This window comes from Salvia splendens, chromosome 10 (assembly GCF_004379255.2).
Source record: "Salvia splendens isolate huo1 chromosome 10, SspV2, whole genome shotgun sequence".
NCBI lineage: Eukaryota > Viridiplantae > Streptophyta > Magnoliopsida > Lamiales > Lamiaceae > Salvia > Salvia splendens.
This window is the reverse complement of record NC_056041.1, coordinates 2343599-2412655: the sequence shown is the minus strand read 5'-3', so window position 1 is coordinate 2412655 and position 69057 is coordinate 2343599. Positions and strand designations below refer to the sequence as shown.

Sequence of the window (69057 nt, the reverse complement as noted above, 5' to 3'; positions counted from 1 at the left end):
TATTGAAAAATCATACATAAACATAGTTGGCGATCATTTAAACGATGTCGTCTATTTATAAAGTAAATGATGTTGTAGTTAGAAAAAATCAACAATATATTACACGTAGGCAATCAATTTTTTACGTCGTGGAATTGCAAACAAAGTCAAATTTCATGATTTTTACGACAAATTTTAAAATTGCAGGACAAATGAGAATTTAATCAAATTACACTGACAATTTTCTCATTAAACTTATCTTCGGCTATGATTAATTTATGGTAATTGATACATGATATTGCAATATTCGTGCAATGGAATTATTGGTTTTGATAAAAGAAAACTGGAATAACATGATAAAATGAATAGTGGCCTAGTCTTGTAATCAAAGGGTTGTTAGAAGGATATATGTTCATTAAAATGATTAAAAACCCTTGTAATTAGGAAACCTTAGATTTGATGTGTTTTCCAAAATGCTTGTGTTTTTCGAAACGTGGAAGACTTTAATTGATTAATTCCATTTGTGCCATTGTTGTCATGACTAGTACTCCTTATTACAGTGGGCTTTAAATTTTGCCAGGCAGTAAAAAAAACTCTATACAGTATTATTTTTATAAACTTATATTCATTTTACTAAAGGTAATTTGCTCTATTACAAGTATTACTTATTTTTTCTATAATAAATAATATTATTTTTTTCTTTAGCCCATTATCTTTCTTTTCGTTTCTAGTAGTTTCCTTTTTTTTGGCTGCCAAAATCGAGCATGTATTATGTTTCCGACAACAGTGAACAGAATTGTCGAAAATGTGCAGAAGAAATAGTGATGAGGGGAAGAGAGGTGGACGAAAACTGCCCATCAATTTTATTTTCCATCTCAATATATTTTCATTTTCAAGAAGCACTACAATAATTAAAATTGGACAACTCAATATCAAAGACATACTCTCAAATACGGTTGGTGTTTGATATGATGTTACATCATATATGATGGGGTACGGACTAAACAAGGCCAATAGCAGTGACGGCCCATCAGCCCAAAGCCCAAGAAAGAGTATCAGTTCGGCATGACTAAAGAGTATCAGTCCGGCATGACTAAAGAGTTCAGTTCGGTACAACCAAAGAGTTCGGCCCCAGCCTACAGCTCGGTAAAAGCCAACCAATCAAACTCTGCTCTCAGGTCGGCATCAAGCTCTACTCTCAGATCGGCAAAAGCTGCTCGGCAATAATTCAGCAGTTCGGTCTCAGTATTCGACCGAACTAGGAGATAGTGGACTCATGCAGGATTTCCACCTCCACTACACCCACGATCTATTTAGTGGTGTCAAGCAGTCATTAACCCATGCAGAATAGTGGACCCATGCAAGATCGCCACGATCTCCACGACATCCACTACCTAGTAAATGGTGCTGCATGCCACGATCTTGGTTCAATGTATAAATAGAACCTAGATCAGATAGATAGGGTAAAGTTCTAAGAGCTCTCTAGACATAAAAAGATCATATAGCAAGTCTGTATTGTAAGCTGTAAAAAACAGATCAAGCAATACAACTCTGCCCTCTTTTCTTCCCGTGGACGTAGATTTACCTCAGTAAATCGAACCACGTAAATTCTCTGTGTCGTGATCTGTATTCTCTACCAGCATTCATCACCACCAGAAATTCGCGTATTCATCACTGGCGCCGTCTGTGGGAAACAGAGAACCAAATTTGTGATAAAGCGAATTTTTGACCCTTTTTCCACCCCAAAAAAATGCATACCAGATCACACACTACCCGTAATACCGTTCGTGATAACCGTGAGAAAGCTAGTCCAGCTCGCAGGTCTGAAAAACGGCCTCGGGAGACATCTACCTCCGGTTCTCACGAAGAAGGAAGAAGCCACTCCAGGAGAGATCACACCGAGTCTTCCCAGCAGCCCGATTTAAATGAAGCTGTCAAGCTGTTCTTGGCCGAGAAGCAGGAGGAGTTCTTAACCTTCCTGCAGAAGAGCCAACAGCCGGAGAAGACAACGGCGGATTCTCCCTCCTCATCCAGACATGAAAGTCACTACCGCAGTAGTGACGTGTCTTCCAGGAGAAAGAATCCTCAACCCCGACATGTTCCTGTTCCTCCTCGGTACCGGAACCACAGGAGAACTCCATCTCCTCCGTACCGAAGAGATGTCGGGTTCGCCATGTACGGAGCATTAAAGACTCCGTTCTCGGACGATATCACCCGAACCCCTTTGCCACGGAACTACCGGACACCGTCAATGACTTATGACGGGTTGGTGGATCCTCATGACTTCCTGGGACGCTATCAGTATAACATGGCGAACCAGGGTCTCAATGAGGTCCATATGTGCAAGCTGTTCCCCGAGCTGCTTATCGGGAACGCGAGAAGGTGGTTCGATAGCCTCCCCCAAGGCGGCATTAGATCTTACCGAGATCTAATGGATGCTTTCCACAGGAGGTTCTTTCAGAAAGCGGAAGCCCGGATCACTTCGGCTCAGCTGCTTTCTATACGTCAAGGTCGCGACGAAAAGATCAGCGACTTCATGACGAGATTCCACAAGGAATGCCTACAAGTAGATGATCTCAACGATCTACTTGTCATTTCGGCATTCCAAAATGGAATCCTGCCCGGAGCTCTCTACAGAAAGCTCGTGGAGTGCAGTCCGCAAACAGCTCAAGAGATGTGGGACATTGCGGACAAGTTTTCTCGTGCCGATGAGGCAGACCGTCGAAAACGGTCTTTAGACAGCTCATCTAGAGAAGACAAAAAGAAGCCCGATCATAGCGATCAGAGGCTTCCTCGCCGAACACCTTCCCCACCAAAGGAGGGATAGCGGTCATCCGAGGTGATCGAAAAAGAGCAAGTGTGTTCGCAGATTGCGCTTAAAAGTGCCGAGCAATCAGTTCGGCACCATCAAGCATAGCAATCACAGCAGCCGGAGTCAGAGGCAGGCGAAATGACCGAAGTCACACCGGAGCCGAACTCGATGGTGTACGGCACTGAAGCCGTGATTCCGGTTGAGATCGGCATACCCAGTCCCCGAACTCAATTTCTCCTCAGAAATGAATGGTGACGGACTGAGAGCCGAACTAGATCTTGCCGAAGAAAGAAGAGAATTGGCCTGCATAAAAGCAGCCAAGTACAAGGAGCAAGTAGCCCGGTATTATAACCAAAGGGTGAAAAAGCTGCAATTTCAAGTGGGAGATCTCGTCTTGAGAAACAACGAAGTAAGCCGAGCAGAAAAGCTGGGCGAACTCGAACCCACATGGGAAGGTCCATATCGGGTGTCAGAAGTCCTCGGCAAAGGGTCTTACAAATTGACCCACGTGTCAGGAGCACAAGTACCCCGAACATGGTACGTTTCCAACCTCAAAAAGTTCCATTTGTAAGAGACAGTCCGGTCAGTCAGTCTTGAGTCCTGTTCGGTCAATGTGCTTTCTTTGGTTTGCTTGGTCTTTGTTTGTCTCTGTGCGTTTTGTCTGTGTGTTTTGTCTGTCTCTGTGCGTGTCGTCTCTTACAAATGTTACTGAGGTATCTTGTTCTTCGAAGGCTGATCCCCTTCTTAGAACATATACAAGCCAACGATTGTGAGTCAAAGCTTCTAAAGAGGATACAAGACCACAATTCAGCTTAAACAAGCAGTTCGTCTAAAACGAGCTGCAATAAGCCAACGATTGTGAGTCAAAGCTTCTAAAGAGGATACAAGACCACAATTCAGCTTAAACAAGCAGTTCGTCTAAAACGAGCTGCAATAAGCCAACGATTGTGAGTCTAAGCTTCTAAAGAGGATACAAGACCACAATTCAGCTTAAACAAGCAGTTCGTCTGAAACGAACTGCAATAAGCCAACGATTGTGAAGTCCAAGCTTCTAAAGAGGATACAAGACCACAATTCAGCTTAAACAAGCAGTTCGTCTGAAACGAACTGCAATAAGCCAACGATTGTGAAGTCCAAGCTTCTAAAGAGGATACAAGACCACAATTCAGCTTAAGAATCAAGCACTTCGTCTGAAACGAACTGCAACAAAAGTCCGATTCACGCGATAAAACTTGCCTGAATTAGGACAAGGGAAAGTCCGATCCACGCGATAAAACTCGCCGAATTAGGACAAGGGAAAGTCCGATCCCCAAATTAGGACAACGGAAAGTCCGATCCGAGCGATAAAACTCGCCAAATTAGGACACAGACCAAAGACGAGTCCGGTCAAAGATGTTTATTTCATCAGACCAAAGACGAGTCCGGTCAAAGATGTTTATTTCATCAGACCAAAGACGAGTCCGGTCAAAGATGTTTATTTCATCAGACCAAAGACGAGTCCGGTCAAAGATGTTTATTTCATCAGACCAAAGACGAGTCCGGTCAAAGATGTTTATTTCATCAGACCAAAGACGAGTCCGGTCAAAGATGTTTATTTCACCAGACCAAAGACGAGTCCGGTCAAAGATGTTTATTTCATCAGACCAAAGACGAGTCCGGTCAAAGATGTTTATTTCATCAGACCAAGGACCGAGTCCGGTCAAAGAAGTTTACTTCATAAGACCAAGGACCAAGTCCGGTCAAAGAAGTTTACTTCATAAGACCGAGGACAAGTACGATGAAATTTTTTCGCTAAGCTGTAAATATACAGTGTTAGAAGCGAAAACAAAATTTCATTTTTCAAATCTTGTTCGGCACACAACTCCGCTACCCTACAAAATGGCGTTACGCTATTACAAAGGACTATTCTACTGTCCGGGGTTGCTAAAGTTGAGCCACCTATTCACAAAATCCTCGTGAAGCCGAGTTCGGGCGTTCTCGGCAGCTGCAGAATAAGCAGGTCGACGAGATGCTCTAATCGACCTGCCACCTCTTCTCTGAGCCCGGGAAGCCCTAGCACCTCGGCGGCGAAGAGTCTCTTCACGAAGCATTTGCCGATCTTGCTCATTCATAACCACAGCTCCTCTGCGAACTTCAGTCCGTCCTCGACTTGACGTCTCTGGTTGTCCCTGAGTTCGTTGCTGACTTGGAGTAGGGTTTTGAGCAAGTGAATCAGAGGTTTGAGCGGGAGTACTAGCATCTATTGGCGGGAAATGCCTGAGGAATCTCTCAATTGAGGGACGCCGGGAAAGAACTATGTCGTACCGAGAAGCCCAGCGCCGCAATGATTTCACGACTTGTTGGCAAGCCAAGCTCTCCAGCGCATTGTTCCTCCGGAGTACATGATATTCCTCCCGCAGTTCGTCAACTCGTTCCTGAACTTCAGAGATGGTCATTCCCCCACGCCTGCAGATGAAATCCTCATACGCAGTCCTCTCAGCGACGGCAGTGTTCAGCTCGGCCTCCAGATCCTTCTTTTCGGACTCTAAGTCCTTATTATCGGCCTCCAGCTTCATTGAACGAGCCAAGAGTTCGTCATTCTTCATCTGGTCAGCTATAGCTCTTTTCTCAGCTTCGTCTAAAGCCGAAGAGTACAGCCGCTTCCAGTGAAGTACCTCCAGCTCCTTGAGAGTTAAGAATACAAAGCAGCTACGTCAGTTCGGCATTTCAGCTTACCGAGCAGGTAGTAAACCACAACAGGAGTAAGAGAGTACGAAAAGCTATACGAAGACACAAGAGCAGAAAGAAGAATTTTTTCATTCATAAGAAAAAAAATTTTTCTACACAAGGGCTTCAAGGCCGTTTTACAAGAAGGAAGAAACTAAACTAAGAGAAGGGAGACGAAATCATACTCCGCCAGCTTCGTCTCCGCCTTCTCGGTGAGGTTCAGCTTCCTTCTCCTTGTCTGCTTCAGCTTCAGCCTCGGCCTCCCTGCTCTCCCCAGTCACGTGCAAGGCACGTCCCCTGACATCAGCCTCCCCCTTGCCTTTATCCAGAATGCCGAAGTGACTCGCTTCGCCGAAGTGATTCACTTCGCTTTTCGGGGGGGGGTAGTGATGGGGTACGGACTAAACAAGGCCAATAGCAGTGACGGCCCATCAGCCCAAAGCCCAAGAAAGAGTATCAGTTCGGCATGACTAAAGAGTATCAGTCCGGCATGACTAAAGAGTTCAGTTCGGCACAACCAAAGAGTTCGGCCCCAGCCTACAGCTCAGTAAAAGCCAACCAATCAAACTCTGCTCTCAGGTCAGCATCAAGCTCTACTCTCAGATCGGCAAAAGCTGCTCGGCAATAATTCAGCAGTTCGGTCTCAGTATTCGACCGAACTAGGAGATAGTGGACTCATGCAGGATTTCCACCTCCACTACACCCACGATCTATTTAGTGGTGTCAAGCAGTCATTAACCCATGCAGAATAGTGGACCCATGCAAGATCGCCACGATCTCCACGACATCCACTACCTAGTAAATGGTGCTGCATGCCACGATCTTGGTTCAATGTATAAATAGAACCTAGATCAGATAGATAGGGTAAAGTTCTAAGAGCTCTCTAGACATAAAAAGATCATATAGCAAGTCTGTATTGTAAGCTGTAAAAAACAGATCAAGCAATACAACTCTGCCCTCTTTTCTTCCCGTGGACGTAGATTTACCTCAGTAAATCGAACCACGTAAATTCTCTGTGTCGTGATCTGTATTCTCTACCAGCATTCATCACCACCAGAAATTCGCGTATTCATCAATATACACATATATGCCCTCATGATGCGGATATGAGCCAAATATACACGTATATATAACACGTGTTGTTCATTTACTTCTATTTTTCTAGTTTCTGTGCGATTTTAGACAGAACGCTTACTCTGTTACTTACTTTGTTGTTTCTTTGATTTCATTATTCTTTGTTGCTATATTAATATTTTGAATCGTTTTACTTTTACATATTGCACTGATTATATGAAGTCATTTCACTTCCAGTGAAATTAACAAAATAAAGAAAATGAAATTTTCACCTCTCGTAGGATTCGAACCAGGTGGTGCATCCACGATATACCGTATATATACAAATTATAATTTAAAAAATAAACTTAGAGGGGGCAGCATCCTTAAAATGCTATATGAGTTGTGTAAGGACTTCAAATTTTTTTTGTGTGGGAAGAAACAATGAAATGAAAATGATGGGACGATGTTTGGATTAATAATAGTACGAGTTGGTCATTCTGTGGTTGCAATTTGAGACCTCCAAAGTCAGTTTTAATTCAACACAAATTATTGAACTCCACCACCCTATCTAGGGGCCATCCTATTTCTTTTTCATATGTTTTTATAATATTTCTCTATTCGTAATGATATTCTTTACTTCTATATATATGCATGATTTATTCTAATATATACGACAAAAGGTTTAATAATGACGAAGAAGAAAGGAGAAATTTCGATGACTTTTGAGCCATTAAATTAGAGTATATTGAGATTATATATTGTGGATGAATAAATTATGTGACGCCCATAATACACACATATATGATATATGTGTCTTATTCGCTTCTCAAATTGTATTCATAACTTTACATATTCATAAATTTAAATTGTTTATAACTTCTGTAATCATTAACTCTATATGAATATGGATATTGTCATGACTCTTTTCAAATCATATAAGAGCATCCACAACCGTGCTCTTGCCAGCGGCACGGTTGTGGGCCGGCCCCACTTTTTCTGCCTGCTCTCTGGCAAGAGCACAACACCCACAGCTGTGCTCTTCCGCAAGGATGAGCACAATTCAATTTAAAATTCAATTAAACAAAAACATTTCCATAATATTAAAATTCATTAAAAAACCACAATAAATAATACAAATTACAAATAAAATAAAAAAAACATAATTAAAATCCTAAAAATTAAAAATTACATAATTAAACTCCTAAAAATTAAAAATTACATAATTAAAATCCTAAAAATTGAGATTGAGAGAGTTGTTTAGTATAGTGTCATTTTTTGTGTTTGAAATGAGAGTATTTATAGATGAAAGTATGAATTTTGGGGTAAAAATGATGGAAAAAAAATTAAAAGTGTGAAAAAAATGGATATATTTTATTAGGAAGTGAGACAATATTTTTTTAATTAATTTTGAAATTTTCAGATTTTTTCGATTTTTTTTAAAAAAATAATAAAAAATGATAAATCAACGGGCCAATCAGAGCATGCCACGTCGGAGCCTTGTGCTCTTGCCGCTGGCATGGCCGTGCTCTTAGCTAAGAGCACGTCCGTGCTAGCGGCAAGAGCGCAGCGGCGGCGGAGCGTGTCCTTGCCAGCGGCAAGGACGGACGAGCAGCATTCCACCACCGTTGGGGATGCTCTAACCAATTTTAATATGTCAACTAATTATTTTTTTTGTTTCATCTGTAATCCTTTTTTTCTTCGGCATGCAAATAATTATTGACTGCATCCATATGTATGCTATATTAACAAAAGGAAGATGTATAATATTTTTATAAATTGTCACCGGAAATTATTTATGAGAAAAGGAGAGGGGAAAATGATAGGATGGCCCAGTCACTTTGTCGCTAGCGTGGACATGAGTTGAAAATTAGGGTTTCTTAGCAATATTCAAATCTTTCTGCACATATTTTAATGACTTATTTTATGTTTTATTGCTAATTTGAGTAAACAAAAGGGAGGAACAACAAAAAGAGTGGATTTTGTTTGAAATTTTCCGACTAAAATGGATGTCACACTTTTTGTCTGCAAATCATCCATTTTATTTCATTTAATGCGGAATACAAAGACTAATTTTTCGACGCCTGCCGAAATCCAAGAAAACAAATTATTACTATAGATATCAGATTTTCATTGAATTCATGAGGTTGACCTAAGAATTTTATTAATAATTTTGAAAAATATTCTCTGTTTACTTTCCTAAATTACTGAGTGAGTAGCCGAAATTTCTTCTATTTTTATTAGTTGACCAAAATATAATTTCAGCCAATTTAATCTGAAAAGTTAGTTGCAGTGTTTCCCCAAAAAAGAGAGGCCACCTCTCTCACACGTCGGCAATAAAACTTATTCAAAATAAAATAAAATATATATCATTTTTAAGTGATTATACGTATACCATCTACAAAGTTCTTCAATGATTAAATGGTTTTATTAAAAAATTAATTAGCTATACAGCCTTCACAAAACGTGACGTATTTATACATGTATTTGACATTATTTGAGCGTGGCAAGAAGTATACAAAATTGAAGATATTATTTCTACAAAAACCTAAACTATTAGGTAGAAGCCAATAAGATTTGAACAAGACATATTTTGGTAGAATTGACTACGTTTATAATATAATAAACTGTGTTAAAAAATACAGGTTGTTAAATACTTGCCAATGCGAACCGACGTCGTAACTGAAATGTTTTATTTTTTATTATAATCAAATATTATTGTCGTGAACAAGAATTGGTATAGTACAAATGGGACCAATCCGGGTAGTAAAATTATTAAACTCCACGCTATGAAAATTGTATTTAAACTAACAATAGAAAAACATTATTAACTAATCTCAATAATTTCTTGTATTTGCATGAGTAATTAGGGAATAAGTACAAAAATCCTACGTGTACAGTGGATTTAAGAAATGATTATGTGTGACCCAATTTGATTCAGTTAAGATTCGCTTTAATACCACCATACTAATAATAGAATTATTAATTGTTGGTAGGCTTATAAATTATAAGCTAAGTAGGGTTTATTACATAAATAATATTCCTCCACTAGCTAGTTAGGGTTTTCTAGCAATTAGCATTATCTAAATTAGGAAACATGGGAATTTTGTAGGGGAAAACCCTAATACTCCATATTATAAGAGAATCCCAAGTGACTATTAATCTAGTAATTAAAGGTATGCTGGTGCGTGTCAAAATATATTTATATAGGAGTACAATAATTCCGTTGTAACTAATGAGGTTTTTTCTCAAAGTGAAAAGTTAAGGATGCTTAATTATGTCATTTTGTGGATTAAGGGGCACACTATAGTCAATAAGTGAAATTTTGTCAAAAATCAAAGTAAATCTCTGCTCTTGGATCCTTAGATTGGATGGTTGTGATAATAATATTCGCGCTACATTATTACACTAAAAGCGTTACATTATTAGACTACACAATCTACATTATTAGACTAAAAGGCGTTACATTATTAGACATCACAATCTACATTATTAGATGACACATGATATTAATCTAACGGTTACATCACAAGATTCAATAACTGAGTTTTTTTTTATTTTTGACAGAATTTCACTTATTGATTTGATCATATCTATATGTTATGTATGATCAACTTATTACTATATATGTTCAGACTTCAGACAGAGAACCAGATATGAGATTGTTGATTGTAAATATACATCTCAAACTCAACATTCGATTAAATGAATGTATACAGGTTGGTTATGATAATTAATGTTTTATGTCGTATTATTACAAGTTGGACATTTTAATTTTCTTTTAATCACCTTTTGCACAAATTAATTATATTACTTTAATTTTATTATACAGGAGTATTATTCTTTCAACGACCCATATTTAATTATTTTCTAATTTGTGGATAGCAATAAGCCAAGTTTTGTTGATTTTATTATTTTTGTTTCAATTAGTGACTTAGAGTTAGCTTGATTGATTTCATTTGTCTTAAGTTTCTTACTACTTTTTTGGTCTCTCTTTCATTTGAAATTGATGTCGATATTTTCCACTACGTCTGCAACGAATCATTACAAAGAACCTTTACAACTTATTGTATCAAATTTATACATAAAGGTCGAAGCAATTAAGTAGTAATGCGATTTTGACATCTTTATAGGGTGCAAATTTGTCAAACAAGTTGAACAATTTCCCAATAAAATGCAGATCTATATAAAAACCACAAACTACAAAAGTGCAGAAATAAAAGCTATATATATTACTATCATATTATTGCCGACCTTAATAATTTTTAATTAACTAATAAATGAGAAATAATAGATTGACTCGTATACGTATAATCTGTGTTCATACATACATTATATAGAGTTGTCTAGTGTTAGTATTCATGTCTTAGGTAATATACAGGTCGATTTAAATTTAGATCATTTGTTGTGTTTATTTGGACCATAATATGTGATAGGAAGCTTTTTTTTAAATCGTCAACTACGAAATATTAGAGTGAACTGCAAAAATAGTTTTTTTACAATTGAGTTCTAATTCTTTGCACCCTTGGTAAATTTTAATATTATAGGGTATTAACATATGAGGTGTTTTGATTATATCCGCTAACATGGATCATTTGATGGTATCCTAAACAATATTAAATTTTTCATTAACGTGTTTTGGTTCCGTCATGTTCTTTCTCCATTTGAAACTATGAGTCGCTCTTTATCTGTGTCTATGCATCGACGTTCACTCCTTAGAAGCTAAGCCACTTTTTGTTTGTGTCTATGCATCGGCGTCCACTCACTATAAGCCGCTCATTGTCCATGTTTATGCATCAACGATCACTCCCTTTTTTACTTCGTACATTACACGCGGAAACAAAAAAATCCGATTAATAAAATATGAATTAATATTGTCTTTATCACTAATAAACGCTGCTTATAAATAGTAGAAACATACAATAAATAGTGATTTGATCACTGTAAGTTAAGTTGCCTTATTTTATACTCCCTCCGTCAGTGAAATGTTATCCAGTTTTCCCATTTTGGTCCGTCCGTAAAATGTTATCCACTTTGTTTTTTTCTATTTTTGGTAAATGATCTCCACTTTCAGAATAACTATTTTTGGTAAATGATGATCCAATATTTATATATTATAAAACTAATATATAAATATTGGATCATTATTCCACGAACATTTTCAACTCATTTTTCTTTATATTTTTTAAAACTCATGCTAAGTCAAACTTGGACAATATTTCATTAACGGATATTTCATGGACAGGGGGAATCCTAGTATAACTATAAAAGGTCGAGTCGAAAACGAAAGAAAATGAAAACTATGAGAAGGATACACACACTAGTACTAAAATTTGTTTATAGGAGTAAATTATAAACCATGTCGGCACAGGAATGATATTGGAGTATGCTAAAATAACAAACGGTAACACGGTTTTAGAGATTGTGATGCTGCCACGTTACTAATGTACGGCATCTCTGTCGCATGACTTTCATGCAACGCCGAGTCATTTTAACGCCTTCCCTATTGCGGCTTTATTTAATGATTTATTCAACTACACTCGCACGTGACTCTACAGTTTCCACGCACGTGCTTTTCCTCAAACAAAAAGTCTGGAAGAAATACCAAGTCCGATAAGTCCAACAACGGTAAAATTCAATTAAAAAAAGTAATACTAATAATTTTGAAATGGGTTAATTCGAGTATTGTCTACATTCATCCATCTACACAACAACCACAATCTTCAAATGAAACTCTAAACGCAAAGCAAATTACTTAATCAAATAGTGAAATGTGTAGTAAAAGAAAGTTATGTTACATATTTGAGATAATAATCACATTGTAAATAATAATCAAGACTAATAGCATTAATTTGATTTGGTGATCTAAATTGTTTAAACATACTATATATCTATCTATAGATATATATAGATCTAGACGTAGATATAGGTAAAATGATAAATTACTATGACAGTATATCACTATGTACCAATTGATATATATAGTGTGTCTGCAAAGATGAATTGAAGCCTATTTATATCAGCACAGTATTGATAGGATATTAGGTCATCCGCGACGCTATCTCTTATCCGTCTCTTAACCGTCACATCCCTTAACTATTCATGGGTCTCACTGTACTTTTCACTCCATCTCTTAACTAAGAGACAGAACATGCAACCCTCCATCTCTTATCCGTCTCTTAACCGTCTCTTAACTTACTATTCATTCAATTTCATTGTTTATTTTTTTTCGACAAATTCAATTAATAAAAAACACACTTCATTAAATAAAATAAAAATACAACTTAAAATCCTTAAAAAATACATAATTAAATTCGTGGCAGAAAAACATAATTTAAAATACAATTTTATAGAAATTAAAAAAACTACTCCGCCGGAGAATCATCTCCCGAAGGCGGTGGCAGTGCACTCAAGCTACCTGGAGGCGGAATACCAACTTGTCTTGCCATATACTCAATTCCGGCAAGATGGACTTGGTATTATGGAGGCGTCATGCGGAAGTGTCCGCCATCGTGGCGGTCAAGTACATGGATAATAGGGTGTTCGAGCCAGAGCCCGCCTGGCTTGATTCGCCTCGGCCCTTCCTCCCTCTAGCCGCCTTGGTCCCTTGCGGCCGACGGCACACACGGGAGGAACCCCCGGCATCGTCTGTCGTGCCCTCAACCTCCTGCGAGACAGCCTCTTGTGCGGCGCCGCACGAACCGCCCCCACTAGACGAGTATTGGCCACCCGCCGTGTGCTTCGTGCGCTTCGAGGTCGAGCCCGAGCTGGACCGCACACCGACGACCCACATTTCCTCGTCTTTGACGGCCTCCCAGAGCCGATCTCAGAATGTCGGCTACCGTGGCTCCACTTTGGTAATGAGCCGCTTCGTTCTTGTAGATGCCGCAGAATTTTTTGACCTCCCTGTCGACTCGGTCAAAGTGAGCGCGGAGCATCTTCTATGTGAGGTGGTGGGACCCTCTTGGCTTGATCTCGTTGTAGGCCTCAGTGACCTTTTCCCAGAAGCACTTCTGGGATTGTTGATTCCCGACGATGGGATCGTATGAGACGCTGATCCAGGCATTGTACACCGCCATCGTGTCCTTGCGGCTGTACGGATGCCGACCTACATCCTCATCCTCCTCGGCCGCCTCTGCCTCTTCCTCCACGGCGTCGAATGCCCTAGAGCTTCCATCGCCTCGTCCTCCTTCCGGATGGGGTTCATCCGGATAATCCTCCTGAATTTGGGATAATCCCTGCGAATACCTCGGGGCGGAGGGACGAGCATATGCATCCACATCAAAATGGGGTGGTTGGTACCCCCCGGCGTCGACGAGCCCTGGGTGCCCGACATAGACGAACCAGAACCGGAACACCCCCAGTCGCCAAACGCGTCGATGTCAAACCCGCCGAGGCCGCCGCCGCCAGTGTTTCCGTCGCCGGACATTTTGTGATGAGAGGTTAGATGAAAATTGGAGAGGAAATGGAGATGATTTGGAGGATTTGATGTGTATTTGTGTGTGAAATGAGGATGAAATAGGAGTATTTATAGAGTAAAAATTAAAAAAAAGGAAAACGGTCAAAAAACGGTAATATTACCGTTTTTGATTATTTATTATTTTTTTAATTAAATTTGATTTTTGTAAAAATAATTTATTGCGTCAGCGTGACGAAGCCCACTCGCGGGCCGGCGAGTGGGTTTCACGCATGGCGCCGGAGCGCGCCACGTCGCGCAAGCGCATGGCGAGACAGTCCGCGAGGTGTCTCGGTGGGACGGGCGTCTCGTCGAGACCGGGACGAGACGGGGCGCTGCAACGCGTCTCGCCGCCGTCTCCTCCCGAGATACGAGCTACCCGCGAAACGCGTTGCGGGTGGCCTTAGTATATCGTGGACCCGATCCCACTTTTATACATTTTTTATTCCGTACTCTTAATTAGATAGAATTAGTATAATACTAACATGTACGTGACTTATGTCGTCGTAGTTAAATAACCTGTTGCAAAATTGCAATTAAATAAATAGAATTCAACTATATAAACGACACAATTATTAAAATCCCCATCATGCTCAGTTATATTTACTAAAGCTAGGTAACTTCAGTTACCACTATTCTCCCTTCTTCACCCTTATAACATAAAACATGAAAGTATTAAATGTTCTCACTGTTTTTCAGTGTGTGATGTGTGTGTTTTCCCAACTGTCCAATCTTTCCACACTATTGAAATTCTCACAAATTAAAACTACATTTTCCCCTACACATCAACCCTACGCAAATCGTGTTACATCTCGCGTTTCACTATCATCAATACGCGTCTTCAGACAACGCGTATGAGTGAACGAAAAAAACCCTAGTTTTCAACATCCATGTGTGAGGGTAAAAAACACAAAAACTTGGAGAAAAATTAAAATTTCACTGTCTACTAGCATGAATGATAGCAACTGAAGATGAGTGGTGTCAGTCTGCAAGAAAAAAAAACATTAGGTTATAGTGCTATAAGGCTAAGTTGTCGGAAATGAGAGGGTAAAAACTTCAACTTGAGAGAGACATGCAAAATGAAGCCCATGTTGAGAGATAGATATATATGTGACAGTTTTGTCTTGATTTTTTCCAGTATGAGTTCATATTATAGGATAAAATAAAATCATTGAGCAAGAGTTGTATGCTAAAAAATGATGATAATTTATAGAAATACAAATAAAGCAAAACAAACCTAGTGGGGGCTTAAGCCCCCTTAAATTCTTAGTGCATGGATTTGCCCATCAGAGACTGAGCTACACTTAGGCCTAGGGGGCTCATGTCCCCGACAATTCAAGTTTTTATGTATTTATTTTGAAAAATTAGTGCACACTATTGTAGTTACGAATCTCCTCGCGATAGTCTTTATGACTATTGACAATGGCTCGGGCCTCCAACATTAAAATCTTGGCTTTATCACTAGTCACTGGGGGGGCTCACCTACACCCCAAAGAGGGTTTGAGCCCCTCCAGAGCTATAAAAATCGTATTTTATTTGTTTAAAAATTTTAACTTGTTGATATTTTATATTATTCTTAGTGAAAAAGCCTCCGTTGTCACACTAATAAACATGATAAAATTATTGTCTCCAAATTCCGAATATAAAATCAGAATATATAACTCATAATTAACAAATAATTTTCTGCGTCTGCCCTCGTCGGCGCCATGACTTTGGATGTAGTATTTTAAACTTAGAAATTCGATTTCGAATCTACATGTGTGCAAAAGTTCAACTAAAAAGGTGTTACGCTAGAAATAGTGCGTATGCACCTCTAAAATTCAACTACGATCGACTTTAACATATTTAGTAGTGTCGTTGTAGGATTAATGTGGCAAAAAAATGGACCACATAACTTTTTGCATTTCTGACTCAAAATCTATCAGAATCATTGCAGTCGATCTATGCATTTTTTCCAATTTTATTTCTCGTTGAATTTGCATTCAAATTTTGTCCATTTGAGATATGGAACCTACAGCAAAGATATGATGACTTTTGAGAATGCAGACAAATGAAAAGCCATTCAAAGTGATCAGTTGCACATTATAATGTTGTTGTTTTTAGAGAGAGAGAAATGGGTTTGGTTTCGTCTTCTTTTTCTTTCTTTGGAGATATGTCCATTATTTTTCTAATATCTTGTCGCATTGATTTTTCTATTTTATTTATATTTGTGTGGTATGAGAGGTACTCACGTAGTGAATTAATAAAATATCAACGAGCTATGTATAGATTTTTATATATATATAAATACTCTTATGGCAACTTGTTCTTGGATTTAAATTTGATGCCTAATGAAACTAAATCATCATGGTTTGTAGTCTTGATTATAGATTTTAATTGGTAATTCATCACTTTTTTTTCAATTATTTTAATTACATATATGAAATACTATAATGAGATGAATGATCCAACATACTTATCAGATTTGTAACACCCTCAATATAAAATCATAAACTAGGCTGTCAATATTTAGCAATTGTGGAACATTTTGAGTATAAAATTTATTCCTAAAAACAGCATCTGAAAAATTTTTTTGCTATTAGTGGATTGTTTGAAAAGTTCTACATTTCACAATTCAAACTATTTGGGCTCTTAATAAATGTTAAAGAAGTACTTAATAAAGTAATAGGGTGACAAAATAAAACGGTGAATTTGTTAATTAGTTAGTTTTTGGTTCTCAAATAAAAGAATTATGTAACCATGGTATTTTAATATTTTCCTAAATAAGGTATGCCATTTATATTTTCCAACTCTCAACATAAAAGTGGGCCTTTTCCAACTCTCAACACAAAAGGCCCAATTAGTAATTGGATATTCAAAGAAAAAGAGATAAATTGGTAAAAAAAAAATTAGCTACTATTATCGTACAAGAAAATTTTGGAGTAATGTGAAAAATAAAGATGCAACAAAAAATGTCATGTCATTACTTGTTTATTTTATTCTTTCTTTCTCAAATCAGCAAAACTATCACCATGAAATAATGAGCCTTCAATGAATATTCTGGCAGATATAGCACACTCATCTGGCAGCCACCGGAATTTGCACATCGGAGGGCAATCACGACGAGCCCATAAAACTCGCAGCCTCAAAATCTCAGTTAGAATGCTGAGCAGCTGAAAGAGAAGAAGAGGGCCATCTCAAAGATACCTAGAAGGTCAAAATCATTTCTGATCTGTATATACTGCATCAACATCATCTAGCTCGAGCAGTTTGGACGCCAGCTCCTTGTTTAACTCCATAGCCTCGTCATCAACCTGCAACCAAGAACGGTAACTACTGTAACCCTACACTGGGATCGGACACTTGAAACTACGAGAAAAAAGTCTTTAGGACTAGATCAGCAGAGATCATAATATTAGATGTTGAGTGAGGGTTTCATACATTACAAATTTGGAATCCTTTATTGGCATACCTCAACTGGTGTTATGGGGATAAGCTCGAACCCACCATCAGTTTCGAATGCAATTCCTTCCTCGCGTAGTTTTTCCAATATAGCAGTGTAATTCTCCATCGAACTTACTATTTTATAGTGTCTATGACAAAGAAAACAAGATGGATTAAAATACATTAACCTCGCAGTATATGCATTGAAAATTAGTACTACTACTATAATTCAAATGTTATGCACGAGAGAGAGAGAGAAGTTCTTGCTTCTTGGGTGAATCTAAAGCGTTGCTACCAGCAAAAGATAAATTATGACTACAAAATAGTGTAGTTTAACAATATATAGAGCATTTGGTTGTTCTGTTATCAGGAAACAACTATACATACCTAGTGATGTGTAAACAATACTGGGAGGAATGATGGCACATAAAGCAAATATGTAAAGATTGAAGATCATAAATTGTATGCAAAGAAAAGTTTCTAAAACCTTTCAAAATCTTCTTCCGAATTATCTGCATCCATCCAGGGCTCAATTATGTCCTCCGCGCCAGCATCTAAGGCAATAATAAGAAGCTCGTCTTTCTCAACATCAGAAGCCTTTACAGTCGCAACTCTAGCTCGTCTAAACTTGAACATAATCGATCCAGAATCTGCCATCTTTCCACCACAATCCTTCGCGACCTCCCTAATGGCCGCCACTGATCTAGTTACTTTATCTGTTAACACTTGAACAATCATTCCTACCCCACCATAGCCATAGACCTGTGAATAAAAAAATTTCATTTGTTATGATTACAAATCTTCCAAAAAAGTCAGTAAGAGATGATTCAGACATGCCTAGAGTGAAAAACAGCTACAGCAAGTAGTACACAAGACCACCTCATAGAATTTCTCAATGTAGGATTCCTGGCCCTTCTCTGAAGCTCTCTTAATGTTGCGATCTAATATATCCCTCGGTATATCAAGCTCCTTTGCTTTCTCAAACAGAGCAGCCAAAGCTGTATTAGATACTGGGCTAGCACCACCTTTCTTAACCCTGCAGAATTCACAAAAGAAAATCCATAGTCTAAATTAAAATACTGAAAAGCGAGAATCTTGGAAGTTGTTTGAAAAAGTGCAAAGATGTATAGAGGTGACGATGCCTATTATGCAAAAAGCATGAGGCTGTGATGGCTTAGCTCTTGTACATGGGTTAGAATGGGAGTTACAAGACAGTGAAAACAGTCATGATCAACAATAAACATGAATGAAAATAAATTAGCAAACACTGTGCATGAAATTTGAATAATGTGGATGAGTAGCTTCACGTTGATTTTTAAGGTATATGAGTGCTCTTCATAGTTGATATGTTATGAAAAGTGCCATATCATGTCGTCCGATAACTGTAGCAACTAACTTACGCAGATACAACTTCCTTCCCAAATCTAGCGTACAGCTTCCCCTTCTTAAGATCATTTTGAGTCTGCATTGAAGAAATAGAAAAAGAATCATAGAACCAAGTTGTCCTTAATTTTTCAGATATGATATGATACAGAATCAAATCTAAATCCACATAGATAAGTGTTTCTGGATGATCAGCTCCTTCTCCCTCAGTTACATAGTTTATCGGTCTCTGGGTTAAGCTTAAACTGACAGCCCAACTAACAAATTTAACGGCATTGCCTACTTGATAACTATGATCTCACAAATATCATGCATTGCTACAGAGAATAGCAATCAAAACTCTAGTAAGCCTAAGAATCAGCAGCTTCCTTTCTGAAACATGTTTTCTGGTTCGCATTTCAGCATTCGAGCAATGACGAGCAGCCAATTCCAATCTAAATCGATTCTAATCTCATCACACAATTATGAGTATGACTTAATTCTACATGTTAATGTGAATTCTTTTCATAGAGAGTAAAATCTAGCGTCCCCTTCATTCACAAATATTTAATCTGGTGAATAATTGACCATTTCCCCTAAAATACACATTTAACTTTTATTTTTCCAGATTAATTGAAGGATAGTTAATCATTACTAAATTGCACAAGACTAACCTAAAAATCTGTTACAACGAGCTCTGTGAAATCAATGTGTTTTAATCCCAATTGAAAAATTACAAAAATCAGAATGCCACGCACAATCACAGAGTTAAATTAAATACCTTTCTGCCAGCAATTTTACTCGATCGTCTGCCCATACACAGCGGCGCGCGAGTTGAGATCTTCCTCTCACAGCTACCATAATTAAGCCCTGAAAACGAAGCCCAATCTCCAGAACACGAGTACCTAGAAATTGACGATAAATTTCTTATCGAATAGCCATTTCCTGTGCCATAATAAACTGAATTCGTTAATCAAAATCCGACATACGCTGCAAAATCGATATCTAGAAAGCGGAAGGGTTTTAACTGTGAGGATGGAGAGAGCTCAGGGGTTTAACAGAAACCCCACTGGAAAATCGGGTGAGTATTGAACCAAAACCTCTAATTGCAGCTGAAGACGACATTTTTTTTTCTATATTCAGATGGAATCAAACCCAAAAATTCTTATCATTGTGAAAATTCCTTATCCTGGGCAACCAATTTTTATTCGTAAAACCATGGTTTTACTTTTTCCTTTTTCTTTTTCCTTTTTTTATCATTTTTCTTTCTCCTTTTTTTATCATTTTTCTTTCTTTTCTCTAATTAAGGTCGAATTTAATGAAGCTAAGGTGTCGGATTATTATACCAAAAGAAATGATATGCATGAATATTCCGCTACAAAATGAAAATATATGCGATATAAATAGGATATTCTGGAACAACATTTAATTGGTTAAAAAAACATTTAATATATAATCACGAGCATTGTTCCTCTTTTCAATATTGAGCCGATTCCTCTTTTTAATATTGAGCCGAAAATATGGCTGAAAGAATAGTCTTTCTTTACATTATATTTTCTCTTATTTTATCATTTTTTTATATTTTAATTAGTAATTATTATTATTATTTGTATAAAATATGCAAAAAATATAAGTGTGACTCATAATAAAGGAGCGGATGGGAGTAATAAATACTAGAAATGTTGCAAAGCCGATTATTGATTTGTTAAGGGTGTGAGCCCCACACTTTCACATATTATCAGCCAACTAAAGTCCAGCCAATTTCCCATGTTTTCCAGCTTCCAAATTACGTACTAGTACTAGTAAAAAAAACTTCACAAATAACGAGGAAAAGAGGCGAAATCCGACTAATACTATTCAACCGAGTTTGCGAATTAAGGCTGAAAGTCTCCTAGGGGTGGCGGGGTTTGAACCCGTGATCACAGGGTCACCACAACTCCACGCTTACTGCGCTACGACCGTTGGGTGCTAACTAAATTTTTTAATCATGCAATTTGGCAAATAAATTAGAAACGCGCGAGTGGTTTAATAGGTTGAATTTTTATTAAAAAACTATAATTAAAGTTTAAAAGTATTGGTATTTTTCACTTCACGAATCTGAATTCTATGTATCTAAGTTTGTAAATTCATTCAAAACTAAATCTTGATTGGCTTACTATGAATATATTTCGGCGGAAATAAAAAACAATTTCAATTAGTTATAAATATCCAGACCAATAATATTACTATATTTTAGTATAATTACAATTTCAGTTTTATTATGGTGTCTTATCACATGGGTGCTCGACTTGGTTGTTGCTTCAATTAGTTATTTTGGCTAATAATTGAGATGTATATTTAACTTGACAATCAACGAATAATATTTGATACTAAGTCAAAAAAATTAGGGTGGAGGAATACAAATTTAAATGTACTAACATTGACGGTGAATGCAACAATAGAAAAAGGTGTAATAATATATTATTTGGAACTATAATTATACATAACATATGGGATCTTAGTCATGCAGCATGTGTCCAATTATCCAAGGCCCAAGCCCTGTATTCAAATGAAATAATAATTGAAATTTTATTAGTATTATATATTAGTGATTTTTATAGTACAATAGTAATTTTTTTATCTGTAGCGTGTGTCAATGTAAGTTGATAAGGATGTGACACCAATGTGTCTATTTCTCCATTTTGGAGTCAAAATGATTTGTTACATTTGATAAATCATATCGTAAAATCTAGTAGTACTAGATTCACACCGATGCAAATAAGTTTTAAATTAAAATGTAATACTATAACACACGAAATATTTTTCTATATACTATACTCATATAACAATGATCGACATTCTTATAGAAGTACATGAAATATTAATTAATGATAATTAGTTACCTATAGCATGCTTTTTAGCAGATTTAGAGTTTATAGAATTTAATTTAATTTGTATATAGCATATTTTTGATAAATTATTTAGTGATAGTCACAATTATGCCAAAAAATTAACATTTGTCGATTATTGCTAAAAGTAGACACAAGACGACGACCAATTATACAAAAGAAATCATTATTCATCGAATCACCAACGTAGACTATAGCTGGAACGATGTGTGAAAATTGATACCCTTATAATTATGATTATGACAACATTAGTGATTCTGAGAGTATTCGTAATTCTGAAAGTATTGATAGTTTGATAGGCTCATGTTTATAAGTAATTGATACTTATTTCAAGTCTAATTGGTAAAATACAACTATTAGCATAATTACATAATTTATCAACTAAATTAGTAAAAAACCTAAATAAAAAATGCAAGCTTAAATAGTTAATTTTGTTTAAAATTTAGACTATTAACTCGTTAAAATATAAAGAAATTAATGCTTTTTTAAACCTTTAAAAAAGAAAGTGCTTGTTATTTTAATTTTCGAAAAGAAATGGTTGTTTTATTTGGAACGGGAAATAAATCTATCTTCCAAAACACTCACTCTCTCTCTGGTTTACTTTTTGTGACTCACCTTCTCTCTCTTCTCTCTCTCTACACAGAGCGACAATGGCGTCTCTCTTCAGAGACCGAACCTTCGGCCACTCCAAGAGAGACTCCTTCTCTTCCTCCTCCATCACCAACACCGCCGCTACCGCCTCTCCTTCCTCCGCCACCTCCCGCTTCACCGCCGCCGCCAATTCCACCGCTCTAACCGCTCTCCCCTTCCCATTCAGCGACCTAACCCCCACTCTCTCAGATGCCGACCTCCGTGCCACCGCCTACGAGATCTTCGTCTCCGCCAACCGCGCCTCCTCCTCCAGGCCACTCACCTACACTCCTAGCAACGGCCACACAAATTCCCCCAACAACAACAGCCCCGGCGGCGCCGCCTCGAATGCTAATCTGCAGAGGTCGCTCACGTCGGCGGCGGCGTCGAAGATGAAGAAGGCGCTGGGGATGAGATCCACCAGCTCGAAGCGGAGCTCCGATTCGGGGAATTCGGGCTCCGGAGGGAAGGCGAAGAAGCCGGTGACCGTTGGAGAGCTAATGAGGATTCAGATGAGGATCTCCGAGGCTGCTGATTCGAGGATTCGTAGGGGTTTGCTGAGGATTTCCGCTGGGCAGGTTAGGAAAACGCGTTTTCATTCCCAAACTGGGGGAAACTAGATTTGATTTTACCGTTTGGACTACTTATTTATTTTGACTGCAGTGATTGAGCTCGAGTTTGAAATTTTGTCGTTTTTCAATAAATTGTGTATTGATCTAGGGTGTGCAGTATCCAAACATTGGGAATTTTGCCTTTTAGGAGTCAAATAGAGATTTCTGTGTGTTTAATGCATGTGAGAATTGGATTCGTGTGCTACTGTGATCTACTTAATGTGCTTGGTGAATAAAGTGGATATTCAGTTAATGTTTGCTGATTTGTTGTTATTCTTCCTATTTTGGTATATGTTTACTCGTTTTTGTCTTCTCTCCAGTGTAAATCTCGGTTTGTTTAGTCCAAAGTCTTTGTTTTTTTTGAAGAGGCTGGGTATTTGCTGTAAAATGAGATTCTAAGCTGGAAAAATCCAACTTTGTTTCAAAGCTTATCACAGACCTTATTTTTGTAAACTTATGGGGTTTGAAGCAATTGGTGAAACAGCCTCATTGCTTGCATTTGATTATGCTCCAGCAGCAGCAATAGAAGGTGTTTTATGTGTTTTTTAGTATCTACTGGTTGGACTATTGCAAATTATTGCTAACTACTGATTAAATAATTTCTAATTGTTTCCTAACAGTGACATATCTTAATTTTTACGCTTCTGGGATGCTGACTTTTAACCTAACCTTTACTGATGTCTTACTATGCATTAAATGACATGCAATGCTGCATGGAACCTGCCTAAGTCTAGATGTCAGTGTGACCTAGAAGTTAGGCTGATATCTGGAGTCGTATCTGAATTTTCTTAACTTTTCTCTACAATATCTTGAGAAAAGTAATTTGATTGGTTTGTGTGGAGAATTAATTAAATGAAGATTTGTCCTTATATTTGTCCTTATTGTGTAGGTTGGGAGAAGAAATGAGTCGATGATTCTTCCACTGGAGCTATTACAGCAATTCAAAGCTTCTGATTTTACTGATCAAGATGAATACGAAGCTTGGCAGAAGAGAAACCTTAGAATGCTGGAGGCTGGTCTTCTGCTGCACCCTCACTTGCCGCTTGAAAGGGGTAATACTGCTGCTCAACGACTGCGACAGATAATTCAGGCAGCCTTGGATCGGCCGATAGAAACTGGGAGAAACAATGAGTCCATGCAAGTTCTGCGTACTACAGTAATGGCGCTGGCAAATAGGATGTCTGATGGTGCCCCACTTGAATCCAGCCACTGGGCAGATGGCTTCCCGTTGAATCTCCGTCTTTATGAAATGCTTCTAGAAGCATGTTTTGATCTTAATGAGGAGACATCCTTTGTAGAGGAAGTTGATGAGCTCATGGAGCTCATAAAGAAAACATGGGGAGTCCTAGGGCTGAATCAAATGCTGCACAATCTATGCTTTACATGGGTTTTGTTCAATCGATATGTTGCAACTGGGCAAGTTGAAAATGATCTATTATGTGCTGCTGACAGTCAACTTGCTGATGTCTCCAAAGATGCCAAAATGACTAAAGATCCAGCTTATGCTAAGATATTGAGTTCTGCGTTGACCGCCATGTTGGGTTTGGCCGAGAAAAGACTCTTGGCTTATCATGAAACATTTGACAGTGGGAATATTGATTCTATGCAAAGCATTGTGTCCATTGGGGTAGTGGCTGCTAAAATATTAGTTGAAGACATCTCAAATGAGTATCGCCGAAGAAGGAAAAATGAAGTGGATGTGGCTCTTAGCAGGATTGACACTTACATTAGGTCGTCCCTTCGCACTGCATTTGCTCAGGCAAGTTGAAGATATGATTAGTAATTTGAGGTGTAGTTTGCATGAAAGTGAATCCAAGACCATCATCACTTTCATGAAACTATCTTAATGATTACTGCATTATACAAAACCACCATGCATTATGCTCTAAAGACTGTTAACCTCTTTTATCTGATGTTACCTGAACTTCAATATTTGTCTGCAGTTCTCATTTCCCAGTTTCTTTAGTTATGGGCGATAGTGACTTCTATGACATGTTTTATATTTTGGTGTACAGATGATGGAAAAGGCTGACTCTAGCAGGAGAGCATCAAGAAATCAGCTAAATTCCCTTCCCGTCCTTGCCATCCTGGCCAAGGATGTTGGCGAGCTTGCAGTCAATGAGAAGGACACGTTTAGTCCTATCTTGAAGATATGGCACCCGTTTGCTGCAGGGGTTGCTGTTGCCACTCTACACGTTTGCTACGGGAACGAGCTGAAGCAATTCATTTCAGGCATTACAGAATTGACACCTGATGCAGTACAAATTTTGAGAGCTGCAGATAAGTTGGAAAAAGATCTGGTCCAAATTGCGGTTGAAGACTCGGTGGATAGTGATGATGGTGGAAAGGCCATTATTCGTGAGATGCCTCCTTATGATGCTGAAGGCGTGATTGCCAATTTGGTAAAAGCATGGATAAAGACGAGATTAGACAGGCTAAAGGAATGGGTTGATAGAAATCTTCAACAAGAGGTATAAACTCAATTTATGCATCGAGCTAGAGGTGTACGACAGAAACATGAACACTATTTGAATTTATTACTTTTCTACTTGATAGGATTGGAATCCCCGAGCAAATCAAGAGGGATTTGCTCCTTCAGCAGTAGAGGTTCTACGGATAGTCGATGAGACATTAGAGGCCTTCTTTGAGCTGCCAATACCGATGCATCCTGCAATACTTCCGGACTTAGTGGCTGGCCTCGATAAATGTCTTCAATATTATGCAACTAAAGCAAAATCAGGCTGTGGTAACGATGCTTTGATCTACATGAAAATCTCTTTCCTGATATATAATTTATAGCAATCAATGAATAAAATATAACTAACTGTCCATGTGCAGGATCAAGAAATGTGTATATCCCTACAATGCCAACCTTAACAAGATGCACTGTAGGATCATCGTTCAACTGGAAGAAGAAAGAGAAGTCGGCCACCTTGCAGAAGAGGAATCCTCAGGTGGCTACTGTCAACGGAGATAGCTCCACTGGGGCACCACAGCTTTGTGTACGTATAAACTCGTTGCATAAAATAAGATCAGAGTTGGAAGTTGTTGAGAAAAGAATAATTACCCTGTTGAGGAACTCGGATTCAGCCCATGTAGAAGATTTCTTGAACGGGCTGGGGAAAAAGTTTGAGCTCACCCCTCCCACTTGCATCGATGCAGTACAACAGTTGTCCGAGGGCCTGGCTTATAAAGTCGTCTTCCACGATCTAAGCCATGTCTTATGGGATTCTTTATATGTTGGTGATGTTTCATCATCAAGAATCGAGCCTTTCCTTCACGAACTTGAGCGAAATCTGACCATCGTGGCTGACACTGTTAACGAGAGAGTCCGTACACGCATCATAGCCGACGTAATGAGAGCTTCCTTCGATGGGTTTTTGTTGGTGCTGCTCGCTGGAGGCCCGTCACGCGCCTTCACCAAGCAGGACTCAGTGGTAATAGAGGATGATTTCAAGGCCCTCACACATCTTTTCTCAGCCGATGGGGATGGTTTGCCTGATGATATAATTGATAAATTCTCAGCCACGGTGCGAAACATCATCCCACTTCTCCGAACAGACACAGAGAGCCTCATTGATCGGTTCAAACGCCTGACCTTGGAAGCATACGGCTCCTCTGCCAAAGCTCGGCTCCCACTACCTGCAACGTCGGGGCAATGGAGCCCGACTGAACCCAACACTTTGCTACGAGTTCTGTGCTACAGGAACGACGAAGCTGCTACAAGGTTTCTCAAGAAAACCTACAATCTGCCCAAGAAGCTGTAAGCTGTCAGACACCATCAAATCTGCCATTACCTGGCTGGAGATCAGCTCTGTCAAAGGTGCACGCACGCGTTCGTGTTGAGTTAGCATCGTCTGCAACCTTCACCCCGGTGCAACTCGAATACCTACGGTTGCATCATTTTCTTGTACAGATTTGGAGTCCTAGAAAAAAGTTGGAAGGATGAATATTCCAAGGTTTGCTGTGAGATTGCATTTATTCATCTACACATCTATTGAAATTATATATTTAGGCAGTAGATTGACTGCATTATTGATTGATTGAATTGAACCTATATTCATTTGTTCGTTAATGGTTGTTTTTTTGTGTTTGTCTATATATGAAATTGGTGTTTTGTGATGTATTATACGCTGAATTTACGAGTCTTAATTTTTCTACATTCACATTTTTTGCAGTTTATCATTTTTCTTACTTTATTGTATCTTCCTCTCTCCTACTTTTTACCTCTTTCATACTTTATTCACACTACTTGAACTCAATAAATATAGAAGTATTATTTTTAAATAATGTTGCTTTGGGCTCACTCTGCTATTTTCCCGGGCCGACTACATGACTGTCGGAAAATCAATCATAGAATGTATTGATATATACTCTAAAGAGGCTATCTTTTATTAGATTAAACAAAATAAAATAATCTAATGTAAACGAATCAGCGTTTCTAACTTGAAATGTAAAATCCAGAAATGATCAAATTTGTGAGAATTCAACCCTCTTAACAACAGTACAAGGTTATACTATGATACTGTGATAAATTGCTCAAATTTGTCTGTGGCTCAAGTCTTTAACTAAAAGCCCAATCCAGATGCAATATTTGATCCTTACATAAACTATTTATTTTTCTTTCTGTTAAAAGTTATGTGGAGTACAGTATTACACATATATTTCGAACACATTTATTGTTGCTTAGATTCTTGGCTTTTGTCACGCCTTTGCTTCGACTTGAGATTACTTTCAATCTGCAAGTCTGATACAATTCCATGAACTTAAGCCGTTGACATTAATTTTGTTGACTTTTTTCCTTACTAACGAATTCAAGTTTTTTACTTTAAAATAGAAAATTATCCAAAAATTAAAGATTTACTTAACCTACAGGCAAGTATATATATTGGCCTTTCCCTATTGATTATTGCCATGTAAATGTCAACTTACCTTTCTCTCCACCGACTATTAATCGCTAATTCCAAAAATAAATTCTACAAAAATTAATGTATATTTTTAAAACAATCAAAACAATGAAATGATGATGATATTTTTCTAGAAAACAATCAAACATGTTAACATATTGAAATAAAACTATAAAATATTCTTATTAAGATCCATTAATAAATACGTCACACGTATTCTTGACATTACAATAAAAACGGTTGAAAATACACCCAACACACAAAATTGCACAAAAATAAGACTGACATAGGAAAAATGAGCCCAAAAAAATTGTAATCGTCTCATTAAAAGAGAAAAAAAAACATAACATTCAACGATGCAATGTCACAAATTGAAGAATACTAGTAGTACTACTATTAGACTAAAAGTAGATAATAAAACAAAAACAGCTTTAGTTTTCCCATATTTACGTAAATATAAAAACTTGTAAACCAAAACAAAACTCCCCACAAATTCCTCAAAGCAGAAAACTTGATTTACAAAACAAGATCGATCACGTATTATTACATCTGAAACAGCTAATGCCTGCCTAGATTGAAGGCCACATGATCCCACCATTTCTCTCCCTCTATAAAACAAGAACCTCATGCCCCCAACAACACACACCAACAACACACACTACTAGTACTACATTGAGGGATCACACACCACAAACCATGCTCCGCCTCGTTTTCTCGGCCGCCGTCCTTCTCCTGCTCGCTACACCACAGGGGGCGTCCGCGGCCGGCCCCAAGCCCAAGAAGGTCAAGTGCAAAAACAAAAACTACCCTTCGTGTCTCAACAAGGATCTCTACTGCCCCACTACGTGTGCTCGCGACTGCCTCGTCGACTGCAAGTCGTGCCAGCCCGTCTGCCCTCCCTCGCCTCCTATTCCCCCCCCTAAAGTGAGCAAAGTCAAGTGCAAGGACAAGAACTACAAGAAGACTTGCAGCCAGCAGCTCCTCTGCCCCGATGATTGTCCCTCCACGTGCGTGGCTGACTGTGTCTCGTGCAAGGCCGTCTGCCCTGCAGTTCCCCCTACTCCAGGCTACAGCCCGCCCCCGCCACCCGTGACTCCTCCTAGCCCACCTCCTTCATCACCACCGGTGGTGACTCCTCCTAGCCCAACTCTTTCGCCACCAGAGGCGACTCCTCCTAGCCCAACTCCTTCCCCACCGGAGGTGACTCCCAGCCCGTCTCCAGTTGTTGCCGGAGTTAAGAGAGTTCGTTGCAGAAACAGGAATTACCCGAGCTGCTACCTCATGGAGCACCGGTGTCCAGAAGATTGCCCCGGAACTTGTGAGGTTGATTGTGTCACTTGCAGTCCGGTTTGCAGTAAGCTCTCTCTCTCATCTCTCATCTCTCCCATCTCTCTCACACACACATTCATGTTGGTATTAACATTTCTTTTTTGCCACTTAAATAGATTGCAATAGGCCGGGAGCAGTTTGCCAAGACCCGAGATTCGTTGGCGCTGACGGGATCACGTTCTACTTCCACGGCAAAAAGGACCAAGATTTCTGCATCGTCTCCGACATCAACCTGCACATCAACGCTCATTTCATCGGTAGGAGAAATGAGAACATGGGAAGGGACTTCACCTGGGTCCAGTCGCTCGGGATCCTCTTCGACGACCATCAGATCTCGATTGGCGCCAAGAAGACGGCTACCTGGGACGACACAGTCGACCGCTTGGAACTCTCGTTCGATGCAGCTCCTGTCTTCCTCGACAAGGGCGAGGGCGCAAGATGGCAACCAGAATCCGCGCCCGGGATAAGCATCACCAGGTCCCTAGACACGAATGCAGTGGTGATCGAGGTGGAAGGCAACTTCCAGATCAAAGCAGCAGTTGTTCCCATCACCAAGAAGGATTCCATGATTCACAACTACGGGATCACAGACGAGGACTGCTTCGCCCACCTTGATCTAGGGTTCAAGTTTTACTCGTTGAGCGGTGAAGTGAAGGGAGTCCTGGGACAGACATACGCAAGCAACTACGTCAGCAGGGTGAAGATGGGAGTCAGCATGCCTGTTTTGGGAGGACAGAGAGAATTCGCATCTTCGAACCTCTTTCCACGGACTGCGACGTCGCTAGGTTCAAGGGGACACAGCTGATGAGTTCTTCAAACAATTTTCAGCATGCAAGCTTAAACTGTGCAAGCGGCCTTGACGGCCGTGGAGTGGTGTGCAAGAGATAAGTCAGTTTCATCGACACTATTTTAGGCCGCTAAATGTTGTCTGTCGCCATAAAAATATAATAACATAGTATCATATCCACACAAAATAAGCTTTTTATCCTATTATCCCTTGAATAAAAGTAACATGAAATCATGTTTATCTCATTAGTGAATCCAAATAGAAAGTATATATGTACCTTGAATCCGATCTCCTTTGATCAGGTCGGAACTCATACACTACTTGAGTCTTGAGACATAAAACAAAGCAACTGAAGCAAACAATACAGAAAATGTACAAAAACGTTTATATAAGGTAAAGGAAAAGCATTCTTATTCAATTTAATGCAAGAAATGCTGGACAACAAACCACGAATCACGGGCACTAGAAACTAGTACAATCATAATCTGTTGGACTATAGCTTTTTCGACATGAATACAAAGCCGATACCGTGAAATCTAGTCAAGCATGCATGTGAGAACAAACTTGACTCGGAAGGTATTAACTGCTACATATTGTACACAAAGATACTTGGAACGTAATAACCTGAGCCGCTGGCATCTGTACCCGCTATTTGCAAATCACGACTGCATTCATTCAGTTCGGGCGGTAGCCTGTGATTTAAGGCACTCCTTCACGATCTCTTGTATCCTTTTCTTCATCAGCTTATCTTTCACACCGGCAAGCATGTTACGGTAGAACATTTCTAGGTGTGCGAGTTTTCTCTGATCCGACGATTCCAGCATAGCCTCCCACTCTTTTGCAATATCAAATTTAGTGTTCTCCTGGAGAGAGGCGATCTCGTGGTCTTGGAGAGGCCTCCCAAAAATCGAGCCATGAAGCATGCTTGCATATCTTTCCACTACGGAAAGTTTTGACTGGAGAAGCTGCATCTCAGCCATTGCTGCGGACAGTCTTTTATCTGCGTCCACACTTCCTTCGGGAGTTTTTTCTCCAACTTGTTCGGTTTGCTCCACATTGTTTGCTCTGTCTTCTTTGAAATCCTCGGAGAGAAGCGGCCATAGTGCTAAGGTGGGGACGTAGCAATCGTCCGTCCTACCATTTCCAAGGACACCACTCCATCCCCTACCCCATGACCAGAGCTTATACCCGGAGTCTGCAACAAGAATCGTGTGGGCAGCACCGCACGCAACCTGCAAAGGCTCCGGGAACCGGGGGTCGTATACCCCATTGCAAGGAATCAATAAAGGAGAAAGAGCATCTCCCGCGTCTGCCCCAAAATACCTAGCATCGGGACATAAACCTAGGCCCCTCTCCATTCCCCAAGACCACACTTCTCCAGCAGACGAGACGACACTCGTGTGGAACAAGCCACAATCTACCGATACCAGGAACACACTCTCCGGCAACCCCTTTACGAGTTGAGGAGACGTTAGAGTTTGGGTGGTTCCGTGACCAAGCTGCCCGTTGTCCCCCAAGCCAAACGTCCAGCAAACACTTTCTAAAGTATCACTCGGTCTCTTCCTCTGAGCCAGCAGAGCTGTATGCGACTTACCACAAGCTATATCGTAGACCTCCCACGGGGATTCTAAGTTGAACGTTTCCACCATTGCCGGTTGCCACCTACTTTCCGTGTCGCCCAACCCTAATTGGCCGTTGCTGTTAACTCCCCACGAGTAGCACAGCAGGTTGCCGCCTTCATATGCCTCTCCAGCACTGACTAATGCAACAACGTGCTCGTCACCACACGCAACCTTAACAACAGTGTGTCCATGGAAATCCCAGACCGGAGCTGGCGCTGAGATACTTTCATGTTCAAGGTCTCCTTCCGATGATCCGGTCAGCGGAGGATGGGGACAGTTCCCCCATATCCACAACGACCCAATATCGTCTATCGCCAGTGACATCATTCCCCCAGCTTTGACAGATGAAATCTGCAAGGTTAAGTGAAAAGCTCAACAATTACTTCAGAGAAACGCTCGGGGATGATTGAAAACCACACCTAGATCACACCTTAAGTGGTTTCCCTCTCTTCGCTTCATATTCTTGTGCTGAAGAACTCGGGGACCCCAGTCCAAAGAAACCGTCTAATAAGCTAGGCACCATAGAGTTTTCTCCGGTAGCACCAATTTGGCCATCCGTATCGAGGTCAAGGAGCACACTTTGGGAATGAAATGAAAATATTCAAGACGACAGACATATCGATAAGTATCGGAGCACATATTAAGAACTTGTAATAAAGGATACATGAGCCATAACCCCATCCCCACACTGATCCATCATCTGCCATTGCAACAAGTTAGTGGAAAGGCAAAAGCAAACATTTACATACCACTATATTCAACTAATCACAATACAAACCACCAACAATTCCAAATTCAACAAAACTAAACAAATCAATCAAATTTCATAGCTGCAACTTGATTGTTACTTGCTTCAGATAGTCCAGTTTTATCGGTGTAAAGAATCTTGATATCAGCAACCATTCATCATAAACAAAAACCCAAGCAAAAAGAAAAAAACATCACAAATATAATATTCAATTTGTTCCACTAAATGGTAATGCCATTGCCACCACTAATTCTTGACAGCTGAAACAACTCTCAAAAATCTAATCTTTACCAAATCAAAAGAGTCCCAAATATCAATAACACCCAAAACATCAACCAAATACTAATATTGAAGTAAAAAAAGAAAGAAACTGAACCTGCAAGAGCAAGACTGTGATAAGCCCCAGCAGCAATTGCAACAATCTTGAGATTCTCTTCCCTTTCATCATCGACACCAAAGAATCTGACCAGAACTGGAAGGTTCCGGTCCTCCTCCGAACCGGTTCCGAGCCGGCCGAATGTCCCTCTCCCCCAAGAATACACCTTTCCATCACCTACACAACATTATATCCAAAATTCACACTTTACCCACTCAACTGCGTGAGAACGAGTGAGAGATAGAGAGAGCAGACCAGTTAGAGCGAGAGTGTGTGCTTCTCCAGCAGAAATCGCTACGATTTTGCGAGAAAGATTGGTGGACTGTATCGGGATTTCATCACTTTGCTCCATGTAGTATAAATTTAGAGATGGGGAGATAGAGAGAGAATGTATAATTTCACCTACAAAATTCTTTTTTATTATAGAGGTATGATAGTTATAATTATTTTTCATAATCACGAAATGATTAGTTTTAAGAAAAAAAAGTCCCTCGAGAAATTGATGTATATAGGTGGTGATATTATTAGAGGGACACGAGAAGCCGTGTGTGCTTTGAAATTTCGACGATAATATAAATTTCTCTATTTTCGTGATAAGGTTATAGATAAGCACAAACTATTATTCAAAATTGTAATTTCATAAGTTGTCATTAGTATGATTTATGATTATATTCCAAATATATAGTTTGCTAGTATTATTCTGTAAATAGTACTAGTATTTGTTTATTAGTATATGTGTCTTTATTTATTATTTTATTTTAATTGGAAATATATATTCTTGGAAATATTTTCCGTGTGGGAAACTAAGACTAGATAAAGTTTAAAGAATATTATCAAATGTGTCTGGACGCATCAACTTTTTGTTTGAAAATATTTAGAATTGCAAAAAAATTACCATTATATTTTACTCCGTGCGATCCCAACTAAATTGAGTCGTATTTCTTTTTGTATGTCCCAACTAAGTTAAGTCATTTTCATTTTTAACAAAAAAAATTCATTCAATCACTCTTACTTTATTCCACCATTTACTTTACTCTCTCTTTTATCTTTCCTATTTTATTCACCTCTAATGCTTTTCAACATAATTTCTTAATCTCAATGCCCAAAAGATTTGCCTCAACTTAGTTGAAACGAGGGAGTATTACTTTTTTAAAATATGGGCGGACGACGATTTTCCATATTCCATAAATGACAAATATCAGGATTAACTTAATCAAACACTTATCCGGATCATCGCACCCTTCACATAAAACTACAAACTGGGCCAAATTTTGGTATTTCTCACTAATTTTAAAATTCTAAAACATTATGAACTTTATATTCTGTTTGTTATTTCTCAACACAACTCAAATATTACTTCTTCGACGAAAAACTTATTCTACGTGGGCAAACATTAATTGTTTATAATATTTTAGAATAAGTTCGTGGCAAATATGATAAAAAAAACACGTAGAAAATCACGTTGATTTAGTAGTCCAAGTAAGATAAGAAATGCATGTAAGTTAGTCAGATATGGTGATTGACCTGCCATGGGAAATAATAAACAAAATGTAAAGTTTGTGATATTTTTGACCAACTTTAAAATTCATGCGAAATACTAAAATTTGACCAAAGTTTATAACTTTAGGGACCAATACCAAATTACAACTCCGGAAACAAGAAGAATTGAAATGTTTTTCGCATACTATGTTTATTTATGTCAATACACTCGATACCTTAGTGACCATTTTACACAAGCAAAAGTATAAAAACATATACTGTAGCTAATTTTATTGAAAAGAGACAGCTTCGTAATTTTAACTAAAATTCTCATTTTACTTTGATAAATTTTGGATTTTATACCTCGTCCATCTACGAAAAATGGACTTGATTGTAGAAAAAAAAACTCACCTCAAAATGATAACATAGAGACTAAAAAATACTTATATTAACAGATTTGGGCCATTTTATTGTTTCTTAAAACGATAAGCTCCAAAATTGGGCCATTAGAATATAAGCCTGTGAAAATTTGATGCCCATTTAAGCTCAGTGTAAATTGTTGGGCCCAATTTGTTAGTACTTTATTTGTAAAGTCTTGAATTTGTATTTTAATGGATGGAGATCTATTGGCATTCTCACATAAAACATACACATAAAGTTTAGAGCTTTTTAGTGAGTCTAATCTAAGTGGGAGGAAAATGCATTATTTTTTAAATTTTAAAAATATACATAAATATTTATTTTCACAACTTCAACTATACCATAAATTATACTCCTATGCTTACAGTCAAAGTGAAAAGGTCTCTCTCAACCTCCCATGGCTGACCATGAGTTGGCTTTAAATTTAGTTGATGCGCAGTCGTGCAATTATTCAAGATTTAATTTTTTTTCTTTCGAAATTTGCATTATTGAGTTTCAATAAAAAAAATGGTCATCTCGCATATACTAAATTGTAGTAACAAATTTGAAAAATCAATTATGAGAAGAAGAAAAAACATGTATGTGTCAGTAGCATGGTGGAGGATTGGAGACAGACTTTTTGCAATGAACATGGAAATATCCCTCATGCATGGGAGCCCATTGTATGCTTATACAGTACTTTACGATTATATATAAATAAATAAATAAGTTGTTTAATTTGTCTTACTAATTATCTTTTAAGTTTTAATAAGACTAATCGTTCAGTTCAAAATGAATCCAAATCACGTACCGATTACATCTTGGATTTTCTCTTTAAAAATTGAGTAACGTTGAAGATAGACATGCAACATACTATATAGGAGTATATAGAGACAAAATGTAGTAGAATCTATTAAATCGTCACCCTATTGGACGTATCTAGATTATGATTCTTGATTAAGCAACGTATTTATTTATTTATTTTTAACTTTTTTAAATATAGTCACATGAGTTGAGGTAAACACGTCGTTTCATAGATACCAAACTAGTAGAGTGGATGAAATGTATTAATATATGTAAATATTTATAGATACATGAGTTGAGGTAAACACGTCGTTTCATAGATACCAAACTAGTAAAGTGGATGAAATATATTAATATATGTAAATATTTATTTATACTTGTGTAATCGAAAAAAAAATCTTTGAAACTCAAGACTTTATGCCATATACTATACACCAAGAACAAGCAAGTTTAAGTAGTGCAATTAGTTTTTTTTTTAAAGAGGCTAAGTAGAAACTAGAAAATAGAGAGTCAATTGCAAGTTATAGGAGTACACCTTATATGACAACAGAAGGTTATATGTGGACATCATTGTCGATGATTAATTGATATCATCTACTTCTTCTGTTCCAACCAAGTTGAGTCGTATTCATTTTCGGGATGTCCCAGCTAAGTTGAGTCTTAATTTTTTTGACAAAAAAACATACAATCATTTTTATTTTATTCCATTACCTACTTTACTCTCACTTTTTATTTTTCCTACTCCCTCCATCCACAAGAATAGGCATTTTGGTTGGGCACAGATTGTAATGCACAATCGGTAAAATATGAGAGATGTAGAAAGAAAAAGTAATTAAAGAATATATTGTTAGTGAAGAATGAGTCATACCTCAATACAAAAAAAAAAAAAAGAATTTCCAAAATTAGAAAAATGCATATTCTTGTGGGATAAACTAAAAATGAAAGAGTGCATATTCTTATGGGACGGATGGAGTACTTTATTTCCCTCTCCTACTACTTTTTAACATAATTTCTTAAACATTTCTTCATCCCACTAAAAAACTATTAATCCTAATTTAGTAAAAACAATAAGTAAAATATAAATTTTGAACTAATATAGTACAACTACTATGAGTGATGCATGAGAGGTGGAGAGACTAGGCATCATACATGTGATTACTGCAAAATGCTGCACCTCATAATTAATGTTAAAAACAAAATAAATATGCTAAATTATTCTTTGATCCACCACTATCTTTTCAGCTCACTGTCACTTTTATTTTTATTGAAATAGTTTAATATATATTCTGATACTCATATTATAAGGTAATACTGTGCTACTCAAAAAAATAAACCTTGCTGCAGAGGACAATTACAGTACATGGTTTCAGAATTTTATTGTATATTAATCAGAGTATTATTAAACTAGTACACTGTTAGTCAGCAGATATAATTTAAAATAATAAGATTCCATTTAATTAAAATAGTAGCTAGCCCTATGGATCAGTGTAGCCTGGGATCGCACATATGGTACCATAATAACGAATTACACACATACAACAAACTAATTTAATTATAAATAATCGCAAAAATTATACTTATGCAATACACTAATTCAATTATAAGTAATCACAAAAATAAAACAATTTCAACTTGAATTCCTATATTACAACCAGCGAGCAAAACATTTTACCCTATGCTAGGATATCCAAGAGAAAATCTAATAACTTTCTTAATGAAATTTCTCTTAAGATTAGTCAAAATATAAATTAAATTCACAATTTGAATTTCTTTTATAAATAATGAAAAAGTCCTCTTTGGAGTTTAGATTTGAGAATTTTTGAACCTCAATTTATATCTAAGTTCTCTTCTTATATTATAAATTTTGTACAAATACCCAAAAATCTGTCAAAGTACTATCCTTAAATAAATGTATTACTTTTCTAATCATATGAAAAAATAATCAAAATCAAACTAGAAAATTCACCTTTGCTCAAGTTTTAAGAACAAAAATCTCTACCGTTTTCTGTCCTTATTAATTTACGTTAAATACAATTTTATTTATTGAAGGAGAGTTAGATCAAACTTTAATAAAATTTCATCCTAAAACAAATTTGATGTGTATCCAACATCTCCAAACCTAATTCTGAATGTGGAGCATTAAAAATTGGAAACTCAAAAAAATAAAAATAATAAAAAAAAAAAAGTGAAGATTGTGGATTCTCACATGGAGTGCATGGAAGTAGGCACGTCTGACTCAAAAAAACTTCCACTTTTCAAATTTAATGTATTTTTTTTCTCGAAAATCAATGCATTTCGGTGGTAGAATTGATTTCCTCGCTTAATTAAAGATATAATTGTCTTTTTGTATGCTGCACAAAACGAGGTAACTATTGATAAACACTAATCCAAATGTTACTTATATAACCAACAATGGTGAAAAAACAATGAAACAATATGTACTATATGGAGTAACATTCTCTGTAAATTTCTCTTTGAAATTCACCACCCAATATAACTTCTTCACTGAAATTCATGCATCTAAAAACTGCTTATTCTTTTTTTCTACATTTAATTTAAACTTCTTGGAATAATTTTATTTTGGGTACATGCACATTTTTCGTTCACTTCAAATTGTTTTATTATGGAAGAAAACATAGCAAATTATAATGATTAATATATTTATCAACATAAAATAAAAGGATAACCATGCTATGCTTCTAAATTTTACCAAATTATGAATTCTCCTGCAATTTAACATAACCTCTTTTTGCACAATTCCAAAATGAATAATTGTGATTTTCATGTTGTAATTCAAATTGATTGTCCCACATACCAATAAAAACTTGACAAAATTCGTACCTAGATGTTTTTGGAATTCATTTATTTATGGTGTGTTTTCCCTATTTTTGAATTAAAATAGCTCCTTGCTTCCTTGTACTATTTACTTTATACATCAACAATTACTCCTAACTTTGTCGCAGGTGTTAAATAGGTAAATGCAAAAGTATTGAACAATGCCGACGCTACCAACATACATGTATATTGTATCGATTGGTAGTTCAATTTGAAATAAATGCACGGAAAAATAAATGTTTGTCGCATGACTAATAAAACTAGGCGGCAACATTATTATGGTGGTGTTTGATTTCCTAAATAAAATAGTAAAATAGTATAAGATACAAATATACTACATATTTAATATTTGGATACAATCTTACAAACCGAACACCACTACATAGGCAATATAATATTCAACAAAAAATTATTCAAAATGGAAAATGCAAATAAATATGAAACTCTTCGAGTAACGAAAAATTGTTCAATAATTATTTTCTCAACTACACTTCAATTTAGGACATTAGCCTTCTTTTCTCCTTTTTTTTCAGGCCTATACTATTTTCTTTTCATTTGTAATCATGATAAATCTAAAAAACAAAAGCCCGTCAAAATTCGATGAGATTGGATTCGATTGTCCTAATAATTAAAAAAAATCTCGACGAAAAACACTACCAAACTAAATCAAAAATTAAAAAAGCCCTAAATCAGCTGGCGAAAATCCGGCCCGATGTGTTGATGGATCAAGTAATCGTCGGCGTCATAAATAACGCTTTGGTGGTGGTGGTGGAGGAACTGCTGCTGGTGGTGCTGCGCCATCACCACCTCCTTCTGCCGCCGCAGCTCCAGCACCTTCCGGTGCGAGTTCGAGTGCTTCGTCAGCATAAAAGTCGGGCTGGCCGCCGGCCTGTACTCCGGCACCAGCCGGCCCGACTTGTACCTGACGCCGCACGCGTTGCACAGCGTCTTCGGGCCCATAGGCCCTGTCCTCCACTGCGGCGTCTTGTCCGTGGCGCAGTGGAGGCACTTCCTCCCAGGGCCCGGGGCCTCCTTCTTCCGGGCCGCCTCGGGCTTTTTGCCCGCCACGCCAGACCCTGAAGAGGATGACATGGCGGGTGGTGCCTCGGGTGTCGGGGACACCATGAAGAGGCGGGAGGTCCAGCTGCCTGGGGCGGCGCGGGAGCGCTTGCTCCGGGCCTTGCCCGGGACCGGCATGTTGGAGAGGAGGGTCGGGCCGGTCTGGGCTGGGTTGGGCTGGAAATTGTAGTGTTGGGCCTGTGGGGCCTCGTTGGTTCGGGCCTTCAAACCTTGAATTAGGTGAAGCTTTTGCAAATCCTCGCTTGAAAATGATTCGTCCACGAAGCTCGATACCCATTCCAGCTCAGCTAATTCATCATACTGTAAAATTTTCAAATAATTAAAATTAAATAATCAATTATTACTAAATTTTCCTACGCAGTATTTTCTATGGAATGTTACATTCTCATTTTTAGTTAAGATACAAGCTAAAAAGTAGAAAATTCACACATAAATAAATATGAAAAAAGTAGAGAAAAAAGTAGAGAAAAAAAGAGAAGATATTTAGGTGCTAGAGTTCAAGGAATGCTAAAATAAACATTAAAATTAAATTTCTAATAAAATCAAGAATTTGATTAAATTGAAAATATAGGTAATTGCATGAAGTAAATTACATACCGGCAGGGGCAGTTCATTAGAAATGACGTCAGCCGCGTGAAAATAGGGGTGCTCGGCGGTGGCGGCGGAGAAAGTGGAGTTGCAAGAGTTGTCAAGAGGGGCGGAGGAGTCGTCGGCGTCAATGCAGTCGTCGTTGGGGAAGTGGAGGAGGTCATCGATGACGAAATGGTCGGAGGTTTTGGCGTTCTCCGCCGTGAATTGGGAGGTGTAGTAATCTGTTTGGAAGAATTCTGGGGTTTCCATTGGAATTAATTAGAGAAATGGAACAAGAATGTGTGTGTGTGTGTTTTAGTGTGTGGAAAATTAGGAGAGGAGAGTGGGAAGGAGAGGAGTGAGGGTAGGGGTTTATTTGGGCTTCAAGGGAGAGGGCACCTAAAAAATTGGAATTTGAATAGGGAAATTATGGCTTTAAAAAGAGTTTTGGGGTAAGTTAGTTTATTTTTGTAGTATAGTAATATTATGGCATGTGAGTAGAGGCTTTTGTGAAATATAATTATATAGAATATTGGTTTAAAATCCTAATACGAGATTCTCACAATATTGTGTCGCCTCCTATCTTTATGCAATTATATGTTTATCTACTTCTTATCTCTATGTGATCACTTGTCCCACATTTCTTTTCTTATTTGTGCCATGCATTTGTATAAGTTTAGGGAAAATTGTAAAAAAAGTTTGATTATCTCGTAACTCTACCATTTTGGTATACACAGTTTTTCTGTATGCTACATCATACTCAACTTCTCCTAGATTTGAAATTGGGAATAATTAAGAAAAATGTTAAGGTTATAATATAATCAATTATTTTTGCGAGTTGCTTGATTGATAACTTGGTCGTTTCCCAACAATTTGCCCTGTTTTTATTTAATTGATTTGGATAAATAGTTTGCTAGCTACTCCTACTTCATAAGATCAAGGGTTCACATGTAATGTGCATAAGAAACAACATTACAAATTCTCATGATATAACTGACAAACTAAATCAGTGAAGTGAACCAAGTGAAAATTCAATAGCCTAATTTTTACTTTAGCTGAACCAATATTATTATTATTATTATTATTATTATTATTAGTACTTTTTAATTAGGGAGACAAAGTGAGGGATGGAGTTTGGTATATGGGGGGTGTTATGATGGGAGCATGTATAAAATTGGTGGACCACGTGAGGTGGTGGTCATGGTCTTTACTTAAGAACTAGGTCACCTTAAAACGTACCTTTCTCTTTCAAACTCAAAATAATAAAAACAAAAACTTACCCTTTTTTCAGATGACAACGTTATGGGACCATCCAAAGTAGGGGGGGCTCGGTGCTATGATTTTATGCTTAATTAATTAACAAATTATTAGCATTAATTTGGTCAATGATTACTTGTAGATTCATGTCACCGTGTTCTTCTAGTCTGAGTCTTAGTGTTACATTAATTTTCACGGTATCGGGAAAATTAAGCACATTTAATTGGTTGCATCACATTTAATTTTTTGGTGATAATTGATTAATTGAATTGCCATAGAGGAATTTTGGACGATTATGATAAAAGGAATTGAAAATAAAGAATTAATCTTCGGGTTCATTTAAATTTACGATTGTAATGATTATTTGAATAAACTTATTTTGAACCGATTTATTGGTTTTTTCCTTTCCTTCAACTTGGTTATGAAAAATAATAGAAAATGCTCAAACCGGGCTAGTTCACATGCAATGATACTTGCATTATGACAATGCACATAAATTCATTGTGTCTGTGATTTCATTCTTGAATTAATGCAGTTTATTTATTTGCGAATGAAACAATCAAATCTCGGTAGATTCAACTAGTTTATTAAACTAACCCAATTAAAGTATACTGTATATATATACACATAGTTGTAACTAAAATACTTTAAGTTTGTTAACTTTGATAACTAATCAACACATTATACGTATAATAAATGTCAACACAATGACTTCGTCGTGACATGCCAAAATCTTGATTTAATTCATTTAATTACACAGACTATAGTGGGGCATCATTATTTCAGATAAGTTTAACAATAATAACGCCAAATACATTCACAATCATGTAATATTTGCTTACAAGTTAAATCGTTGTTCAAAGTAGAACTAAAAAAATGGAAGAAACACAATCTGTTATGTATAGTAAAAAATGGATTAAATTTTATACTACATTCCTAGTAAATATTAGTAGAAAAATAGATTGAATTAAGAAGAAAATTAAAAGTTGGCGAGAAGTTCACGTGATAAAGGGTGGAGAAAGTGTCAGCTAACCATGTGAGGGGGCTAAGCTTGCTTACAAAGCTAGAAATGGTAATCAATGCCAGGTGGTGAGATCTGATTGAGTTTCGTATTATCTTCGATGCTTATCTTAGAGCATCAGCAGGGGAGCGGAATTCCCCGCGGAATTCTCAAAAGCACCTCCTGCCACGTCGTACGGATTTCCCACTGCCCTGTCACGTCGTACGGAATTTCCACTGCACAGTAGCGGAATTCCCTGCGGAATTCCCGACGGAATTCCCACATAAAAAAAATCACAAATTCACAAATTAGACAATTTCCGGAATTAAACAATCTACGGAATTAAAATGTCGAAGCGAATACGGAGAAAATGCAACCACTTTATTTAAAAAAAATCATACTTCATTAAAAAAAAATACATAATTACTAAAAAAAGTACATTATTATAAAAATAAAAACCGGCTTCTCACTCCTCGGATTCCTCGTTGCCAGTCCTCTCGCCGTCGGCGCCGCCGCCCCCCTCGCCGTCATCGTCCGACATCCCGTCGAACCCCAAATCGCGGTGCATACCGTCGAAGAGGGGCTTAAGCTTCCGCTTGTAATGGGGTCAGTCGCTTGACGCCATTCAACCATCGCACGTAACAAGGTTTCATGTGCGGCGATGCGGGCGAATGAGGGGTTCTCGGGATCGTTTCGGGGGGTGCTGCCGATTGAGCCTCGGCGGATCCGCTGGTGCTTCCCGTTGACATCCGCGCCGCGGACTTCTGCCCAACCGGGCGACGGCGGCGGGCCGACGATGTTTGATTATAATAATTTTGAAATACAGAAGGTTCACAAATTAGGCTTAGTTTAAAAAATAAGGCCTACTTACCAGCCCATTTCCCATATCTTTCTTTTTCAAAGAAAAATTGCTCCCTAATGTGTTCTCTCCCTGACTCCAATAAGACCGTCGCCCAATATTGTCGCGGCATCGTCACATCTCTCGGCCCGTCATTTTTCTTGTCTAACCCAAATACAAAAATTACCAATAAACTTTGTATTGATCTTTATCTACACATGCAAATTATTTCTTTATTATTATTATTATTATTATTATTATTATTATTATTATTATTATTATTATTATTATTATTATTATTATTATTATTATTATTATTATTATTATTATTATATTTGCGTAACTATTAACCTTATCTATGAGAAATGATATGCTACATACCTTACGTGAGCTCCTTATGTGAGCACCACTCTCATTCAACGCATATTTAACGTTGTTCGTTTCGATTTATATATTTAGTTTGATTCTAATGCATTAAAAAATGTTATTGAAATTTTTAATTTAACAAAATTCATATAAATCAAAGCTCGATTGACTCGTTTTCTTTATAAATTTAAATAAATTAATAAACTAACAAATTAAGCTTTGATTTGTATGAACTTTGTGAAATTAAAAATTCCAATGACATTTTTAATGCATTAGAATCAAACTAAATATATAAATCGAAACGAACAACGTTAAATATACATTATACGAGAGTGGTGTGCTCACATAAGGAGCTCAGATAAGGTATGTAGCATATCATTTCTCCCTTATCTATATAGTATGTTAAATATAAAATTAAAGATTTTTTAATTATTTATATTATATAAGATTTTTTTCATTATATATTATATAAATAATTAATTAAGTGTTGATTTAAATGTTATCAGTGAAGATATAATAGTTTTCGTTATTCCTAAGTCCAACCCACCGGTCAGTCTAACAAGAAGGGATGATTTAGTTCATGTATTATTGTCAAAAAAGGCATATGCTGAAAATATAATACACATAAATTTTGAATGGCTTCAGGAGTTAAGGACTACTCCTCCGTCTCATTATAACTGAAGCGTATTTCTTTTTAGGTCGTCCTACTATAAGTGAGACATGTCCTTTTATGGCAAAAAATAACACTCTATTATCCTTTTACTTTATCATATCTCTTACTTTTTCTCTCAACTTTATTTCCTAAAAACATGTACCCAAAAGAAATGTCTCACATATACCCGGACGGAGGGAGTACTACAATTGATGCGATAATTAATATTGGGCCTGCGAATTAGGCTGTGAATTGATGGAGGGTGGAGAAAGAATGGGCTGAGAAGTAATTAATATCATGGGCTAGGTCTTATTTCAGGTCTCCAAATTGGGCTGTGAATTGATGTCTTTCTTGTGAAATTAAATCTAGAGCCCAATGCTCTATTTAATCGTTTGGGCTGAAGGAGGAATAGAATCTAAGAAGTCCGATTTCGAAATCAAATAAGTTGGGCCAATGATTAAATTAAATCGTTGCAAATTAATTTCTGTCTGATTAAATCTTCCAATTTAATAAATCAAAATCCTATAAATTATTTTGAGCATTTTTCTTTAAGTTAATGAAATAATGTTCAAATTTAAAATTTTGGTTTTTTTTAAAGTATTAATCTTTCGAGATGTTTAAGGAAGAATCCCAAGAGAATAAGATATATCCTCGATGATTTAATTCTCCGAATAATTGGATCATTCGATTTAATTGACCAAGACCAGACCTATGAGCCGAGGAAAAAAGTCGAGAATTGGAAAAAACCCTTGTTTTGACATCAAGCCTTAATAATTTAATTTTCAATTTAAATATACAACGAGAATTTTATTTTATTTTTTGCATAAAAATTGTTTTACAATATATTTGTCATGTGATAATACGGGGTTGAAGGTACATTACAACTTTAACTGTAGAGGGAATATAATACTCCCTAAAAATTGTTGTACATTTATCTTTATTCATATTGGGAGTTCACATTATTTTATTTACATACATGATAAGTTTACGGAATAAAATATTAAATTATTAATATAATACGATTTCTTTTTTCGTCATTTTAACTGTCAAATTAAGAAAAATAAATGGATCTCTTAATGTTGCAGATCTTTAAATCGTGAACAGGAAGTAAATGATAGTATTGCAGTATTAATGTGAATTAATTACAAACTTATATATCTAGATTAAAATAAAATGTGAGGTGAACATATTATTTATTTGCAAAACAGAGTTTAACATTAAAAAATGAGGTTGATTAGAGAAAAAGGTAGGCGCCGCCGAATATTCTTGTGCTCCAACCAATGAAAATGCGAAGCTCACTTTCTTGGCGCCGCTTTTGTGGGGCCCAGCCACAAGCTGTCGGCTCACGCCGAAGCCGACACTCTTTTCCATGCTTCCACTCTCTTCCATACGCGTGTACCGTATTTCCTACGTATCTATCAGCGCCGTACCGTATCCGAATCTCTCTTTTGTCGTCTTATTATACCTCATTTTCAACACTTTCATTCAAATAAATCTACTATTCCTACAACAACCACTACTACTAGTCATTTCATGTTGAAACACGAATTTTTTGTCCTCTTTCACAATTGTATTATTGGCTAATCATCTCTCTTAATTCAAACATAGTACTAATAAATGAAATATTTTCTTTTGTCAAGGACTTCACATGGTGGATGTCATATGGGAATATTATTTCTATTTCTATTTCTATTTCTGTTTATTTGGTGATTTTTTTGCAACTTATCGAAATATTTTATGAATTCTTGGGATTTAAATAAAAAATATGTTGCTTCCTACGAAGTTCTTGCATCAGAATTTTCATTCTTGAACCAAAAAAGGCATATGCTTTGAGAAATTAATCTTTCCTAGTACTCCGTATTTCTTATCACTACTAAAGAATAAGAATAGACAAGCATGCACAAATTCAGGTAGATGTTCTATTTTTAATATACTTTCTTTTTCATAAAAAAACACAAGGATAGAGATAGCCCACACACCCATAGATCTTTTTTTTATATAATTAAATTGTTATAAAAATATATTAAATGCGGCAAAAAAGCAATAAAATATACCGAAAATTATTCCCGACCCCTCTCAAAAAACGTGCCAAGTTAAGAAATCTAATCCATAAATCAAATTACAAAATTTTCGACAAATAGTGATATGATATACTCAATAGACAGCTAGGTAGATGATGTATGCCATTTCTAATTAGTATAGTAAGTACATTTATCTTTTTTCATTTTAAAATGGAAAAGACTCTCCGTTTGGGGGACACGCGCGATGAAGGAGCGTGGAGGTGGGGGAGTTGGCGTGAGAAATAAATAAGGGTTAAGGAAAGAGGAAGGCGGGGCACGACCACCCAATCTTCACGCGTGCGGGCCACACTCCCAGAATTGTGGGCCCCCACTCCAGATACGGTCTGATCCCGTTAACTACACGCCAGACATTTCTCTGGTACACGTGCCTGCTTCTCCATTTTCTTTTTTTTTTCCTAATTCTATCTTTTTAATTTATTACAATTCTTGTGTAATGTTCGTAACTTCGTATGATTGTGAATTTATGTGGGTGTTTGAATTTTGGATGCTGTTTGTGAGTAAATAACTAAATATAGAGCTGATCGTTTTAAAATTTCATTTCAATTGTTTCGGATGAATAAGATTATTGATAAGAATTTTTGTAGGAGTATTATAAATATTTAAATAATTCTTTTTTTTCTCTCCAAATTTAATTTTAAAACTTATATCATCTACTATCAAAATTATTGGTTGTGAACAGAGGTAATATACGTTTATCAGTTGGGAAAATACTTGACTGTAATGTGCATAGCTATAATGACATATTTGTAATTCAAGAGTGGTAATAAATAAATAAAATAAATAATCAATTTGAGTTAATGTAATAATCCAGTTCATATATATAACATTCGGCATATTCTTATGAATTTAGACAGAATGTTTTATGACAAGACATAAAACAATCATTAACTATACAAGATCAGAATTATAGATGAATGATATAATTTTGCAGTTGGATTTATTGTGAATGAGACGACGAGAGTGATGGTTAGGTCACTTAGGTGGAGTTATATGGATGTAGCTAAACTATTCTGATAGCCTAATTATGATAGCATAATATTGAGTTCTTTCTAACTATTATTTGCAGCCGATGATTCACAAATTCAATTAGGAGGACAATTTCATTTTAATCAATAAGTATAGGTTCAAGTCACCTCATGATACAATTGATAATAAGAATATAATACAGTCCTATTAATCCTCTAACAAAAAATGATAAAAATTGAGGGATAGCAATTGAGTCTTTGAAAAGGGTTACTAGAAAAAATAAATTTATTTTCAAACTCAATAGTGCATGTGTAGAAACTTTATTGATTGACATAGTCTAATCGAAGGCCACTAATGACTAACCCTCTATCAACGGAAAAGCTTATTCCATAGATAAAGAAAATAAGTCACCTAATTTATCATGTTGGTGCATACACGTTTTTAACCCAATTCACTAAAATTTTTTGACAAAGTTTTGGATTATCAATTTTTTATTTATTCCGCATATAAAATACGAGTAAGCGTTTAGATTACGTATGTTATCCTTGCAACTCATTTTTCTTTGGTCTACATTAATTAGAGTGCTTGGAAATGGTAAACTCAAGATAAATGTTGTATACACATTTATATAAGTAGTTAGTGTATTGGTGTAGCCACTTCAATTGGTCTGCCATTTTCGACCAAAATATGTTGGGATTTTTCAAAGTTTTAGTGGCAGAATTTGAGGAAGACCAGTGCATAATATGGAAATATTTGAGAGCCTACATTTTCTACAACAGTAACAACCATTGTTGACTTGGTATAAAGTATAAACACTCCAGAATTCATATACTATTAATATTAGATCCCATATATAAATATATTGGGGTTCTGATCAATTGAGATTTTTTAGCCTACTTGAGAATTGAGATACATTACCAGTTACTCATTTTTATTAAATGAGTGGTCCATAATTTGCCACATGAAAAATATTTTTAGATTAATTAATTATGAAAGGGCATAATGGCAATTTCATGGTACATTTTATTCAATAAATAATTTTTAAAATTTTTTTATCAATTACATCTACAATTCATATCAACTACACACATATAATGTCAACTACATATACAATTCATGTCAACTATACACATATACTGTCAACTATAAGTTGTTGACATTTGATGTGCAGACTATTGACGATAATACCCCCTAGTTGACATAATCTACTTGCAGTTGACATTTCAAAAATGTTATGGATGAGTGGCTGAAACTGCATCTCAATTCTCGATTAAGCTAAAAAAATCTCAACCTAACATGACCTAATATATTGGTGCCTAAAATCATAATTTTTGGCTGAAATTTGATATTTATAAACTTATGCGGTGCAGTGCATTTTTCATAATTTGAAATCGTTATCCCCTATATACATAGTAGTATATAATTCATGTGCATCTTTCAATGGTTCATTACTTTTAAACTCACAAAATTTGATTAAATTATGATTTATCCCGACTCTTTAAAATTTGAATGACAAATCATAAGATTTTAAAAATATGCAATTGTCTCACAACGTTTTTTTTTCTAGGCAAATGCAATGTTGAGCGCGCAAGTCTAAATTTTTGGTGATATACTGATATGGATAAACGACACATTCATATTCATATGATGACGTGAATGATTAAACGACTTTGTTGAACGTATGAAACTAAAAAACTAAGTAAAATAAATTTCATCAGATACGACAATTATTTTTTTTTAAAAAAAAACTTCATTCACCAGGACAGATCAAAATTATGCTATTTTTATGATTTTATTGATAATTAAAACAGCAAACTCATTTTCTTAGTTAATGATGGAAATTTAGGGACAGGAAAATCTGCAACATAGTACAATCAAAATTTATACACAATATTTATATAAGTACGAAATTAATAAATGTTACTCCACTAATAAGATAAATAGGGTAGCATGTAGGTAGATATCTGACAAGACATTAAATGGGATGGAGAATCAGAAATGGTAAGTGAAGATGGAGTATTAATTACATTTCGAGACAAATGGAATGTAGGAAAAATTGTTGATACTTTTGATGACTAATAATAATGAGATGTGTCGAGAATGATGAGGAATGAAAAAAGAGCATCATTCTGCCGGTAAAGCTTATCAAATTTTTTCTATGAAACGCATGCACAACCTCTCTCATTATTCTGTCATCCCTTCCATTTTACCCCATCCCCATTACCTCAAGAATTTTGTAGTATAGTAATCCCGATTTAATTGATGCGTTTCATTGTAGTACGAGATTTAAGAAATGTTAAAATGAGGGACGATAAAGTATAAAAAAAGAGAGAATAAGAATTAATTTGTGCTAAACTACAGAACATGTCGCATAGCTTGAGACGGCCCAATTAAAAATCAGCATCATGATGCATTTTCATCTAACGATGTGAATTCACCATTGTATACGATCGAATTTATTGTTTTTAGGGGCGAAATTGTCATTTTATATTTTCTACACAACTTATAAATAGTGATTTCAGATTTTTGCGATAAGTTTTGATTATTTCTGTGATAGTTCAACAGTTTGATCATTCTTGTGGTATGCTTGCATCTCATCATTTACTTTGGGACAAAAGGAATAAGAAATAGTGATTATTTGATTTCATAAATACATGTTGTATATAGAGTTGTAAAGTTATTCATAATACTACTATGGTATCTAATTCGTATAGTGAAAGTATTGTACTATAATCATTGGAGGTATATACCCCGGCATATATCACATAAGTATATTATTATAATAGTGTTCATTTTTTTTTAATAAAAAAGATTGATCAAATGAAACTATTCTTAAATTGTTACTTGTAACAAAACGTTATATAAAAGTATTATTGTATGCAAAAAAGTTAACGAGGATAGAGAATAGTAGAGTAAACAAAATGTGGAAAAATTGTTACAAATATATGCAAAAGAGTTATAAAGGCTTAAAGAGATGCTTAGTTGAAATTATCGGAACAAATACAAGAATCTAACTTCTTTTTGAAGACTGAACTTTGAGTTTTTATTGGCCAATACTTTTTGCATTTAAATCATATATTCCTTAAAAGAAAACAGGCGTAAATTTTAAGAAATAAACTTTGAATAATTATTAGACATATATACACATGGTCTTTTGATTAAAAGATTCCAAACTTCAAAAATAAATTAAAAAAAAGATTATCACATGTACACTTGTTCTCATAATTCTGGCATGGACACTCAAAAACTAGAAGGGGTGGTTTGGTTGTAAAAAGCAAATAAAATAAAATAATAAAACTAGCCATATAAAAAAGTGGGATTTGGCTTTAGCACTTTTTTGGTGATGTTGATATGAGTAGTAAAGATTTGATATATTTGGGTAGACATGATTTTTGGGAGTGGGGCATTTCAACCACCTAATGCAATATAATTATTTTAGATTTTGATGATACCATGTAATTTTAATAATAGTGAAATTAACATAAATTCCATGTATTTATTGAAGTTTTTCCCACCTCTGTAGTGAGTTATTCAAGGATAATGGTATCTAATTATAAAGTAAATAGAAATCATGGTTAAACAATTAAATCTATTACTACTGCTCTATAAATAGAATTTTTATATTTTTTGATCTGCCTATTATATCATTGCTGATTCAAAGTCTGAAGATAGTTTAGTAATTTATGGTAGAAATCCATTGAGAATGTGACATGAATTACACATGAATAAACACATAAATTTCATGAATAACAGATAATCGAATAAAGTAAGATTTGAACTTCATTAAGAGTGAAAATTTTATACTATCTATTTTTTCATATCTCATTAATAAAATTAATGTATATATTCAAACTTATTCATATTACTCATTTTCACTAGACTTGATATATGAATAAACATGAGTAAATTTCATAAATAACATATTAACTAATAAAGTAAGGATGGACGAAAATTTAATGTACATTTTTATTCATTCTTATTAATAAAAATTTACTGTATTTATTTTTAATACATGCATCCATAAAAAAACTTGGGGAATAATAGAATAAAGAAAGAAAAGGAAAGAAAAAAAAACACAACAGCAGCAGAAAGCAAATGAACATTCAAACTGATTTCACTCCTTAAAAATGGTCTCCACTTCCAAATTCTGTCCCCTCTTTTCTATTTATCTATACATACACTCACACACACATCAAAACCTTCCTCATTTCATTCACACACAAACACAAACACATCATATGCATCCATCTCCATGAGTTCTTGATCAATCTCCGAAGCTGATCAGCTCAATTAGCTAATACAAAGAGAGAGGCTGCAATCTTTCCCAAAAAGGGCCATTTCTTGAAATCCAAAAATAGCATGGAAGATCTGCGTTTAGTGCTTCACGCTGCAACCTTCTGAAGAAACAAGACGCTACCTTTCGCCTTCGAACAACCCCACAGGTAGATAGCCTTCCTCTTTTTCTGCCCTTTTGTTTGCAACTGTGTGTGTGTAAATTGATGGGTGGTGGAAGTTTCGAGACGCTTCGGACACAAGTTTTTCAGTAGAATCGGATGTTTACGCTTGTTTGCAAAGACACATGCGATTACTGTAAAAATTAAACAAAAACAAAAAACCAATTTTATGTGTGTCTTTTTTTCATGTATGGTGTGGTTAAACGTGTGAGTTATTTATTTATAAATTGATAGATAGATAGATGAACATACACACACGCATCCACAGTGTAAGAGACGTGTTCCCTAGTATCTCATCTTGTGTGGGAATGGGATGCCATGGATCTTGAGAGAGAAAGTTGCCAACTTTACTCTATTTAGAGTTCACACATGTAGATTGATACCAACCAGATTCCTAATTTTTGGATTTAGGATTTCACAATTAGTCTTCCATTTTAAGGAAAAAAGTGGTTTCTTGATATGAACTGATTCTTGTGATGATACTTGTTGTGGGGAGAAATCAAAGCTTTGTTTGTTTGGCTGAGTGAATCTTGATTTTTCTTGAAGTTATGATGGCGGTAACATCTGCTTGCAAGGACAAGATGGGGATGGATAATGGGAAGTATGTGAGGTACACCCCGGAGCAGGTGGATGCTTTGGAGAGGTTGTACCATGAGTGCCCGAAGCCGAGCTCGTTGCGCCGACAACAGCTGATCAGAGAGTGCCCTATCCTCTCCAACATCGAGCCTAAGCAGATCAAAGTTTGGTTCCAAAACAGAAGGTATATATATGTATGTGTGTGTGTGTGTGATTCAATTCTTGATTAGATCATCAAAGTTCTCGATGATTTAGTTAAATTAATTTGTTCTTGTTTCTTGATATTAGATGTAGGGAAAAACAGCGAAAAGAGGCGTCGCGCCTTCAAGCTGTGAACCGGAAATTGACAGCTATGAACAAGCTGTTGATGGAGGAAAATGATCGGCTGCAGAAACAAGTCTCTCATTTGGTGTACGAGAACAGTTTCTTCCGCCAACAAACTCAAAATGTAAAGAGCTCTTTCCTTTTGAATCCATTGATTAGATTCCCAAGTTGGTAATACTATAGTGCCTCATTTTTATAGTTATGTTGATATAGTCTTGTCGATTGACAGGGAACGCTCACCTCAACTGATAACAGTTGTGAATCGGTGGTGACAAGTGGTCAGCACCACTTAACTCCTCAAGATCCACCCAAGGATGCAAGTCCTGCAGGGTAAGGAATTCATCACTTGTTTCCTTTCCTCGCTTTAGAAACAATGCTTGTTCGTTGCTTCAATTTAAAGGCTGTGTTTGCTTGTTTTCTAGACTGCTGTCCATTGCAGAGGAGACTTTAACAGAGTTTCTATCGAAGGCTACTGGAACCGCTGTGGAGTGGGTCCAAATGCCCGGGATGAAGGTATTGTTTCGTCCTAGTTTGGATTATCCAACATCTTAACTCACTTCTGATAGCTAATTTATCGTGGTTCTATTCTTTCTCGTTGGTAGCCTGGTCCGGATTCCATTGGAATCATCGCTATTTCTCATGGATGCAGTGGTGTAGCATCACGTGCATGTGGCCTCGTGGGATTAGAACCCACTCGAGTGAGTTTATAAACAAAGCATTACTAACTGCAGTTTCTTTTTCCTTCAATTGAGTTATGTTTGATGTTGAATATTCTCGAATGCTTGATCAGGTGGCCGAGATCCTCAAAGATCGACCTTCATGGTACCGTGATTGTCGAGCTGTGGATGTGCTCAATGTGATGTCTACTGGAAATGGTGGAACAATTGAGCTGATGTATATGCAGGTAACAATTTTTAAAATCTCCTAAACTTTCTTCTCGTCTTTGCTGAATACTTACGCGCCTAATGATTCAGCTCTACGCACCAACTACTCTCGCACCTGCTCGAGACTTCTGGCTGCTACGCTACACTTCTGTGATGGAGGATGGCAGCCTTGTGGTATGTACTAAACCTCTACCCAAAAAAAGAAATTCGATATCTTCCATTTTGTTTATTTTCTTTCGGGTGAAGACTAAGATTTCGGGTTCTGCATTTAAGGTGTGTGAAAGATCTCTGAACAACACTCAGAACGGCCCCAGCATGCCGCCTGTGCAGCATTTCGTACGAGCAGAGCTGCTTCCCAGCGGATACCTGATAAGGCCGTGTGAAGGGGGTGGATCCATCATTCACATAGTTGATCACATGGATTTAGAGGTATTTCATCTGCTATGTTGATTAGTACTGATGCTCGTTTCTTGAGCTGATTTGAGTAACAGTTTCTGTGTATTCTATGGTTCTCTTTCAGCCTTGGAGTGTTCCTGAAGTGCTGCGCCCTCTGTACGAGTCATCGACTCTGCTTTCTCAGCGGACAACCTTGGCTGTAAGGATCGATTTTAGTTGTCAACTTATGTTTCATGTTTTTCGAGGACAAGTATCTGTCGTCTCGAGACTTTCTTAACAAGAAGTTATCCATATTCGTCTCAGGCTTTGCGCCAGTTGAGGCAGATATCTCAAGAAGTATCTCAGCCTAATGTAACGGGTTGGGGGAGACGACCTGCTGCTTTGCGTGCTCTTGGCCAAAGGCTGAGCAGAGGCTTCAACGAGGCTGTCAATTGCTTCACTGATGAAGGGTGGTCGATGATAGAGAGTAATGGAATAGATGATGTTACCGTGCACGTAAACTCCTCCCCCGGGAAACTGATGGGAACGATTCTAACTTATGCAAATGGATTTCCGTCCATGAGCAACGCGGTGCTATGTGCTAAGGCATCCATGCTGTTACAAGTAAGTACATCAGAGATTCAATTTTTTACCAAAACCTTACTTGGGAGCATCACTTTGAACGTCATCTTCTTGCAGAACGTACCTCCGGCTATTCTGTTGAGGTTTCTAAGGGAGCACCGGTCTGAATGGGCTGACAGCGGCATTGATGCCTATTCGGTTGCTGCTGTGAAAACCGGGGCTTGCAGCATCCCCGTTTCTCGTGTTGGATGCTTTGGAGGGCAGGTTATCCTTCCCTTGGCTCACACCATTGAGAATGAAGAGGTTTGTTTCATTCTACACTTGTTAGCTTATGTCTTGTTTTATATAGATTATGTGTTTTTTAATTAAATGTTGATTTTTGTTTTGAAATAGTTCATGGAGGTGATTAGGCTTGAAAACATGGCTCAATATAGAGATGATGTGGTTATGCCTAGTGACATCTTCCTCTTGCAAGTCTGCAACGGCGTTGACGAGAGCGCTGTCGGGACTTGTGCGGAGCTCATCTTTGCTCCAATAGACGCCTCTTTCTCCGATGATGCTCCTCTCCTTCCGTCTGGTTTCCGCATCATCCCTCTCGAGTCGAAATCTGTATGTTTGTTTCCTTTAGCATCTCGTAATTTATCCCTTTGTTGTTCAATCTCGTTCCATGCTAACCCCATTAGGGCCGGTTGGTCATGCAGGATGCCTCAAGCCCTAACCGTACGCTGGACCTTGCGTCCACTCTGGAAGTCGGGGCCGCGGGGAGCAGAGCGAGCGGCGACCCAATGAGGAGCTCCGGGACAGCGAAATCCGTCATGACGATCGCATTCCAATTTGCGTTCGAGATGCATCTTCAAGAGAGTGTTGCGGCTATGGCGAGGCAGTATGTCCGCAGCATCATTGCATCCGTTCAACGAGTGGCGTTGGCGCTTTCGCCCTCCCGTCTCGCCCCTCATGCCACTCTGCGCCCCCCTCCTGCCACACCGGAGGCACATACACTCGCAGGCTGGATCTACCAAAGTTATAGGTATATACCTCAAAAGACGTTTTAAATCCTAAATCCTAACCCCTAAACTCGACGAGTAATAATCACGTTTTTCGAAGAATTCTTGAACTTAAAAACTCTGTTTTCTTAGGTTTTTCTTGGGCGTAGAGCTACTCAAACCTGCAGCAGAAGGAAATGATTCTATTCTCAAAACACTCTGGCATCATTCTGATGCTGTACTATGTTGCTCTCTAAAGGTAAGACACTACCTACTTTATCCTCGTCTCGTTCAGCATCAGTCGTGTTCGTGTCATTGTCGTGTCTGACATTCCCGTTTGCTTGCAGGCATTGCCAGTTTTCACATTCGCGAATCAAGCAGGGCTCGACATGCTCGAGACCACCCTAGTCGCGCTACAAGACATGACTCTCGAGAAAATCTTCAACGACGATGGGAAGAAGACACTCTTCGCGGAGCTCCCTCAGATCATGCAACAGGTAAAAAAGAAAAATATGTTAAATTTTTTAAAATTTCACGTACTTTTCTTGATGTAAGTACGAGTACACGTGCCTGAGTATTCGTACTTGCATTTCCCGTCTCTTCAAAATTACCTTGTCCTTAACTCGATCATGTGTGGCTGCAGGGCTTCGCGTGCCTACAAGGGGGCATCTGTATGTCGAGCATGGGGCGGCCGATCTCGTACGAACGAGCCGTTGCGTGGAAGGTTTTGAATGAAGAAGAAGATGCACACTGCCTCTGCTTCATGTTTGTAAACTGGTCGTTTGTTTGAGTCACAAGAACCATCACATTTTGACATCTTTGTATGAGTTGTGACACCACTTCATGTTCAGACTCAACTTTTTTTCTCTTTAATTTATTATTAACACTATTAGTTTTGTAGTTTTAACACAATTTGGCCTTAATTTATGTTAAACTCTCTGTTTTTGAGTTTATATGCAAATCAGTATAACTTGCTTTTCAATAATTTTAGGCGAATGATAAGTGCACTCTTAGAATTACATTGTTTTACTCGAAAAATTTGATAAAATTTTGATTTCAATACTTTGTAAGTGCATGTTGCAAGGCATTTAAGAGACGAACGCCACTTATCTAAGCGAAATAATAAGGGTTGCGACTATAACTTTTTTTATGTAAGTTTTCATTTTCTTTTGTAAATTTTATAGTATTTACATTTTTATCAATACAATAATATTGATTTAAAATATCCAATTATTATTTAGTTCGATAAACTTTAATTTTTATTGAATTTCTTATTTTAAATTTTCATTATGCATTACTATATATTTTACAATTTTAAGGTGTAATTCAAGGATTTTATTTGAGCAAATTTTAAGCTTTAATTAATGTCTTTTTTTATTTAATTATTATATATAAGTAAATAAAATAATAAGAGTTGAATATAAAATTAAAAAGGTTGAGACCCACACGTCAAAAATTATTGGACGGGACACTGAAAGTATATTTTCACCTAATTAAGTTACCTCAAACCAGACATTTCAATATCCTAAAATCCTAATCAATGAAAACTTTGGTAAATAAAGGATTTAAGAAAAATAAAACAGCCAAGAATAGATATGAGTTTGTCAAGTGTTCAGAGTCATGTTTAATCAATTTCTAATTTTGGGAAAACATATCACTATTCAAAAACAAACATCACCACTTGAGTGAGAGAGTTGTCTGATTTCTATTGGTCATAAATTCTCACAGCGACCCTTCCATTATAGAAAAATGGCCTTATCCCCCTTTTTTCTTGAATGAGGAGAAACAACATTTGATGGAAACATAAGTGTGCATTATTACTTTTCCTTCTATATACATCGTGCCCACAAATATATGAATTGACACTTTTTTTTTCTTTCGAATATTAATTTTAGATAATTTTGATAGATGGTGTGTGAAGTCGACTATGCACACCTAAACCCAACATTAAATTTAGAAGGCTTACAACAATGTTTTTAATCAAGAAATAGCTGTGGTATAGACATAAATCTTTTTACTTATATTTTAAGGGTACAAATCAAAATACTTTAGTTATTAAAATAAATGAAATCACATACAATTGAGGTTTCGACCTAAAGTTATTAATATAATAAACATAAATAATCTCGGAAGCTCACAGTTGTCGCACTTTGTTAATTTGTTTGACAAAATAAAGTTATCTCTAGCTGTTTAATTTAGCATGCTTTGTTTGTTTGACAAAATATAATTGAGTGGTAAAAAAGTTTTCCACTAAGTCTTATTCACATTTAAATATCATACTAACACTATGTATGTTTCCTTTATTTAACAGATCGAAGTAGTGAAATTTCCAATTGAATTTCGCAACACCAATTTCAAGAAAATCAAGTTATGATTATTTCTCACATTTTTTTACTTTGAATGTGGTCAAAAGTATAAAAAAAATTTGCAAAGCCCCTTTAGATATTATAGTATGAAAGGAAAGTGGCTTTCATTAGAATTTAAATATATTTTCTTGTTTGGGGTTGAATTTTCCTGACTTAGTTAGTCGCCCCAATTTGTTCCCCACAAACGCAAATATATTTACTTAGAAAATCGAATTTATGTTGTTACTTTGCATGTGTTTCAAAAGAGTAGTTGCATGATTGGTCCATATCAAATAGGCGTGCTCTCGGGCACCAAATATATGTGTGCCAAAATATACTTCAAATTCGGTTGTACACATTTGGATTTTATATCCACACATAATACAAAGAAAATATCACATTGTATTTAAATTTTAGACAAAGTATATTACTCAATGGTTGAGGTTTTATGTAATTTTTTAAAAAATTAAATGAATTTTAAAAGATAAGAAGTGCACATCCTGCAGGGAAAAAGAGAGAGTGGTGTAGCTGAATAAACACAAACAATAAAAGATCTATACTTCAAAAGAGAAGGATGTCATAAATTAATCGAAACACAACAGTTTAACGAATAGGATAAGTGTTCGTACAAACAATGCACCTTTTACTAGCGCTCATCTAAAAAAAATTCTATGGTTAACCGGGCTTATTAGCCACAATCGTCAATCTGAAAGCCAAATCGTAAAAAAGATAGTACATAATATGAAAGTATGCATGTATGAGGACTGTATATTCGAGAAGAGTTGAGCATATTTGATAGACGCATCTCCGTTTCCATACTTAAAATTTATGTGTTGGTTTGTGGAAATATCTGTCAATCTAGGAGAGAGCCATTACACAAAAGTATCTTTACAGCTTGAACAAAAACACACATAATACTACACAAAACACCATTCATAGAATAAATTTGTAAAATACTGTATATAATATTCTTAAACTTGATCTCTACGTAACAACAAAATCTTCTAAAGAATATAAAGTTGATATGATCAACAAAAAAATTAATTAGAGAGTGCAGATGAGATTTACTCAAAGATTTTCATGTTTAAGAAAGCAGTGGTTTGGCTGTAGAAACTATATTAAATAAGTTGTATAAATAGATGACAGTAAGTCAAAAAAGTACTGAAAATATAATGGTTGTCAACTAGGTCATAATTTATCCAGACAAAAAGGTTTTTCCTCTGACAAAAAATAAAGAAAAAGAAAAAGAAAAGATGATACGCAAGGGTAAATCCTCAGACAAAGATTCTTAATAACACTTTTTTCTATACATGTTTTTGGTCTTGTGGATGTCAAAGCCCAGGCACCAAATCTCTTATTATCAAAATGTTATAATTCATTACTTATTTTTTACCCCTATTTTACTCAATTTTGAATTTATCTGGTTTTAAAATAGGAAAAAGCTCTTGATTGAAAGTGGGTTGGTTTGCATGGATCAGGATTCCCATAATGGCCTGCACGTGTGTGCCCAATCACAAATTATCATTATACAAAATCTTGCATAGAAAAATAATATATACTACTATAGTATATATTTGGAAATTAATCATGGGCTATATATCGAATCAAGTGGAATATATTGGTTTTCAGCCTTCTATCGAATAATTATATAAAGAAATTGAAGTAAATTATACGTTGAGAATTAGTAAATTGATTAGGGCTGGGTCGATACGATATATCGTATCGAAAACGTTATATCGTATATCGTATCGAAAATATCGATATGAAAGTATTTCATATCGCTATCGTATCGAAAGTTTCGATATATCGAACTTTCGATATGGATAATATCAATATCATTACTGTATCGATATTTCGATATATCGTACCGCAATTTGATATATCATTCAAAACGATATATCAAAGATCGATATGATTTCGATATATACGGTTTATATCAATAATTCAATATGTATTGATTTTAAACTTCAATATGTTTCGATATATATTTATGATTTTATACGTCAATATGTATGGAATTTCAATATGTTTCAATATATAGGCATATATCGATAATTCAATATGTATTGATTTTCGATTTAATTCAATATACTGAAAATATCGATATATATTGTATATTCGATATAAAACGATATATCGCGATATAAGGAAATTCATATCGTTATCGTATCGTATCGAAAATTCGATAATTTTTTGATATTTTTCAATACGATACGAGCGATATATCATTTTTTCGTTATTTTTCTTAAGCCCTAAAATTGATGTTTCCACATGCACCTACTTATTTTTATTGTTATCGAATAAATCAACTTTATAAAATACACATGCATGGGCACAATTAGGCATATCCTTATGTCTTTGCATTCTTATTTTGTTACTACTAAAGAACTTCACCTATAACCTGCATGGTGTTGAATGATAGTACTAGCTCCATATTAGTACAAATATATAATGATAAAATTTGAAAGACTTCTTGGATGAATATATGAACTCCACATTAGTTTTATTGATATTACTCAAATTGGGCCATTGAATATTTTTTTGATGTGATACAAGCTAAAAAATGGCGAGCTAGCAGTACATAAGTAAATAACTCGAAATATAAACACCATAAATAAAGTAATGAGTAGGCATTTTATCTAAAACAAGTACAAAAACAAGAAAACAAAAACAAATGAGCAACACATGTCAGAACATTATTAGTCAATGCTCATCTACAAAAGAGTACTGGTCTATATGTAATTGGACATATAATAAAACCGTTTAAAATCATATAGTTAAACTCCTAACAAAACCAAGCTCACACACATGGTTTTTTTGATCTATCACCACATGACAAATATTGACTAATTTGATTTTAATTTTAAACTATGCTAATTGCAAACCAATGGAAAAATTTATTTTATATGATCAAAAGAGAGAAGTGACGTTCTTCCAATATCTCTTCAACTCTTTTGATTAAAAGACGAATTTCTTTTTTCCAAATGAAATGAAAAAGGGCCTTTTTCAACGGAAAGAAGAAGAGAGTTGAAGAACTTTTGTGCATGGTCTCCAAGAAGTTATGATTGTAATTCTTTAATCTTTTGAGATGAAAGCAAATATATTTATTCTTTTACTACTATAATAAAAAGGGCCAAAAGAAACTTCATATTCATGACAGCAAATCTTAGCTGTTTGATCTTTTTTCGTATGTCAGATAATTTATTTTTATATGCATAGACTCTTCTTTGGACAGAATCTTCGAGTTCTCACTGTGCAAAAGTAAGAAAAAGGGGGTTTCTTGTGTTAGGATTATCGACTGCAACATTAGTTTGATATTGTCCGCTTTGGGTCAAGCCCGCACGGATTTGTTTTTGGGTCACTCCCAAAAGGCCTCAAACTAATTGGGGTTGGACAGAAATTATATACACCTTCCAACTTCCCTCACTCATCCGATGTGGGATAGGTTTGTAACCCAACAAACCTCCCCTTGAACCGAGACCACATCGGGAACGCAGTCGACACAAACATGGGTCGTTCCAGCCCTGGCCCCTGGGTCATCCTGGGCCTGACTCTAACCCGAGTCCTTCAGGGCCCGACCCTAACCGGAGCTCATCCAGGCACAACCCCATAGCAACCTGGCTCTGATACCACTTGTTAGGATCGTCGACTGCAACATTAGTTTGATATTGTCCGCTTTGGGTCAAGCCCGCATGGATTTGTTTTTGGGTCACTCCCAAAAGGCCTCAAACTAATTGGGGTTGGACATGAACTATATACACCTTCCAACTTCCCTCACTCATCCGATGTGGGATAGGTTTGTAACCCAACATGTTGTTTACAATTAACATTGTTGATTTGTTTCTGTTTGTAAAATAAAACAAAAAATGTAAATAAAATTTTTAAAAATTAAAGAAAAAAACTAGGAAATGATTGTGTAGAACCATGATTAAAAAATTAAAATGCAGAAAGAAAAAGTGAGTTGAAACACAAGAAAGCTAGACTTGGTTGGAAAGAATTCTCACATTCGAAAAATCTTGGTTCTTTTGACTTAATTTGGGTAATTCTCGTTTCTGATTTATGTTGCAATTCAATTTATACAAATGTCAGATACAATTAGATCCAATAATAAGTTATATTTTTATTGGTTATTTTTAAATTCAACTATAATGTCATTGACATGCACGAATGACGTAACCCTTCGATAATTTAAAGAACACTAGTTTCTTGAACACCAAACACACTGACTTCAAAATAGTTATGAGGTTCGAACCTTAAAACGGAAATGAAATGGAAATAGATAATAAAATTTGAAAATAACATTAAATCCAAAAATGTTAAAATGATGTTTTGCCCTTTAATTAACTATATCTGATGGTCAAAATGCATCATGCATTAGTACTTGTACATTGAAATGTTGAGTCCGATTTACTAGCTCATTTTAATTCATTTCGAGACTGTCACTATTTGCAGGAATGTGTATCATGAATTCATTTTATGACTTCATTATTCTTTACCATTTATCATTAGACCCAATTTGTGAGTTTATATTTTTTTAAGCAAAGTTGATTTATTGCTATCATAGTAGTATCATTTATTAATGCCAATTTCATCAATGTCTCTCACATGCAAAGGTTAAATATATATATGTGCTTAATTATGCTAAATTAAATCATAAAATAAATGATAGTAATATTTTATGAATTAATTAATACAGCATTTTAAAATTGTGTAGGCATGAGTACAACTACAAGTATAAATTAGAGAGACAAAAGTAGTTATGGATCATTTTTTATAATATATACTAGTTTATTGTATATTATGTCTGTGGCCTAATTATGCTTAATCAATGGAGCCTTCTATGGGAGCAGCCCCTGTGGTTTCTCTCTTAATATTATTAATCATATGTTGTACATAAAGTAATTATTACAACATCAACCGCGCAGTCTGTAACGTAATTGAAAAACATTAGTACCTCCGTTCCTGAAAATTTGTCACATTTTATTTTCTGCACTCGTTTTTAAAAATAATAATAAATAGTTAAAGTAGAAAGAAAGTAAATTAAAAGAGAAAATAATGTAGAGAAAACTCTCATCTAAGTTATTCTCTCTTTTACTTTACTCTCTTACCACTTTAGCTATTTATTATCAATTTTCTAAAACGAGTGCAGAAAATGAAATGTGACAAATTTTCAGGGACGAGGGAGTATTAGAAATTATGATGTTGTAGCTCATTAATTATATCAGTGCAACGTATGTATATTGATTTTATACTATATAATTAATAAATCAATAATTGTTTGAATTGAATAACCCATTTGCCCAATTTAAAACACATACTATCATGATTCATGGCTACTTTATTTTTAAGCAATTAATTATGAACCATTTTGCGTAGCTCGACCTAACCATCGTGAACTCTCAAAAATTAAAAAGAAGATTGGTTTCAGAGAAGATTCATGAGATGAAATTAAGCTTTTCATTAAAATAATATTATATTAATAGAAAATCTGATAAATAAAATTGGTATATCAATTTCATGCTGCGTGCATTGAACTTTTGCTCTATCTCCATGATAAAGCATTGTTAGACAAAGAGACAAAGGTATCGTCATCATTATACATCAGACCATAGATAAAATAATACTTCCTCCGTCCCAAGCTACTCGCACTTATTTTCTTTTTGGGCGTCCCAAGTTACTTGCACTCTTTCCATTTTTAGTAAAAATTTTCACCTACAACCGTCATTTTTGACTTTCTTATACACTCATTCCTTAATCTCCGTGCCGAAAAGGAAAAGGGCGAGTAGCCCGGGACGGAGGGAGTATGTATATATCTTTTGTAATATGGCCACTCCAACAATGAGAATATCTTTTGTTTTTTCTTGTTGACCTAACATGACTGGTGATGAGGGCCCTTCTTCCACAGAAAATCAAGTTACATTATTTTGGTAAAAATAGTTATCGTATATATGCTACCTACTAGAAAATGGACTCTCGACAAAATAATAGTAACTTGCTTCTTATATGATTCAAATCCTATAATTGCGATCATCATCATCATCATCTAGTAAAGATGCAGTCACTGAATATCTTCGTAATTGAAGGACTGAAAATGAATTTTATTTTTCATTCATATAATTCGTGGCTAATTTAACCCGGCAACCAGCAGCATATTAATTAAAATAAAAAGACTTACAAACTATCACCAAATATAGATTTTCTCGAATCTTATTAAATACTCCACCCGATCCATAAAATTATGTGTGATTTTCTATTTCCGTCCTGCCCATAAAAATATGGTGATTTTCATTTATAGAAAGTTGTGTCTAACTCATTATCCATACGCATTAATTTATTTATAATTTATATCACTATGGTCCACCATTACAATTCAATAATAACAATAATGTGAGTCTTATTATCCACTGAATATCAATTGTATGTATTAGAATGATTAAATTTTAATCAAATGTGCATTAATTATCATGTAATTTTTATCAATTGTGAATTTAAGTATGTATTGGAATGATTAAATTCTAATTAGAATAATTAAATGTTATTAATATATCAATCGCGTGCATTTCATGAGGTGTGTATAATGGGTTAGTAGTAAGTTATATGTCCAACTTAGTTTTGTTAAAGTAGCCGTAGAAGTGTAAACATTTTTCTTTCTTATAACGAGTCAAACTTATTCGAATTTAACTAATTGTATTATGATATACTCTATATTCAATTACTACCAATTATAATAAAAAAGTCACTAAAAAGTTCATTTAATAACAAACATCCATTTATTTCAAACAACACAAAAACTTAAAAGAGTAAAGGAAATAATAAACTAGCACTAGAAATTAGTAAAGTTCAGTTAATTATAAATATATTTCGAAACTTCAATCTCCTATCTACAATTATACATTCAGTAGCACGTCATTACATCATCAACCAAAACATACATACGGCCATAAGAAAAAGAAAAAGAAAACTAAAATCAAGAAGTTAAAAAAAATCAAGAAGAAAACCCTTAACAAAAACAAATAATTCAAATAAAAAAAACTAAAGACTAGCAAGAAAAAAGCTTATTAAAGCCATAAGAAACACATGAACTGGATCTAACGATGGACTCCAAATTCTTGAGCAAATCCGCCGCAGTGGGCCTCGCGGCCGGATCCCCTGCGGTGCACTGCAGCGCAAGGTTCATGGTCTCGACCATCTGATTCTGACGATCAACATCACTCTTCATCACCGTGTCAACCCACGTTTCCACGTGGCAGTCCGCGTAGCAGTACCTCGCCCACTCCACCACGCCATCGTCGGCCCGGTTCTTGCCCGTCAGGAGCTCGATCAGGAGGAGCCCGAACCCGAAAACGTCGCTGGTTTGGGTCGGCCCTTTTGAACCTGTTGAATTTTTTGTTTTGAAGAAAATATGTAAATAGTACTCTAACGTTGCATGGACATATGATTTCAAGTAACACTCTTTTTTAATAGTATTTTTTATAACAAAAGCAACACCACTAAAGATTGTACTTGCGACAAAAAGTGAGACTAGTTCTGATAACTTTCTATGATGAATTTATGCATGGTTGAGGATGTGAGGGATTTTAGGTTGAAATTTACTATATGTATTTTTTTATTTAATTTAATTTTTATTCAAGTTAGCAATCATACCAATATTCGAAGCCATTAAAAACAAAACATAAGGTCCATTTGACACTTATGTTTGCAGTCTAGGAATCATGAATATGAGTGCATATTAATTAGAGAACATGTATAAGCTACTTAAATTACGAAATTTTTGTCAAATTCTGACCAATCCCATAAAATTAAATATAACATGAATTTGAAATTTTGTGCAATCATTTAATTTATCCAAATGTCTTTTTAGTAAATATTCAAATTATACGGGACTCTGGCCACAATTCTCTAATCTGCAAGATATGAATTTTAACTTAAAATTTGTCATCTCATAACCTAAAAACCTTCTAAAATTGGGACATCTAGGCTTTTAATTTTATGTGAAACAAATAATTGAATGAAATAAACCTCAAACTAAAGATCATCACACCAAAAATTAAAGAAATAGGTTATGTATAATTTACCTTCATGATCAACATAGGAGTGAAGACTCAACCTCAACCTTGCTTCTCCTCTCTCATCCACCATCACTCTCGCGGCTGCAACATCTCCGGCCGCCACACCATGGCAATGCAAGTACTTGAGCGCCCGCGCCATTCCCACCGCGATCTTAATCCGACGGTCCCAAATCAATCCCCCCAAAACCTCACTCAAATTCTTCCCTTCAACAAACTCATACACCAAAACCGCCGCCTTCTCCAATCGACATATCCCCAGCAGCCTCACCACGTTCGGGTGGCTGATCTTGCAGAGGCAGCCCCACTCCGCCCACCACTTCTCCGGAACCGCCGCGATTTCCTTCGCGAAAAACAGCTTCTTCTTTACCGACGATTTTCCAACGTATGACAAACCTAGCTTCCCACTACCAACCAGATTCTCCTCTCTCATTGACGAAACGACGTCGTTTACTGTGATCGACCGTGGCATTTTCGTGAATTGTAGCTCCCATTCGCAGCCGCCTCCCTCCTCGCTGTCCACTCTCTTCGTCTCGTGGCGGCTCCGCCGCCGCATGGCGAGGACTGCCGCGGCGAAGACGAGCACGGCGGCGAGGAGGAGGCCTAGCACGAGCCAGCGGAGGCGGCGGCTTTTCGCACCATCGCCGCTGCATGGAGGCAGGCCAGTAGCCTCCTCGCCGCCACAGAGGCTGGTGCCGGCGACGGAGGTGGAATTTATCGCCAGGAATGCCGCCGTCGCCGGCAGGCAGCCGCGGAGGCGGGGGTTGTACGAGACATTGATTTGCACGAGGGATTCAATTTGACCTAAATTGGAGGGAATCGTTCCCGCCAATTCGTTGACGGAGAGGTCGAGCAGGCCGAGCACCGGCATGGCGGCGAAACTGGCGGGCACTTCTCCGGTCAGCCTGTTGCGGCTGAGGTCTAGCGCAACGAGCTTCCGGCAATCGGATAATTGGGCAGGGATTCGGCCAGAGAGCCCGTTCCCGCCCAATTTCAGCTCCACGAGCTGCGAGAACCGGCCGAAACTCGCCGGAATTTCGCCGGAGAAGGCGTTTCCGGACAAATCCAAATTCTCGAGCTTCTCACTGCCAAAATCTCCCGGCAACGGCCCCAAAAACTTGTTTCCCGCCAAATTCAGCATCTGAAGCTGTGGCATGTCCCATTTCTGGTCAGCGATCCCGCCGGAGAGATTGTTGCCGGAGATATCCAGGAAATAGACTCTCGGAAGCGCAGTGAACTCCGTCGGTAGATCGCCGGAAAACCGGTTTTTCTGGAGGCGGACGCGCTGCAAACTCTTGCAACGGCTTAAATCCGCCGGAATATCGCCCTCCAAATAATTAGAGAACAGAATCAGCTTGAATAAACGCCCCGACGCGCAGAGATTCTCCGGCAATTTACCGGCGAGATTGTTCGTGGAGAGATCCAATATAGTAAGATTGTTCCTTTTCCCAAGCTCTTGAGGAATTTCACCAGACAAATTATTAGACCACAATTGAAGAACTTGAAGATTCGGCAACAACGAGAGAGCGTTTGGGATTTTTCCAGTGAAATTATTGGAAAATAAATGCAAAACCTCCAATATCCGCAGATTGACAAACATCTCCGGAATCTCACCGGAGAAGAAATTATCACTCAAATCAAGCGACACCAATTTCCCCAAATCGAAAATAGGCTTCGGAATTCCACCAGTAAGCTTGTTGAAGTACAGAAAAAGGTGCTCAAGATTCGTCAGATTCCCCAACGAAGCAGGAATTTCTCCGGTGAGATTGTTATACACGAGATCAAGATGTTGCAGCGCCGCCAGCTCCCCGAGCTCCGCCGGAATCCCACCGGAGAAATTATTGTAACCGAGATAAACCCATCTCAGCCTCTTCATCTCGGCGAGATTCCGTGGAATCTCGCCGATGAATTGGTTCGACGCCAGGGTCAGAACCTCGAGCGCCGTCAGATTAGTGACGGAACTCGGGATTCGCCCCGTCAGCAAGTTCCCGCCGACGTCGAGGAGCCTGAGGCGGGAAAGCTGCCCGATGTCGGCGGGGAGTTCTCCAGAGAGAACGTTGTCAGAGACGTCCAGCGCCTCGAGAGACGGGACGCTGGCCGGGGGCGGGACAGCCGCCCCCGTCAGGTTGTTGCTCCTGAGTTTGAGATTCCTCAGATAGAGAGAGGAGAGATTCCGTGGGATTTCTCCGAAGAAGTGATTGTTGGAGAGGTCGATGGATTGGATGTAGGGGAATCTGAAGATGGATTCCGGAATCTTCCCTGAGAGATTCTTTCCTGGCAAATGAATCTTCGCAACATGGGAGGAATCTAAGCAGGAGATTCCTTCCCATTTGCAGAAGGGGTTTGAAGGATTCCAGTTGCTGAGGGTATGAAACTGATCGTTGATTGAAGATTTCAGTGAGAGAAGTAGTTCGAGATCGGAACCTTTGCATGCTGACACGAACACGAACACAAACACGAACAAAAACACGAATGCTTTTGATCTTCCCATAGTGATAATTTGGATGAAAAATGTGTATCAAGCTAGTGGAAATAATGCTTCATTTTTTCTGCAAAAATGGGAAATTAACCAATAATTGTAACTATAAATCTTGGATCTGATGATTGCATAATTTTTAAAAATAGCAATTCTATAACAGAAGCAGCTTTTTCTCGAAAAAAAAACGGCATTTGGCATCATAATTAGGACAAGAAAAAGCACCGGCAAGAAAGCATCAAATACATAAAATCAGGAGCTTTTGCATGAAAATAAATTAAATAAATCAGAAAATAATTAATAATTGAAACAACCCTCAGAATAAAAGGAGGGTTTTAATTAATAAATTCAGACGACAATAGTACCTTATTTTCAGTCCAAAAACTGCAGATGTTTGATGTGCAAGAAACAAGGTTTTTTTTGTTTGAGAAGAAGTGGATAATTGAAGAAGGCAAATATAGTAGGGTTTGTGGCAAGAATTTGTGAGTGGTGTAATAGATAAGAGGATGTCACACAAAATTTTTGGAGAGAGAAAATTGTGGATATATACGAGAATGGAGGTTCTGTGCTAGCTAGGTTCTTAAATAAACTCCCTTTCTCTCATAAAATATATAAGGGGGGAGGGTAACATATGTTGGGTGAAAAGCTATGGCTTTTGTGGGATATTACCAAAATACTCCTTTGATTGGTTTTGAAAGTGACAAAGGGAAAATGTAGTGTAATCGTTGAGGCTCAAAAAGTTGGTGAAGCCATGCTTATTATTCTCTTTGCAATTTGGATTTATTTGATGATACATTGCAAAAATGGTGTGAGCAGTGAGCTAGCTTTTGTTCTCATGTGTATGTGTGTGTGACAGATAGAGCACAATTGTGATTTGTAACATTGGTAGTACTTCACTTTTTTAAAATTCACAAGTTCAACTTAAGAGAGAGAGGCCTAGAAGGTGGATTACGAAAATTGTGTTTAAATTTTTTCC

At 36.7% G+C, this 69057-nt stretch overlaps 6 protein-coding genes and 1 pseudogene across 7 annotated transcripts; 3 read left to right on the top strand and 4 right to left on the bottom strand.

The window, feature by feature from the left end:
* Positions 1–16920: 16920 nt before the first annotated feature.
* Positions 16921–20019, bottom strand: LOC121750136 (probable transcriptional regulatory protein At2g25830). The gene is made up of 7 exons (XM_042144606.1): positions 19820–20019; positions 19573–19736; positions 18830–18891; positions 18309–18465; positions 17917–18191; positions 17458–17578; positions 16921–17299 (listed from the first exon to the last, which is right to left on the bottom strand). The coding sequence occupies exons 1-7, from the start codon at positions 19914–19916 to the stop codon at positions 17207–17209; spliced, it is 969 nt and encodes a 322-aa protein (XP_042000540.1). The 5' UTR covers positions 19917–20019; the 3' UTR covers positions 16921–17206.
* A 2234-nt stretch (positions 20020–22253) lies between these two features.
* On the top strand, positions 22254–27086 carry LOC121753006 (protein unc-13 homolog). Its single transcript, XM_042148136.1, has 5 exons — positions 22254–22887; positions 23810–24679; positions 24936–25391; positions 25477–25666; positions 25759–27086. The coding sequence occupies exons 1-5, from the start codon at positions 22330–22332 to the stop codon at positions 26685–26687; spliced, it is 3003 nt and encodes a 1000-aa protein (XP_042004070.1). The 5' UTR covers positions 22254–22329; the 3' UTR covers positions 26688–27086.
* A 1183-nt stretch (positions 27087–28269) lies between these two features.
* LOC121753008 lies at positions 28270–30202 on the top strand (annotated as a pseudogene).
* A 130-nt stretch (positions 30203–30332) lies between these two features.
* LOC121753007 (ultraviolet-B receptor UVR8-like) lies at positions 30333–33105 on the bottom strand. The gene is made up of 5 exons (XM_042148138.1): positions 32945–33105; positions 32690–32866; positions 32230–32265; positions 31996–32120; positions 30333–31916 (listed from the first exon to the last, which is right to left on the bottom strand). Exons 1-5 carry the CDS (start codon positions 33039–33041, stop codon positions 30615–30617), a joined length of 1737 nt encoding a protein of 578 aa, XP_042004072.1. The 5' UTR covers positions 33042–33105; the 3' UTR covers positions 30333–30614.
* A 5564-nt stretch (positions 33106–38669) lies between these two features.
* LOC121751050 (GATA transcription factor 12-like) lies at positions 38670–40242 on the bottom strand. The gene is made up of 2 exons (XM_042145761.1): positions 39884–40242; positions 38670–39586 (listed from the first exon to the last, which is right to left on the bottom strand). Exons 1-2 carry the CDS (start codon positions 40124–40126, stop codon positions 38891–38893), a joined length of 939 nt encoding a protein of 312 aa, XP_042001695.1. The 5' UTR covers positions 40127–40242; the 3' UTR covers positions 38670–38890.
* Positions 40243–51095: 10853 nt separating this feature from the next.
* On the top strand, positions 51096–56158 carry LOC121752399 (homeobox-leucine zipper protein ATHB-8-like). Of its 2 annotated transcripts, XM_042147450.1 has the most exons (17): positions 51103–51458; positions 52017–52230; positions 52335–52494; positions 52600–52700; positions 52793–52883; positions 52973–53068; positions 53161–53274; positions 53345–53428; positions 53528–53683; positions 53775–53849; positions 53954–54253; positions 54329–54514; positions 54605–54820; positions 54913–55238; positions 55348–55453; positions 55542–55691; positions 55838–56158. In XM_042147450.1, the coding sequence occupies exons 2-17, from the start codon at positions 52019–52021 to the stop codon at positions 55982–55984; spliced, it is 2520 nt and encodes an 839-aa protein (XP_042003384.1). In that variant the 5' UTR covers positions 51103–51458; positions 52017–52018; the 3' UTR covers positions 55985–56158. The 2 variants fall into 2 exon arrangements, with proteins under 2 accessions (XP_042003383.1, XP_042003384.1); XM_042147449.1 differs by having other exon boundaries at positions 51096–51458; positions 53954–54514.
* Positions 56159–64369: 8211 nt separating this feature from the next.
* Positions 64370–68670, bottom strand: LOC121751981 (leucine-rich repeat receptor-like serine/threonine-protein kinase SKM1). The gene is made up of 3 exons (XM_042146827.1): positions 68447–68670; positions 65615–68154; positions 64370–64913 (listed from the first exon to the last, which is right to left on the bottom strand). The coding sequence occupies exons 2-3, from the start codon at positions 68094–68096 to the stop codon at positions 64579–64581; spliced, it is 2817 nt and encodes a 938-aa protein (XP_042002761.1). The 5' UTR covers positions 68097–68154; positions 68447–68670; the 3' UTR covers positions 64370–64578.
* Positions 68671–69057: the final 387 nt, after the last annotated feature.

Bases quoted from the DNA above. Each gene is read 5' to 3' on its own strand.
- LOC121750136 (XM_042144606.1), bottom strand. From the start codon at position 19,916: ATGTCGTCTTCAGCTGCAATTAGAGGTTTTGGTTCAATACTCACCCGA. The intron at 18,892-19,572 runs GTATTTAATTTA...TCTTCAATGCAG, and splicing joins GTAAAATTGCTGGCAGAAAG to ACTCAAAATGATCTTAAGAA. The intron at 18,466-18,829 runs GTAAGTTAGTTG...TGAATTCTGCAG, and splicing joins GGGAAGGAAGTTGTATCTGC to GGTTAAGAAAGGTGGTGCTA.
- LOC121753006 (XM_042148136.1), top strand. From the start codon at position 22,330: ATGGCGTCTCTCTTCAGAGACCGAACCTTCGGCCACTCCAAGAGAGAC. The intron at 22,888-23,809 runs GTTAGGAAAACG...CTTATTGTGTAG, and splicing joins TGAGGATTTCCGCTGGGCAG to GTTGGGAGAAGAAATGAGTC. The intron at 24,680-24,935 runs GCAAGTTGAAGA...TTTGGTGTACAG, and splicing joins TTCGCACTGCATTTGCTCAG to ATGATGGAAAAGGCTGACTC.
- LOC121753007 (XM_042148138.1), bottom strand. From the start codon at position 33,041: ATGGAGCAAAGTGATGAAATCCCGATACAGTCCACCAATCTTTCTCGC. The intron at 32,121-32,229 runs GTATCCTTTATT...ACCTCGATACGG, and splicing joins GGGATGGGGTTATGGCTCAT to ATGGCCAAATTGGTGCTACC. The intron at 31,917-31,995 runs GTGTGATCTAGG...TTAACCTTGCAG, and splicing joins AGAGAGGGAAACCACTTAAG to ATTTCATCTGTCAAAGCTGG.
- LOC121751050 (XM_042145761.1), bottom strand. From the start codon at position 40,126: ATGGAAACCCCAGAATTCTTCCAAACAGATTACTACACCTCCCAATTC. The intron at 39,587-39,883 runs GTATGTAATTTA...AAAATTTTACAG, and splicing joins CTAATGAACTGCCCCTGCCG to TATGATGAATTAGCTGAGCT.
- LOC121752399 (XM_042147449.1), top strand. From the start codon at position 52,019: ATGATGGCGGTAACATCTGCTTGCAAGGACAAGATGGGGATGGATAAT. The intron at 54,821-54,912 runs GTATGTTTGTTT...TTGGTCATGCAG, and splicing joins TCCCTCTCGAGTCGAAATCT to GATGCCTCAAGCCCTAACCG. The intron at 55,239-55,347 runs GTATATACCTCA...CTGTTTTCTTAG, and splicing joins TGGATCTACCAAAGTTATAG to GTTTTTCTTGGGCGTAGAGC.
- LOC121751981 (XM_042146827.1), bottom strand. From the start codon at position 68,096: ATGGGAAGATCAAAAGCATTCGTGTTTTTGTTCGTGTTTGTGTTCGTG. The intron at 64,914-65,614 runs GTAAATTATACA...AAAATTCAACAG, and splicing joins CTCCTATGTTGATCATGAAG to GTTCAAAAGGGCCGACCCAA.